Raw genomic sequence first — 72,089 nt, 5'->3', positions numbered from 1 at the left:
AGGCTAGGTCTTAAAAGACAATGTAGCTTCTGCCTGGTCCTCTTGGGACACTTGCTCTTAAAAGCCACGGTGTTACTTGGAGAGCTCCAGTTGAGGTAGCTGAGGTCTCAGTAGACAGCCAGACATGAGTGAACAAGCTTTCAGATGATTCTAGTCATAAATATCAAGTCAGCCCAGCCTTCTTATCTTCCCAGCTGAGGTCTCACACATCGTGAAGAAGAGATAAGCCATTTGTTTAGGAAAAAGTCAGTTTTCCTCCTTCTGTGTAGGGTAAAACCAAGTTCTTTCCTATGCTATGTTTCTTCCCTGTATCTCTCCTTTAACACATAGAACACTTCACTTATGGTCACCAAGTATGTGGAGGTTTTTCCTTACACCAAACAATTCTCTGTGACACCAGCTGGGTGTCTTATAATTTAATTCAATTCTGACTCTATCTACTTGGAGAGAGTGGTGGCTTCCACAGGTTAAAGGCTCAGTCCCACAAACTGCCCCCCAACCCTTCTGATACCAGCTCTAATCCTAGGTTATCACCTGTCCTTCCAACCAACAAGCCATAGATCAGAGGTTCCAACAACCCCCTTCTTGGGGTCATTTAATTTGCTAGAGCAGCTCACAGAATGCAGGAAAACACTTATATTTACCAGTTTATTAAAGGATATGATAAAGGATACAGATGAACAGCCAGATGAAGAGATGTACAGGGACAGCTCTGAGAGGGTCCTGAGCACGGGGGCTTCTGTCTCCATGGAGTTGGGGCTGCATCACCCTCCTAGTGTGGATGTGTTCACCAACCTGGAAGCTCCCTGAATCCCTTCCTATTGGGATTTTATCAGGTTTATCAGGTTTCCTCATGTAGGCGTGATCAATTATAAATTGCAAATCCAGTCCCTTTCTCTTTTCTGGAGGAGGGGGGACAGGGCTGAAAATTCGAAGGTTTTAATGATGGCTTGACCTTTCTGGTGACCAGCCCCCATTCAGGTGTCTACCTAGAGCTTCCTCATTAGAACAAAAGATGTTCCCTGTGTTCTTATCACTTAGGAATTTACAGGATTTTGGTGAAAGATAGCTATGAGAACAAGAAATGTTCTGAGGGCTGTTATCACTGAAGGAATTATAAGGGTTTTAGGAGTTCCATGCCAGGAACTGAGAGTAGAGGCATATTTTTTTTTTTCTATTATCCCACATCATCTTTCGGTATCTGTTTCAAATCTCTGACCCACAGAATCTGTGGGCATAATAAAGTAGTTTTCTATACCACTAAATTTGGGATGGTTTGTTATGCTGCTATCAATAACTGGAAAGATAAGAAAATGGATGTGCAATTTGTGATCTTTTTACTCGATGGACTATTATGCTGCTACAGTAAGGAGTCTTTCCTATTGAAATACAAGTAGAATGTATATTATTATTCATTTATTCATTCAAGAGACATTTGTGAGCTTATTATGTGCTAAGGGCTGTTCTGAGAATACAACACTAAACAAAACAAAGTCCCTATTCAAAGTCCTCTGTCTGGCCTGCGTATTTTGGTGTCCCCATTGTTCAGTTCCTAATTCTCTTGGCTTTAACCTCTGATGATGTCCAGAATTCTGTCTTCGGCTCTGATTTCTATCTTGAGCTCCATATTTATGTATTTGAATACTTACCTGTTCTTTTCAATTGGATATCCCACAGGCTACCCAAACTGCTAGTTAATGGTGCTAATACCTACACATCCAATCCAGAACCAACAACCTAGAAATCAATAGAGATTTCTCTCTCACTCCTCACCTCCCACCAAGGGACAGCCCTTGCCTCCATAGCCAGAGAGGCCACTGAGCCCACCTCCTGTAACCTGAGTTCATCCTTTGTTTCTGTCTTACCACCATTGCCTGGTTCCTGTCAGCATTTCTTCCTTGGGTTCCTTGATCTTCCTGTCACACTATTACCTCAAGTTTACACTATACAATGTTGTGTTCTTTCACAATATAAAAATATGATTATGTTACCCTCTTGTTGAAATTCCTTCACTTATTCTCTTCAGAAAAAGGCCCAAGATTCTTATCATTGCCATGTAATGGTGGGAAGTCACAAAACAACATGCATGATATGATCCCACTTATATGTTTACACACATATAACCATATGTTTCTATACATATAGAAAGATACTAGATGTTCAATAAAATGTTAATAGTTGTACTCTCTTAGTGGAGAGAGTACAGGTGGTTTTTACTTTTTTCTTTGTACTTTTATGTATTGTTATACATATAATATCAGATTTTTTTTTCAAAAAATAAACACATTTCACTTTCACAGAAATAATAGAACATTAAAGATATTAAATACAGAGACTTCATTATTTTGTCTTGAGTTATTCAGCTTTCTCACTTCTCTTCTCTCTTCTTCTAGTCCTTACCTGAGCTCCTGCTTCATACTATATTGCTTACTTCTATTCACTCGGCAAACCATGTTTTTTTAAGTGTTCACACATCCAGTTTCTTCTGCCCAGAAGGCACTTTCCTCGCTCTGTCTTTGCCAGTCTGATCTCTACTCGTTTATCAGGTTCAGACTCTTCCGGGAGGATTTTCCTAACCAATCTCTTCTCTGAGTTCCCATGCTGACTTCTACTAACACTCCCCACACTGCCTCATAACTATCTTTGGCCTCCATCTTTGTGGTGAATCCAACTCCAGGTATTCACAGATCCTGTACATGGCTGACACACTGAAATTATTCCATACAATTCTTCCCAAGGAAATCCGCGAAGCACTCTTTGGGAAGATAAGAGCTCAAGGGCAAAGTTTTAGTATTTCACTCCCTGGGCTCAAATTTCCAGTTTTGTCACTTGCCAGCTGTGGAGATCTAGACAAGTTACTTAACATTTCTGTGCCTTAGTCGCCAATATCCATGAAGTAAAAATAATACTAACCATATCATCAGATTGTTGTGAAGATTAAGAAATATCAAGTGTAAATAAGTTTCACATAGACTGGACATTTAATAAATGGTTATTATAGTTATTATTATTTACTGTCCCTCATTGACCTGTAATCCCCTTGAAAACAGGGTTGTGTCCTTCATAACCATATCCCCTTGGATAGAATAGGTGTTTAATGGTTTGACGAACAGCTATATGAACTCATATATTCTTTAAAATCCTGAAGAATGTTTCCCCTTTATTTAAAAATTACTTCGCAAAAGAAAAGATTAAAAAAATAAAAATAAAAATTGCTTCACATTATTTTCTGCCTGGAATCAGTCCTCCACTAAGAGCAGCAGGAGAGAGCCTACAGAAATGGGAAACCCTCATCTCTTTCCCAAAGGATTCCGAAAGCCCAGAAAACCACACCCAGCTTTAAGGACTGATTGTTCCCCTTTCTTTCCTTCAGAATGTCCTGTGCTCTCACCCCTTCTGATGTGTATTATATTATCCTGGATTTGGACATTCTCTCTTCATTCTTCTGTCTTTCCTCCTCTGCCCATACTCCTCATCTTTGATGAGAGGTGTTGAAAAATAGCAAAAAGAGTTACATAGGAAGGTGCAGAGACATCTGAGCCAACCTTGGGTTTCTGGAATAAGATTTGCCTCAGACCATTCAAAGGAAATAGTGATTCACATACAGTCCTAATGAAAGGATTCCATTCAGTGGCTCACCAGGACCTTCAGAAAGGAGTTAAATATGCTTCTCCAATTCTCTCCCTGGTCCCTTAAAACCCATTTGAAAAACAATTTTTGTGAATTTGTAGAAAAGATGAAATCAGATGACAAATGTGAAAGGGCCCTTAGAAGTTTAATGTATTAATTCTTTTTTTTTTAAGATTTTTATTTATTTATTTATTGGACAGACAGAGATCACAAGCAGGCAGAGAGGCAGGCAGAGAGAGAGGAGGAAACAGGCTCCCCGCTGAACAGAGAGTGCGATGTGATGTGGGGCTCGATCCCAGGACCCTGGGATCATGACCTGAGCCGAAGGCGGAGGCTTTAACCGACTGAGCTGCCCAGGCGCCCCTTAGTGTATTAATTCTTATATTAAATTCTGAGGATAAGTTATCCTGTTTGTGTCTTCAGGTAATCAAAATTGGTGATTTTTACCAATCTTGGTCTTGAATGCCGAATTTTCCTAAATTAAACATAAGAAAATCTGAGAATAAGTTTCTTTGTGTCATATTTCTAGAAGTGTCAGGGCCTATTAATTTTGGCAGAATCAGAGACTTGGAAATATTTTGATGGTAACAAGCAACCTCTGGTGAACAGTGAGTCTTGAGTCCTTTCCCATAACAGGAATAACCATAACGGTGAAAGCACTGGAATCTTCCCATTCTCCATTAAGGGGCAAGCCCGTAAGCGTTCTCTGCCTGAAATGCCCCAATGTCACACAAGTGTCTTACAATATCAATAAGTTAATTACTGAGGGATGCATATAGTGTACTTTATACTCCACAATAATTTTTCTGAGTTAAATGTCTGCCAAGGAAGTGGTGTTTTAGCTAATCCTTAAGGATGGTGACAGAGAGGATTGGGGTGCATGTTAACCTAGGAAGGAAGAAAGGGAGGATAGAAGGAAAGAGAGGGGGAGAGAAAGGGAGAAGGAAGGAATGGAGAAGAGGTAGGGTATGTCTGAAGACAGTGACTAAATCAATTTGAAACAGTAAAGAATTTATATTCAAAATAGTAGGCTGTTAGGTTTGTAAAAGGGAGTCTGAGAAAGACTGCTCAGAGATTTTAGCCATGTGCACAAGAGTTTGAGTCCATCAAGTCAATAGTCTGAGGAAGGAACAAACATGGAGTTTGTTTTGTTATCGAGGAGACTCGAACAAACCTCATTCTTCACACAGAAAAGTCCTATTTGAGAAAGACTGGTGATAAGAGACCTAGATAAAATAACCAGCACAGGAACGGGCCTCTGCCTTCTTCATCAGACAGTATATCATACTGCTTGGGCTGTATGTCAGGGGCTTATCTAGTCCCATGAAGTAGGCTCTGTTATTATTTATCCTCATTTGGCAGAGGATAAATAAAATAAATAAAGACAGTTAACCGGCTTGCCCAAGATCACCTAGCTTGTGGGGGTCAGAGCCAGAGCATGAACCTCACAGTGTGAATCCGGGTCCCCCACTCCTCTCACCGCACCGCCTCCTCCATCAGGCCCTGTAAGTAGGGCAGTAACAGGAGAAGGTGGAGCTTTTGAAATGTCATTCTGGTGCTAAGTTAGGGGGAAAGAGCAAGTGTCCAATAATTGTTTCTCTTCTAGTAATTATTTTAGCTTGCAAATTTCTTATACTTAACTATGAATACACATTTTGAAAATAGCTGATATGTAAGATGAATTGTTCTGGTCTAGAAAATCAAAACTCACAACCAGTACCATATTGGGCTCTTTGGACTTTTTAAAATACATTAAAACAGCATGAGGGGCGCCTGGGTGGCTCAGTGGGTTAAGCCTCTGCCTTCAGCTCAGGTCATGATTTCAGGGTCCTGGGATCGAGCCCCGCATCGAGCTCTCTGCTCAGCGGGGAGCCTGCTTCCCGCCCCGCCTCTGTCTTCCTCCCTGCGTACTTGTGATCTCTCTCTCTGTCTTGCAAATAAATAAATAAAATCTTAAAAACAAACAAACAACAACAACAACAATAAAAAACCGTCATGAACAGGCAGATAGTCTTGCCTTTGCTATCCTGCCTGCTGCTCCCTTGCAGTGTGTTCAATAAACATCTCTATCTCCTTTACTCTGCCCTGGGTGAGTTCTTTCACCACTGTGTGCTGGCCTCCACCCAAGCAGGTTGCCCCACACTGGGCGGCCTTCACAGGGAATTTCTGCTGGCCTGGGGCTTACCCCAGATGCTCCAGGAATTTCTTGGGACTTTCCCTCAATGGATAGACTCCTGCACTCCTTGGGGAATGGATAACCTCTGGTTGAGGTTACTCCTTGGTGAGGACCTGGACCCACAGAGGAAATCAGCTGGGCCACCCTTTCCTTAAAGAGTGAGGGATTTCCCCTCTTGCCCTTCAGAGAGATCCTTCCCTCCCTCTCCTTTTTCTTTTTGGCCCTTCAACCGTCTAACCCTAGTACTCCTCAAACAATGGAGGTTTCTAGCCACGACGACTCCCACAATGCGTCTCAAGGTCTGAGGGCTAACAGGCTGGACTGCCTGCACCTGTGAGGGTGAAGGGCCCTTTTTGTCTCCTCCCCCTCTCCATCTGCAGTTTGTCCAAGGCAAACCTGCACACCTTAGGGACCGGCTTGGGATCTTTTTCTAATGCTGGCTGACACTCAGCCATCTTGCTTCTCTCAGGCCTCTCCTTTTTGTTCTGTCCGTGAATCCAGCCGCCATCTTGATCTGCAAACAAACATGTTCCTATGCATCTGGGTGAATCCAACTCCATACAGGAATGATGATTCAACAAGGATTCCAGCCCATACCATGGGAGGGAGTGTTCTCTCACCCTACATCCCATGGACCTAGCCACCAGGGGATTTCACTCAAATCGCCTATCAGCACGTTAATATAATACCGTGCTCTGCTCTAAAACTGGACAGAACCCCTGATGGACTGACAAGTTTAGGTGGGGATAGCATGCCCTACCCCCTCCCCAATGTCCCCACCCTCCACCAAGAAGCAGCTACTGAAGATGAGACCCCAAATGCCAAGTATCTGTCATTGTTGATTGGGGCTGGGGGTTAATATAGAGGCCAATTTTAGGCAATGGGTTTGAGCAATGGAAACCTGAGTAAGGGAAAAGGGTCCACAGTGACCATCAGGCTGAATGCAAACAGATTCACTAGGCAACCCACCTCAAAATAACCATTAGACTCTAGCTGACCTTACTTATAACTAAGCACAGGTAGCAAAAGGAAATTCAATAGGTTCCCATGCCTCCCTACTCTCCCCCTTAACTACAACCCCACCACTGCCTCCTGATAGTCTCTCCTTTGTTATCCTGCCCACTGCTCCCTTGCTGTGTATTCAATAAACTTCTATCTCCTTTAAATAATAATAATTTAAAAAGTGGAAGAAGAAAAAGGCATGAACATAGCCCTACTGGTATATCAATAAGACATGCTTATGTGATCTCTGTTTTATTTTTCCTGTAGTGGTAACAGTTATTCCTGCCATATCCATGGAGCAGTCCTAAACTTATTCTCAGCGTGCAAATGAAGGAGACCCCAGTCCCACAAATAGGGAAGTTGTTGGACATCAAGGTGAGTGTACTGGAATAGAGCTGGTGTGTGTGTGTATGTGTGTGTTGCAGGGACATTGTTTATACACATTGTTTATACAAACAGAGTGAGTTGGAGTATTGTCTTTTTTACGCTATGCTAGAATCACATGAAACATTTTCCCTTATTATAATTTCCATTTTTAGTGATCTGTTCAAATTATAGTTTTACTAAATGTTTCTCAATAAAATTTCTGGCTCAAGAAATATCTGTTGTGTAAAATTAAGTGGAGTGGAAAGTAACAGAATTTAATGGAATTAAAGATAATTGAATCAAATTGTAAACTATGTACACTACTGAGGTTCTTAAATGCATCTCTCTTATGTCACCAGAGGGAGCTCAGCACTTAATTTGTATTCTGAAAGAGTCTTCCCCTCTCCCCAACCTCCCATACCCCCCACCCTCACTGGCAATCACACCGCCTGGGCAGACTGCCGTTCTGTTGGGTTGTGTGTGAAGGGGCGTCTAAATAAACCAATGCCATTCTGTTTCTTAGAAAATGAAAGTGATTGAAAGCATTAACTCTCATGGTTTTCATGGTATCCGGGGCAAGTAGAAATGCCTGGGTCTCTGTGGCGCCACTGTGAGAACAACACATCCACTTCTTGGAATGCCCCTCTGAAACGCCTCATGCTCTTTGCCACAGTCCAAAATGGAATGGCTGAGTAAAGAGTGGTACATCATGCATGAAAAGTGCCTCATCCTCCTGTCTCCAGAGGATGGTCTCTGCGGGGAGGTCAGTGCAATGCCCACAGGAACAAGGTCTCGCCCTCAGATGATGTTCCACCTTTAAATCTTATTGTATATAATCTTATTATATATATTATCATAATGTGTGAACTGCTCATCAATACACCTCTTATGAGAGATGCATTTTTTAGAAAGGGACGCCTGGGTGGCTCAGTTGGTTGAGCCGCTGCCTTTGACTCAGGTTATGAACCCAGGGTCCTGGAATAGGGTCCCGCATCGGGCTCCTTGCTCGGAAGGGAGCCTGCTTCTCTCTCTGCCTCTGCCTGCTTGTGCGCTCTCTCTCTCTGACAAATAAATAAATAAAATCTTAAAAATAATAATAATAATAAAAATTTAAAAAGAGGGATACCTCAATTTCATCACCATTATTTATGGCCAAAAGCCACTAAACATTGTACTCAAAAGATTAAAAAAAAAAAGATTAGACGAGACTCTTAGAAGACAGTAAGCATTCACCAACTCCTGCAGCTGAGGGATTTTGAACAAAAATAAAAGACAGTTCCAGGCCTCACAGAAATAGCTGGATGAGGTTTGTAAATAAGAATGAAAAGAATATTAACATCAAATGTATGTTTTCACAAGCTGAATTTGTAGTGAAGAAATAAAACATAATGGGAGTAGGAGTTCTAGGTATTCTTTTCTACGTTGCTGGCAAGAGCCCCCAAGTCTCTCAGGACATGGTTACTTGCACATCCTAGGAGAAAGGCTGAAGTTAATAAAATCCCAGACTCTTCAATTTGGAAGGAACCCAGGAGCCTCTATCTACCCCTCACACACACAGACGTCCTTCTGCTGCCTCTAGGTCTTTTGGGGCTCAGGTGCAGGGAGGAGATCCTCCCGGCCCACAAAGGCCGACTTAATCTCTTACTGGATGGCCCTAAGTCTGCAAAATAAACTCTTCTATCTTCAGAACTTCATTTTTCTGCTGTATAACATTATACTTTTATTCTGCTTCTGCCCTTTGGCTGAAGGTAAAAAGCCTTTTTTCTTGCTCTCAGGAAAGGCATTGAATCTGAACGTGGACGTTATGTCCTTTTTTCTTTCCCATGGCCACACTCTCCCACCACTACTTCTTATATCCAGCCAAAATAGTACAAGCTTGTTTGCAACATTTGTTATTAAAATACATTTTTATCATTCTTCCCTTAGGATAAAACTCTGTAGAAGAGTTAGAAAATTCAGACATGCCAAACAAAGAAAAATAACCTTACTGCTCAGAATCTGTTTTTCTATGTCAATATATACCTCTTTATTAAATATGTTCACAAAGATAGACTATCAACCATTTTGTTCCACAATCTTTTTTTTTCATGTAACCAACGAATAAATCATCCACAACAACATTTTTAAAGTTGAATAGTACTTCGTTGTGTGCTTGTAGCATCTTTATTTAAATAATTCACCACTGTTGGATCTTTAGCAGCCTTGCATTTTGGCTATTAGAATAGTCACTAAAAAATTCTCACCGACACGTTTTTTGCAGAACACTTGTGTAATTTTCTTATGTTTTAGTTTCTTATTTTTTAGAAATTAAGATCTTTCTCTTTTTGAAAATGATTGTTTCAAAAGTAAAATATGTTTACTTCTTCAATAACTTCTTACGAAGCATTGTCCAAATCTGTCATCATCTTTACCAATCTTAAAATTGAGGAATTTATTTCTGTCTGAATGCTTTTTCTGAAAAGCTGTATACCCCTCCAACCAATGCCAATCTTTTCAGTTTCCTGAGTTCTTAGTCTAGGTTAGGTCTCTGTCATAATGTCTCATGATACTTTTTACTAGTCCTTCATGGCAATTTTCATGATTGTAATTACAAGGTTCACTGTGTGAGGATTGATTTAACTCTGTTGGTCTGTTAAAATCACAAGGACAGAAATTGTGTTTGCTAATTCAGCACAGTGTCTAACACAGTGCCGAGCAAAAAACATGTACTCAAAACCCTTCTTGAATAAATGGAAAGATTCATAGATTTTAAGTGGTGGTGGACTAAGAGTTCACCTCTCAGGTAGACAAGAAATATGATTTAAGATTCTATATTCTGAGTCCTTACTCTACAGGGATGTCAGAAAATTCACTGCAGCACATTGAAGGGTTTCTATATCTTGCCTACCTCCCCCGTCTCCTGAACCATGGTTACTGGATCCCACACAGGGCAAAGGCATTGAGAGAGGAAATGACTGGTCATCAGTCCTCTGTTCCTTTCTTCATAGCCTCATCAGGTGTCAAGCTCGTTCCAGATCTGGGACATGTGAACCTTCTCATAAGGCCGCCCGCACAACTGTCTGCATTCCCAAAATCAATTTCTCAAACTCCTTGTGCATAAGAATCGAGGGCCATTATGAAAATGCAGCTCCCAGGACTCCACTCTCGGACATTCTAATACAGTGCAAGGAGGTACACTGAGGTACACTGAGGTACAGTGCAAGGAGCTGTCCTTTTCACAAGTACCATGTGCCCAAGGTGACCATAAATTAGGTAGATCACAAGTTGAGAAACATCAATAAGGGATGTTTTAAAAAATATTTGCAGACATATCATTTCATCCCCTCAGTTACATTTTAAAGTAAGGAGGACCGAGAGTGTCTTCATTTTATAGACGAAGAACCTGGGTCTCCAGAAGACGCAGGAGCAGCCCAGATCTCTCCTCCAGGATGGCCCTGTAATGACCAGAGAGACTGAGTTTATCTTAGACCTAAAATATATATGTGTTTACTCACCAAACTGTGTATTCCTTGAGGATGGCGAGTCTTACTCATTTTCATATTTCCAGTACTTAGCAAAGCACAGTAAATATTTAATGAAAGAGCTGATTTCTGAATAATAATTCAAACAAAGCATCCTTTGAAGCATTTTCAGTTTTTCTCAATCAACAAAAGTACTATAAAACAAAAACAAAAACCTTCAAGCTACAGTTTTCAGAAAATATAAACCTTTCTTTGTTCCTTCATAGTTGAGCTGAAAGTCACTTTCTCACAGTTGGGGAAGGATCATGAGGTCACCCAATTCCACCCTGGAATGGAATGCCCACTTGTTGCTTGTTCACGGAACTGATGATGCCAACAATCCTTTGTCTTTGGTATAATCAGACTCTGAGGTCCGTCCAGGCCTCTAGGTCCAGGCTGCCAATGCCAGCAGCCTCTCTTCCAGATAACCGACCTCAGTTCTGCTGACTCAGAGAGTTAACTCCCAGAGTCACACAAGGCTCCTATTCAGATGGGACCAGTTTCTTAACCTTTTTTTGCGGGGGAAGGGAAGACACGAAACCTCTTGAAATAAAAGGGGATTCCTATGAGTCCTGCCGTTTATGTCAATGGACACCTCAAATGAGATTGTAAAACTATTTCGCAAAACCGAATATTCTAGGATTACCCTCATCAAATATTTTCTACTGGAAATAATCTGTCATGGCGAAGGGTACAGCTTTAAGCGGCTTATCTAGTAAACAGAGAGACAACAGAGTGATTGTTGATGTGCATTATGACCCCAAATAGAGTTTGTCCAGCAGCAGCTCGTTCAAGGCTATGGTTCAAGGCCGTGGAACATTTGCAGAGAGCTTGTATTCCCATCAAAGGTAAACATAGCTTAAAATGGAAGGAAATTTGGTCAGGGAGGTTGTATAATGATAGTACTTATTGCGAAGAAAACTGCTTGATATAATTCTATTTTCAGTGGTGGAGCCCGGCAATATTTCACAAATTTAATACCTGAAGTTTAATGTGTAAAATGTTAGTTATCAAGGGGTACAATCTCTTCTCACACATTTAAAGGTAACAATACATACTGAACCATGGACTGAGAGCAGCTGGAGCTCTCTTAGAGTCAAGACCATGCCCGGCCCAGTGTTTCTGACTTTACAGTATCTGCCACTACAAATAGCACAGAGCGTTCTCAAGCACCTTCTTGGCAAAACCAGTTTGGAAACTTTTGTCTTACTGGTAAGGCATGTTTCTCTTTTGTAATTCAGAACCCTGTGATGATTCACAAAGGCCAGGAAGAATTGTACCGTATATGGAATTTCTAGGTCAGAGGTGGAATAACAAAGGACTATCAACTGATAAGACTACAAAGATGTTTTATGGAGCTGTTGTTGAGTCAAATTGTAGTGATCCAACCAAAAGCCTGCTGCATCCTTTGATAAATCTCACCATTTTATCTAGTTTATACCCAGGGAAACCAAGCTTTGGAGAATTCAAATAACCTCCCCAATATCTCCCAGCCAGCCGTGAAGAAACGGATTCTGCCACATGATCCCAGATCCTAATACCACACTAACTCCAACACACTTTCTTTAACTGAACGTAGGTGAAAAATACTATTGTTTAGCTTATTCAGATACTATGGCCAGCACCATTAGTGTGAATAATAAAGAGAATAACAGACAATTTTTTTTAAACTTTGGAATGCGTTTCTATACCTGTGTTTGGATATGGGTGTCGCTAATATTCTGAAAATGGGTAAAACTGTCTTGTTCCCCAAAGCCAGGAGAAGTAATTTATTTACTATCTTGATTTTTTTTTTTTTTTATTTGACAGACAGATCACAAGTAGGCAGAGAGAGAGAGAGGAGGAGGAGGCAGGCTCTCTGCCGAGCAGAGAGCCCGATGCGGGACTCGATCCCAGGACCCTGAGATCGTGACCTGAGCCGAAGGCAGAGGCTTTAACCACTGAGCCACCCAGGCGCCCTACTATCTTGATTTTGAAGCAAACCTCATACCTTCTTCCCTTTCAATAACTTTTGGATTGGCAGCGCACAAAATGAGGGATAAAAGAACAGACTCAAAATCAGGATTATCTGAAATACCTGATTGTTTTTTGATACCATATAACTTAGAATCACGAACAGGAAAGGTGACCATGTTAACAGGGGAACTGTTTAAACTGAGCAGATGCAAGTGTCATAGGAAAGTCAAAGGCAGATTTATGTGGTAGAAGTCTGCAATGTTCATGCAGTCACAGGACCAGGCAGGTGATAAGTCAGCAACAACGTGCCTTGCTATTTCGAGATCACCGAGGAGACAGAAAAATGCTTGGAACGAAAAAGGCAGCTGAACTAATTAATTTGCAGTGGTGCTTTCAGACTGAAATGTTATAGTCTAAGTTTCTGAAAGGATGAGACTTTGTGGTCAGCTGAAGATTTTGGAAGGAAATAGACATATTAAACATTCTGACAAATACTTTCCTATTTACGGGGTTTTTAAATCACTAAAATGCCCGCAGCGTGTGATTAACGAGGAAAATCTAAACAGTGCAAATTGTTTTATACAATACGGGTTTGTGATTTTCATTAAATAATAATAGAATGGGGCGCCTGGGTGGCTCAATCTGTGAAGTGGCTCAGGTCATGATCCTAGGATCCTGGGATCGAGTCCCTCATCGGGGCTCCCTGCTCAGCGGGGAGCCTGCTTCTCCCTCTCTCTCTGCCTGCTGCTCCCCCTCTTGTGCGCTCGCTCTCTCTCTCTCGCTCTCTCTCTGTAAACAAATAAATAAATAAATAAAATCTTTGAAGAAATAAATAATAAAACATTATATAATATTAAATCAACAATAAAAGTAGTTTATACTTCTAGAAAATTCAAAAAGAAATTTTAAAAAGAAAATTTAAAAATTCAATATACTGAGAAGCACAGACAAATCCCAAACCATCTAAAAATAGAAATAATGATAACATTTGTAAATTTTTTTATTTGAGGGGTGCGTGGCTGGTTCACTTTGTTAAACCTAAAAGGCTTAAGATAAGGGTTAGTTTAACAAGGTTTGTTTGTATAGATTATTGGCTCCCAATCCCCCATCTCTGATAATGTTTTCTTTCTTTCTGTTATAAGGAGGGTACTTATCACATGGGAATTTTATCTCCTGCTTTCAGGGAGAAAAAGGAGGGTTGGGGTGTCTTTTATGTACCTGCTATTCCTTAAGTGTCTATAACTTTAAAATATTCAATATGCCAAAATGGCATATTCTGGGGTGAGAGATTCTAGTTTCCTTTACCAGGGAAGTGTAGGACCATAAATACAAATGGCCAGTGAACATAGTTTAAAACACTTAACCTTATTAATGAATGGGGTCATGAAAATGTAAGATATTACTTTTATTTATCAGGCAAAAATTCAAAACATTACAGTGGAGAAAAGGATACTCTTATATACTATTTTTAGGAGTGTAAAATAATAGTACCTCTCAAAAAAAAAAAGTAAAAATACACATATCCATTGCCTCCGTAAATCCATTTCTTAGTATCTCTCAAGCAGAAATATTCATATAAAATGGGCAAGGATAGTTGCTCAAGACTATTCTTAGTAGCATTTTTTAAATTGTTAAGAATTAGAACAAATTTAAAGTAAATCAGCTGAGGACTGGTTTTAAAAGTTGTGGCACATTCTTTCACTAGAATAAAATTTAGGCTTAAAATAATGAAGTAGATGTATAAGCAGTAGAAAGATACACGTGATATGTCACTGAATAAAAAAGCAAGTTTCAGAATAATATGTTAGTCATGATACAATTTGGTTAAAAAAAGATATGTATATCTGAATTTGCATAAAGAAAGGTGTAATAGGATAAAAACTGAAATTGTTAAAAATGGTTACATCTAAGGAGAGAAAGTTGTAGGGAAAAGTAGCTATGGAAGAAACATTAAATTCTGTCAGATTTGATCATATTTAATCATTTCCAACTTTTTAAATGAAAATATGTCATAAGTCAAAGGGATAAACATTTTAAGAACTGAGAGCAGCACATTCTTCAAGAAGTTTTCCATGGGCAGAAACTGAGGAGAAAATCTCAATGAGCAGGTCAAACTCGAGCAGAGTTGGAAACCACTCAGTCCAATTGTTCCTCAGTTGAATATTTTTCTTCCCACCCTAAAAACCTAAAAGGTGCAACATTCTGTTTGCTTGATTTTTTTCATTTGAATTATTAAGGTACAATTTATATACCATAAAATTGAGCCAGTTTTAAGGACACAATAAATTTTGACAAGTAGAGGAAGCACCATACATTTTGTTTTAAGGCTCCTTGTTTCAGGGGTGTCTGGGTGGCTCAGTCGGTTAACGGTCTGCTTCCGCTCCAGTCATGATTCCAGGGTCCTGTGATTGAGTCTCACATGGGTGCCTTGCTTAGTAAGAAGCCTGCTTCTCCCTCTGCTGCCATTCCCCCTGCTTGTGCTCATTCTCGCTTTCTTTCTGACAAATAAATAAATACAATTTTTTAAAAAAGTTCCTCATTTCACTCTAGCTAAGGACTGATGATTCATCCTTCCAGGCACATTTACACTTTAACAGAAAACTATTCAAGATGCTTTAATCTAAATTTAATCTAAAATTCTTAATTATTAGAATTCTGCTTCTGTCAAAATTCATTAAACTATCAACAGAAATCATCAAAAGACATAATAAATCCTGTTATTTTAAGCCAATAAAAAAAATTCATTAAACCAGGACAAATTACCCTTGGCTGTGCCCCAAGCCATTAATGAAAGCAAGATATAAATAAACATTTGTGAGGTATCTAGAGTTTAGAAAGTACTCAGATTCTAGAAGATAGACCACTCACTGGAATTCCAATTCATATCTTCCCTATTTGTACCCAAATCGATTGTGTCTATTCCTTCTCTATGCCCCAGATGATTGATTCAGTAGCCTCGGTTTGATAATGCACTTTTGGCTCTTTGATTTTGGTTAATCTCTAACTCTTCACCCATTTGTTGTTTTTATCTTGGCACAGATCTACAGTACTTAGCTAAACTCAATTCATGAACATTTGCATCTTCTACTCCAACCTAGCCTTTTGGAATAAACTGTCTCACTCCCCACCATGGAAACTTGGAATTCAGCAGAAATTTAAAAGAAGAAAAATATTTACTGTGAAGAACTCTTTTCTTTTGCCCATGGTTAGCTTTGGTCCTCTGTTCTTCCTCTCATCTCAGATTTCATAGTAGGTTTGCCTCTTAATTTTGAGTATGCCTTTTCCCCAGTTTCCAGTCAAGCATTTAAACTTGAACTCACGTACAAGGGTGGGAAATAACATTGTAAACATTAACATTATAAACATCTAATTCATTTGACCATTTTTTCCCTCAACCAACCTATATTACTTTTTGTAACTTCTTAAATTTAAAAATAATTTTAATTCAAAAAGAGTGAGGTAAGACGATGTGGCTATTTTAAAGGAATTATTCACCAAATCTTTATCTTCATTCTTTCCCAAGAGATCTTGATAATGGCTCATCTCCTTTTTTTACAAAAGTCTATCATGCTTCAGGTATGAACAATTCTAAGGAGGCAAAGCAAAGGGGAAAGTGGAAGTATTAAAGTTAGTGCTGAGAAAGTGAATTATTCTAATGACTGGGTAATGCTAATTTTTGAGATGTTTTCTAATTATTTGCTTTCATCAGAAGTGAAAGAAAGCCTAATCTAACTTGTCAGCTAACAGAACTTAAAATAACTTCTAATAATAGGTCTATTTTAATAATAGATTATTGTGGAGTTTTTATGTGTATATGATGTGAAAGACTTCAAAATGACATTGCTACTACAAACTTTTCACATTTCTATCTATTCACTAATGTAAATAGTTTCTCAGCACTAAATATATAAATATTAAAAAGGAGGGATATTTCAAAATACTCGATATTCCTAAAAATGGGAATAGAACTGATGAGACTGGAACCTTATCTCATTCTAGTAATTAATAATATCCTTCTCATAGAGATACACTAATTTAAAAAAAATTAAAATGCAGATCCATCTCTCCTGAAAAGGTGTAAGTCCAAAAAACTGTAGCTTTTATTTATCAAAACAGAATAAATCTTATGTAATATATTTATTTTATGTACAAATTATGATTGTATTAAAAGCTCAATTGGGGAGACATTTGTAGTAGTGAGAGCTTTAGGATCATAGAAAATAACTTTACGAACTTCATTTTCTATGACTATTGTTGCAGAGAAGTATGAGAGTGTGATCAAGATTTTCAAGCTTAAAAATTACATTAAGATAAAAGTATGTAGGAACTGTGGAATCGCAATGCAAATTCAGAGAAAAGAGAATTACACAGTATCTAGAAGTGCTGGGACTAAGCCTGGGACTTAGTCTGTTAAGTGTCTGCCTTAGGCTCAGGTCATGATCCTGGGGTCCTGAGATCAAATTATACATCAGGCTCCTTGCTCAGTGGGGAGCCTGCTTCTCCCTCTGCCTGCTGCTCCCACTGCTTGTGCTCTCTCTCTTTCTCTGACAAGTAAATAAAATTTAAAAAAAATAAGAGTGCTAAAGGAGAACTTGTTCTTCTGTACTAAAACAACAAGAGCAAAACTTTTCATTATGTAAATGTTCAAACATATCCCCAAATAGAATGATTTACTGAACCTTCATTATCCAGCTTGAACAATTACTAATATTTTGCCAATCTTATTTCATTTAGACACCCACTTCTTTTTTTTTTGTTTGTTAACATTTTTATGCCAAATCTCAGGTATATTATTTTGTAATAAATTGTGTATTTATAAGGTGGGTAACAGTAGATATTAGTCTAGTATTTTACTTGGAGTTCATTAGACATTGTTAAAAAGCAGTATCACAGCACTATTTCAAATATCAATATTTACAGCTCTATTTCAAATGTCAATATTTATAAAATACAAGATATCCTTGCATTTCTTTATTCTAAGATATTTTGACATATCTGAAGTTGGATGAAAAAATAAATTTGACATTTTATTTCTTTCCTCTTGGAATGAATTTGCACTAAAAAAAGCCCCAGTAACTTTAAAAATATGTGTTTTATATTGGACAGAACATCGCTTATAACTAGAGAAAAATATAATATTTTGCCTTGTGGCATCCTTATAGGTCTATTGTCCCCTTAATTACAAAACACAAAAATTCTGAAGACTAAATGCTTTTCTCTAATTTTGGTATAAACTCATCAGACAGCAAAACCCACCTGAAATGATGTGAGGTTATTCATAGTCTTTATTTATGTCACATAGTGTGAATATTTATGTATTTTGTTGTAAACATATTAATGAGTGTGATTATAGGGTGCTTTCTCAGACCTCTGATAAGGTTATAATGTGCATGATAAAAGGCATATGTTTAATTTTTTAAAGTTTTTTTATTCATTTGACAGAGAGTGAGAAAGAGAGGTGGGCAGAGGGAGGGAGAAAAAGACTCCCTGTTGAGCAGGAACCCTGATCTGAGACTCAATCCCAGGGCTCCGGGATCATGACCTGAGCTAAAGGCAGTTGCTTAACCAGCTGAGCCACTCAGGCACCCAAAAGGCATATATTTAAAAAAGAGTTTGAAACACATATGAACCCAAGAGTTTCATATAAAAGATGGTGAACCTGTATTATATACTTTATTTGATTTAGCTGCAGACCACTTACCTTCTGTCTTTTTAATCCATTTATTACATTATTGACTTTGCATCTGGTGGTCTTCTCTCTGCACAACATATTCCTATGGCTGAGGACCACAGAAGCAGAGAGAATGATGTTTATAATTAAAAATACCAGGATCTTTAAATAGAACTCAGCTAACACATGACGAGTTTTTTCCTTTAGAATTAAACTTGTTTTTTTCCAAAATAGAATCAAATGCTAAAAGCTTGCATATATTATTAGAGCCATTTATGTTACCTCCCAAACTCGCCCTGATTTCATATCCCTCACACTCCCAGAGGCCCACAGTCCCTGCCCCAAATAGTATAATTGGGATGATTATGGATAAGTAAACAATGAAGTATATTTGTCTTTTAGAAAAAAGAAACCCGACCAATTCTACAGGAATTCTACAAAATAGAAACAGTATGTCTTCCTCACATTTGACTGATGCAAATGTTTTATTTTTACAGTCTGAAAAAAGACTCAATTGTCCAATGTAATCTCAGTGCACAGGAACCAAAACCATAGTGAACATCAAAAATAATCACAGCAGGGGCACCTGGGTGGCTCAGTGGGTTAAGCTGCTGCCTTCGGCTCAGGTCATGATCTCAAAGTCCTGGGATCGAGCCCCGAATCGGGCTCTCTGCTCAGCAGGGGGCCTGCTTCCTCCTCTCTCTCTGCCTGCATGTGATCTCTCTCTGTCAAATAAATAAATAAAATCTTAAAAAATAATAATAATAATCACAGCAGTAAGCATGTGAATCATAGAAAAATCAAATCATTTAAAATTTGTTTAATAAGGGGCGCCCGGGTGGCTCAGTGGGTTAAAGCCTCTGCCTTCGGCTCAGATCTTGATCCCAGGATCCTGGGATCGAGCCCCACATCAGGCTCTCTGCTCGACGGGGAGCCTGCTTCCCTTCCTTTCTCTCTGTCTGCCTCTCTGCCTACCTGTGATCTCTGTCAAATAAATAATTAAAATCTTTAAAGAAAATTTGTTTGATAAAGTATAACACTAAAAATAACAAAAATTAAAGAATAACTGTCTATGTCAGAATATTTGGTTTATGCTTTTTCCCAATTTTCAAAAAGCAACTTAAGAATTGTGTATGTTATAGTTTTATTTATGAAACTACCTAGAAAATAGATAATCTCATTATCCGACTGTTAATCAAAAGTTTTAAATTCTAAGAACAATGAAAAGTGCAAATCTAAGGTTCTATCTTTTCCTTTGGCTGGCAGGAGGTCTGGGCATTATTTTAAGATAATTTACTTCCTCTCTCAGAACTGTTACAGTAACTGACAAGGCATGTGACCAGGAAGAGGGTAGGATTAGCTCCCCCTCTTTTTCCATCTAGGCTAATATTCTGGTTTAAACATGTATTCTTTAATTTTTATCTTCTGTGTTATACCAATTGTTAAACAATTTTTAAGTGACTTTTCTGTGATTCACATGCTTTCTGCTGTGATTTTGCTTTTGACTAAGTGAGTAAACCACAGCCAAGAGCGGAAGTTATCTCTATGCTGCTTCTAGATTATTCCTTCCCAGCGTACTTCCCTCCCCCACCATCCGCACAACTGAACCATCTCTCCCCTCATTTCTAACTTTTTATCACGTGTGGCACAGCAGAGCGGAGCAAAGGCAGAGTCCATGGCAGTCCGAGGGGTCAGGACAGATGCAGTAGCAGCCACCTATGAGATGCTGGGGCGCCTGGGTGACCCAGTGGGTTGTGTGGCCAACTCTTGATTTGGCTCAGGTCATGATCTCCAGGTGGTGAGATCCAGCTCCGCCCAGGGCTTCCGCTCAGTGCCCAGCTGGCTTGAGATTCTGTCTCCCTCTCCCTCTCTCTGTCTATGCCAAGGGCCTCTCCTCCACCCCCCCCCATTCCCCCCGCTTGTGCACTGTTGCGCTCTCTCCCTCTGTCTCCTTCCCCACTCTCATAAATAAATAAATAAATAAATAAATAAATAAATAAATAAAATCTTTAAAAAATAAATAAAAAGAACCAGGAGATGAAGAGTACAGCCTAGGGAATATGGTCAGTAATATTGTAATAACGTTGTACGTTGACAGACGGTAGCTGCAGGTAAGGTGGTGAGCGTTTTGTACTGTATATGCTTGTCAAAGCATGTTGTACACCTTAAACTCATATTGTATGTCAACTATACTTCAATTAAAACAAGAATTAAAAATAAATGAATTAAAATCAAAAGAATCGGGAGAAGGAGAGCGTAGAACAGTACTAAGCCGACCAGCAAAGGCATAACCGCACTCCGGGGGTCGTTGACCCCACCGAGGTTCACCTCACTTGGTGCTGTACCTTCAGTAGATCAGAGCTGTGAGGGATCTCCAGCCCAGGGCTCAGCTGCCCCGAGGCATCAGGATGCAGACACTGAAGCCGGCTGCAGAGTCCGCTCCGAGGTTCCACCACCAGTGAAAGGCAGTCCCAATATAATGTTAGCTTTAAAGGGACATCGCACAACTGCTAGAGCTTTACGCTTAAAACGATGATAAACAACATCCCTTAGTGTCATTTACACAGTCACACATGTTACATCAGTTTTCTCTCTCAAACAACTTACTAAGGTGGGTAAATCAAGGAAAAGAAAACAGAGAAATTGAGAAATGCAGTGGCGTGTTCACATCTGGGTGAGCAGAGAACTGATGTTCTCAGAGAACAGTGATTAAAGGAGTGGGTTGGAAAGCCAGACTTGGAAGGTTGGAATCATGACTTCAACACGTCTGAGTTGTGTGGTCTTGGACAAAATAGTTAACCTCTCTGTGCTGTGTGTGGGGATTTTCATAGGCCTGTGCTGTGGATTCCATGTGTTGATCTATGTAAAGCATTCTGGAAGGCTCTGTTGGTGTTTGCTTTTATTCACCTCCCATGCAATAGCATTCTCTAATCTCTTGATTTGTTTGTAAGTAAAAGTCAACATTTTTGCTTCTAGTTGATAGCACTTAGGTAAACTTTCAGCCAGTAGCCAGTGACATTCTAGAGGAGGGAAATAACCTGGGAGAAGCAGCTGTGTTAGAAAGGCACTACATGTAGAGGGTAAAAAAGTAATCACTCACTTGTCACAAGCCAAAACCCATCCAAGCTCAGAACGTCAGTGAGCAGCCTAGTAACTTAGAGCTATTCAGGCCTCCTTCCCCTCTAAGCAGTTACCTACCCGCCCTTCTTAAACTACTTTTACACACTTCCCAATTCAAGATGCAACTGGACGCAACTCAAGAATTAGGTCTTCCTCTGCTTCACTTGTGTCAACTGACTGATAAGCAAAAATGACTTAGTATAATGTAATCAAAAATGAAATCTATTTTGTAAAGAAAAAATTTCCTGCGTATTGTTATGTGGTTTAAATGCATTAGTACGTATAATGCTCTTAGAAGTGCCTGACAAGCATTCTGTGTTAATTATCCTGTGCTCCCCTTCCCTATTCTCACCCGCTGACCCCTTAGAATCATGCCAGTCATACATTCTGCATCCTGGCTTATAACTGTTTTCACCAAATTAACATAATATCTAAGGGGTGGCATGGATAAAGAAGATGTAGTATAGATCTACAATGGCATATTACTCAGCCATCAAAAAGAATGAAATCTTTTTGCAATGATGTGGTTGGAACTAGAGTGTATTATGCTAAGTGAAATAAGTCAAAAGGCAATTATATCATATGATTTTCACTCATATGTGGAATTTAAGAAACAAAATAGAGGATCATAGGGGAAAGGAAGGAAAAATAAAATAAGATAGTATCAGAGAAGGAGACAAACCATGACAGACTCTTAACTATAGGGAACAAAGTGAGGCTTGCTGGAGGGGAGGGGGGTGAGGGGATGGAGTCACTGGGTGATGGGCATTAAGGACGGTACCTGAAGTCATAAGCACAGGGTATTATATGCAACGATGAATCACTAAACTAATAATGTACTACAAGTTAACTAACTTGAATCTAAATAAAATATAATAAAAAACAAGTCCAAAAAATATCTAAGGGGTAGCAGCATCCTAAGATGTGGCTCATTTTCACATTAAAGGCTCATCTGAGGAAGAAGTCTGAGAAAGAATCACAGCTCTGCACTCTATGGGCCTGGGTGAGGGACATTTGAATTATTTGGAAGTGGCTGTAGGTTCATGGTGTGAACCCAGTCTTTATCCTAACGGTAGAGGCCTCGTCCAGTTTCTCTGAGGAATGAAGAAGGCAGCTGTGGTCTGTGAGCAAGGAGAGGCATGAGCTTTCCTTCAGTCCTGGTTCCCAGCCCACCCAGCCCTCTGTGTTCCTGTTACCAACTGCATTGCTAACTTTTCTTCTTCCTTCGTCCTTCCCTCCCTGTCTTTCTTTCTTCCTTTCTTTTAGGATTTTATTTATTTATTTGACAGAGAGAGACACAGTGAGAGAGGGAACACAAGCAAGGGGATCATGAGAGGGAGAAGCAAGCTTTCTACCCAGCAGGGAGCCCGATAAGGGGCTCTATCCTAGCACCCTGGGATCATGACCCAAGCCAAAGGCAGCCACTTAATGACTGAGCCACCCAGGTGCACTGAAGGTGCCCCACATTTCTAATTTTTCATTAAGATTGTTATATTGTGGGGCGCCTGGGTGGCTCAGTGGGTTAAAGCCTCTGCCTTCTGCTCCGGTCCCATATCCAGCTCTCTGCTTGTGGGGAGCCTGTTTCCTCCTCCCTCTCTGCCTGCCTCTCTGCCTGCTTGTGATCTTTGTCCATCAAATAAATAAATAAAATCTTAAAAAAAAAAGATTGTTATATTGCTGGCCTAGTTTAGCTAGACATTATGTTCTGTCTTATTTACAGTTATAAGGTTGGTTTTTCCTGAAACATAAGGTACATATGACCCTTAAGTTTTTTACTTTACAATTGTATCCAGCTGATGTTTCCGAGTCTGCATTTTCAGATCAAATCCATTTTTCTTAAAATATCTTCTGTAGAAAGTACAACGTTGCACCTTTAGCTTCTTTCATTCATTTCAAGATTGTTTGAGTCCAGATAAAAACCTCTGGTAAATAATTACCTTTACCAGAACTTATCTTACTTACCTTAAAAGAATGTCCTTCTTAAAACAGTGAACAGCCTGATGCCTAACACAGTCTGGGAGTGTGTGGCATCCTTTAGAACACAGCATGCTTTGCTTTCTCTTCTTGCTTTGGAAGAATTCCCTGTCCTACTCTGGCCATATATGGCAAGGAGGAAGAGGACCGTGATAGATCGGGCCACAGTGACCTAGCTGTCTGCTAACAATTAGATTTGATACAAAAAGACCTCAAGGCTCTCAGCCAACCCAAACTTACATTGCACTGGGGAATAAAAAAACACACAAAAGAACTCAGAATGGAACTTTCCTGGTTTAGATAATTAAGTCAGTCCCATGCGTTATGACCAATTATTCCGTGAGAGGGAATACTGTTAAACATGTTAGATATAAAATATAGAGTGTACCATTCGGAAACTATTACAGTACGATTTTCAAAAAAAATATCTAATGAAAGCAAGATCCCCATTTTAAAAGTGTATATATGTACGTATATATTATGTATTTATATGGGTATATGTATTTATATGTCTGTATATTGTATGTATATTGCAGAAGGGAATGTCCAAAAATATTAAGTGTTTACATATAGTGGTATGATTCTTATAATTCTCATTTTCTTCTTTTTATAGAAATGTTTATTCTTTTCTTAACTTTATGTAATGACCAGTTATTACGTCTAAAGTATAAATTTAAATATATATATTTTTAAAGGAAGAAGTTTATTAGCTTAAACATATTTGAAAAATTTTTTAAATATAAATGCTTTTAAAACATTCCAGATAATTTGATAAGCCCCCAAACATCTATTCCCAAAATGTTAATTAATTTATTTATTTAATTTTTGAAAAAGATCTTATTTATGTGTTTGGCTGAGAGAGAGACAGCAAGAGGGGTAACACAAGCAGGGGAAGTGGGGAGGAGAAGCAGGCTTCCCTCTGAGCAAGGAGCTCCATGTGGAGTTGATCCCAGGTTTCTGGGATCATGACCTGAGCCAAAGGCAGCTCCTTAATGACAGAGCCACCCAGGCACCCCACAATGTTAACTTTAAAAAATTAGTAAACTTCATGTATCTGAAATATTCTATTTCCCCCCCTTAATATTTGCCCATGTCTTTGGGCATAATATAAATTTATACTTTAACAAATTCATTCATTTTATAACTTATATCAGTCATTTAGCTTATGCATTTATTTGTTGCTTGTTGACTGATTTACTCAGATATAGCTCCTATCAGCCTCAGAACTTTATGAAAAATATCAGTGACCCTGGAAATTGTTGCTCCCAAGTATTCCAAAATGTGAGCTCTGTGTCACCAAATTTTATCCATGCCTTATCTTTAACAAGGATCAACTTCAGCTCAATGTTCCTAAAAGTGACTAAAGTTGAATCCTACTTGCTATTCACTAATAGTGTTTCGAAGGAGGTGGTAGAAATTCAATGAACAGCTTTCACAATTAGAGTACTTAAAATACCTCACTACCTCTTATTTTATACCGTGTCCCTGCTTCCTCTGATACTGACTGTAGCACTTTGCCAAAGGACCAGAAAAAGCATACAATGATTGACAATAACGTAGATACAGAGGCTTAGACTTAGAAAGAACATTAAAGACCAGATGGTCGAAGTTCTGTCCAACAGATTCCTTTCTACAACATGCTAAGGGCTGGTTGTCCAGCCTCTGCCAGAATATTACCTCAGGAGGCAGGAAGCACCCTTCTTCCTGAGGCAGCACACTGAATGCTGACCGATGCTACTGTCTACACCTATTTTTAATTTCTATCATTACTTCTTCTGCAGTGGGTCTTATTACTAATACTGTTGCAGTGGTACAGACCTTTCACATATCACCTTTACAAAAGTCCTTCGAAGAGAGATACCAACAATTATTATCCCTGTTTTATACATTAAGAAACAGAATGTGAGAGTTTAGGTGACTTGTCTAGGATCACATAGTTAGCAAATGCCAGCCCACAACCGAACTAAAATCCCCCAGCTCCTTCCTTCTACATGAATTATTTTGCTCTTAGAAAGTTTCCCTGTTCTGAACCAAAATTTTCTTCCTTATAATTCTTCCCCTACATTAATGTAAATCACTTTCCCCACCACCAAGAACTCCACTAATGTTTCAAGTCGAACTCCTTTGATTTTGATATCAACTATTAGAAGGAAATTAATTAACCAAATCCTTTAGGAGGTTAAGAAGAAACAGGCCAGATACTATGATGTAGTCCATTTGGATTGCTATCTAGTTCAGCTACTAGACAGAGAAATCCAAAGTAACTGTGGCTTAACTTATTCTCTCTCGTGAGATGTGGAGATAAGCCATCTAGGCTTGATAGCATGACTTCCCAAGCAATTGCCCATCTTTATTGTCCCAGGGAAGACTGACAGGAATTAGTTGAGTGGAACGTCATATAGAGAACCTCCATGGAAAGAACTTGTATTCAGAATCTAAGTGAGCATATGAAAAGATGCTCAACAGTATTAATCATTCATGAAAAGCAAATTACAACCCAAATGAGGTCCTACTTTATATACTACCAGAATATCTAAAACTAAAAAGACTGACAACACCAAGTATTGTCGAGGGTATTGAGCAACTGAAACTGTCATGCACTGCTGGCAAATAGGTCTGAATTTGTTTCTAAAGGTAAGGATACACTACCCTACGACTCAGCAATCCCACTCCTAGGTCTTTCCCAAATGAAATGAAAACACACATCGACATGCTTGCAAGTGTTTACAACAGTTTTATTTTTAAATTTTTGACCCATCATAACTGCAAACTGGAAATAACTACAATGTCCCTCAACTGGCAAATAGTTATAGTCGTTTCCATAATCGAATACCATATAATGGAATACTACTCAGTAATTTCTTTAAAGAAAAGGTCATTCCAGTGAAAAAAGAAAGCTGGTACAAAGACTCAAGGCAAGAAATATCTTGGTGTATTGCTATAACTATTAGGATTTGGAGATCACCAGAAAGTTAAGAGTAAGATGTTAAACGGCAGTTAAAATAGACCATGTACCTTAAATGCTCTACAAAGGCTTAATTTAAGATTTAATTTTTGGTGAGGGGTTGACTTTTACAATATGATTTGGACAAGAGAAGGAAAGCAAGTATTGAGAGAAAATGAATAGAAAATATTTGTTCAACAGAGCATTAATTGACTTATTGTCAAGGAATCCTAACCTGTGCAGGTAGGCTAGGGAATCAAAGACAGGAAAGAGAACAATGGCACCCATTGGAGTTTTCCAGAGTGTGTGATTGAAATACGTAGGAGAGGTGAGATCCACAAGTGTGTTTCTAGGTCATTCCTGTGTGTTTGCTTTAGATGTACAGTTCCTCTTTCAATGCTCTGGTTAATATATTATGAAACTCAGAGAAGCAGTAACTGTATTGCCACAATCGCAAATATGATATATTTTTCTTTATTTGAAAGAGAGAGAGGGGGCGCCTGGGTGGCTCAGTGGGTTAAAACCTCTGCCTTCGGCTCAGGTCATGATCCCAGGGTCCTGGGGTCAAGCCCTGCATTGGGCTCTCTGCTCCCCGGGGAGCCTGCTTCCCCTCCTTCTCTCTCTGCCTGCCTCTCTGCCTAACTGTGATCTCTGTCTGTCAAAATAAATAAATAAAAATCTTAAAAAAAAAAAAAAAAGAAAATAAGAGAGAGAGAGAGAAAGAGCACGAGTGGGGGAAGGAGCAGCAGGAGAGAGTATCCAAGCAGACTTCTGCCGAGTGGGGAGACCAACTCTGGGCTCAATCCCAGGAGCTATGAGAACAGGACCTGAGCCAAATTCAAGTAGCTGACACTTAGCTGACTGAGCCACTCAGGTGCCCCAGAAATATGATACTTTTTTAAGTAATCAAAAGACAATAGATGGAAAAAGAAGATAATATTGCCTTCTGTCAATAGAGTAAATAAAGCTTTAACTGTTTTATTTCAGGTCTTGGCTCTAAATGATACCTTCACAAGATGAAGCTGAGAAGAGTAACACATCCATGAATGAACTCCATGGGGTTTGGGCCATTCCACAATGTAAGGAAGTAAAGAGCTTTGTTGAACAAAACCCATCAGGATGGGTTGACAGACAGATACATAAATCTGGAAGAAAAGCTGGATTATGGTCAGTAGGGAGAAGCTGGAACAGAAGAAGTGGGAGAGGTAAAGAAGGCAGTTCCCAGAGTGGTAAGGAAGTCAAGCTATATTAATGAAGGCTCATTGCCAACTGCTGCCGTTGCAACAGGTTTGTTCTTGCCAGTCCCGAGTGCTCTGCCGGGGCCTGGAGAGTCTTCAGAGGATAACAGATGATCAGGATGGAAGGAAGGAACGAACGACAAATAGGGGAATGGAGAGGCAGTGGAACACAATGAACGCGCTCCAGTACCCTCTTCCTGAGAGCTTATGATCCACGGGCCTCACTTCATTTGTGTCTGTGCCATGGATGTCTAAGCTCAGCTCACGTGTGGACTCTGCCTGACGTGTGCGGCTCCTCCACCTCGGGACCCAGTTCTGGTCACTAGATTCCTATTGCCGGCCAAAACCCTCCTGCCCATTTTGACTTCATTCAGATTGAGAAACAGGTCTGCTTTGTTTGCACGTGTGGGTGTCATTTTCTGTTCGTTTTCCCGTACTTCAGTCTATTCAGGACTTCCTTGGCTTTTGCTCGTCCCTCTGCCGTAGAATGGAATCCTGACTCTGAGTAATGAGCAATTAGGTGTGAATTCTACTGCCAAAGTAGTTCTACTTGCTGTAATTAGATGTCAAATAACAATAAAGTATTATTCAGCATTGTACATATCGGTAAATTCAAGTTAAATTCAAGTTCAAAGTACTAGTTCGATTCTTTTGAAAGAAATAAAAGAACTATATTACTTTATCTTAGGAATGATGAACATTCAGAAACCATATAATATTTGACAAAATTCAGCCAATTTTTTCAAGGGAGATGAAGGGTAAAATTATTTACCATCTTTGTATCCAGGATTCCCGTAAACGTGATTATGATAATAGGGAAATAGCTAACAGACTCAGCTGGATCCCACAAGGGGCAGGGAGACTTGTATATATTAAAGAAATTAATAAATTTTCAGAATACGTTGATGTTGGAAGAACCCCTGGCCCCTAACAGAGACACACGAATCAACTCTAACAATGGAAGCTTGGGATGCACTATCAGGTTAGAAATGGACAGGAAAATCTCCACACTGTAGAAGTAAAGAAATGGAAAATGTGAGACAATGAGTACCTCAGAGTGACTATGGGTTTACCACACACGAACTAGTTTGCTAAGGACTGGTTTGCTTTGTACCTGCTGCTTCAATAATTCAAATAATGTCCCCTTCTTATTTTCAAAGTGCCCCGATTTGGATGCTGTTATAAGGTCCTCCCAGCTAATGGATATGTTGAAACTAGACATTATGCTTGAGACCAGGGTACTGGGATTCTGAGAAACATGAATGAAGCATGTCATAGCCAAAAGACCTACCTGTAAACTTCCTGCATATAACCGGGAGTCATAAGGAGCAGGCCTTTCCACGAAACGGAAAAACTACAGCTACTGATCCTGCTTCGGAGACTGCAAGGAAGCTGGGTGGAAAAGAAGTCACCCAAGGAATCTAGCACCTCAGCCTGTGGGGAGCGGTCAAGTCAAACTTCATTCTGTTTAGCTCAAATGATCCCCAACCAAGATATTTGCACTAAAACTCGTCTAGGTATGGTAGACCTCCATCCAGTCTTCTAAGCAGAAGCAAATGTGAAACTGGGCTGTGGTATCTACAACCCGAGTGTGCAGCATAAGCCCCCACCAAACTGACCCCCGCTGGACATGTGTTTAAAACTTGACATTGTATCTTCTTGAGGAAATCGATCACCGGAAAGAGTATCAGTGGACACAACAAATAATTTGCACAACAAGGACTAGAAAAAAGGATACAATCAAGTCTGCACGATAGATACTCTGACATATTTATAAAGAAGGAGAAAATATAAATCACAACGAAAGGAGACAGTGCTTTAAAGGAGAGCAGACAAATTTGTAAATAAGCCAAACAATCCTTCTGCCATAAAATATACATTCTTCAGAAAGAAAAGAGTGGAGAGATTTCAAAGGTCTTTTTTTAATTGGTTTATGTAATGTTTCCGTGTCTTTTGTGAGTTCACTCTGGAGATTAAATCTTGCATGTGTAGTGATTTTAAACAGGGAAGGAAATTGATCCTCCTGCCCTCCCTGGAATCGCTCATAGCAGCTAGATGTGTTTTACATACTTTTACAGAAATTGATTCCAAACTCTAGTTCTGAGCTCTGGATGCCACACTAAATTTCTAGCATACTTAGCATGAGTTTTTATGGCCTTCTATTATGGTTCTTAACGACAAAACGCAAATAAGCACATTCCTTGGCCACCTTCCAAAAGAACAACCCTATCAAAGATTCTAGTCATAGAAATGTAATAGGCAGTAGACAGCCGATAAAATGATTAATTTAACTATGTTATGACTGCTACATATTCTACAATAAAATTTAGAAATAACTATGTGTTCACATTTATGGTTAAAGCTATTATTTCTGGGATTTATAGTAATCTGTTTTAAGATTGAGAACAAGGACAAATATATAGTTATTTGAGTAATACTGCATATCTGATGATATCACTATTATATAAATAGAGGTTGTCTTATTTTAAAATAAGTTTATAATTATTAAATGCCTTAGGATGCCAGGTTTGCAATTCCTCTTATCGTTAAAACATTTCAAGAAGAAATTATATAATGGTGGAAATTCAACTGTTCTTTCCAAGTGATCTAATCTGTGATGTATTTGACATTATAGTTCTTTCTTTCAAATCTATAGGAAATAAATGCAAAATAGCACTGGATGTTCAATAGGAGTGAGACTCTTCAAATAAGTCACTGTTAAGTGTTAAGCAACTCGAAAGATTCTGAGATCCATACAGACAAGAGAACTGCTGTATCTTGAAACACTTTTATTAACCCAGGAAGCCAGAGAGTCTCAAAAAATAGAAAAGAATAAAGTTAGGAGCAAAATAACAAAAATTTATTTTAAAGTATAAAATAATGTCAATGTCCTTATGAAATTATCCTATGTGGTGGCATACACTGAAATTCTAAAGCCTCTGGAGGGAAATGTCAGAAATGGGTCCCTTTCCAGAAATAACTTTGCCAGGCATTTTAGAATTTTCTCTGATTTAATGAGCAAAGAGTTATTGAAGAGGATGATTAGGTAGGAACAAATTATATTTGTAGATTAGATTAGAAACAATTTATATTTGTTCTAAGCCTTTTTTATGTATAAAACTGATTAAGGGGGACGCCTGGGTGGCTCAGTGGGTTAAAGCCTCTGCCTTCAGCTCAGGTCATGATCCCAGGGTCCTGGGATCGAGCCCAGCATCGGGCTCTCTGCTTAGCAGGGAGTCTGCTTCCCCCTCCCTCTCTCTTTGCCTACCTCTCTGCCTACTTGTGACCTCTTGTCTGTCAAATAAATAAATAAAATCTTAAAAAAAAACTGATTAAGGGAAGGTAATGTACTTTGTAAGATGCTGATTGGATCAGTTTGTATCAACAAAATATCAATATTTAAATCAAATAAATAAGTGATCTATTAAAAAACTAAAACAATCCCTTTTTCTCCAGTCAATATTCTTCATAACCTTGCTAATAAAGCTTAGCTACTGTCATCATCCAAATAGAATCTCCCAATTGAACTAAGTTGACTCTCCCCCTACCCAAAGATTTATTTATTTGAGAGAGAGAGAAAGAAAAAGAGAGAGAGCAAGCATGAGAGGTAGGGTGGGGGTGGGATAAGGGGAGAGGGAGAATTTCAAGGCGACTGTACACTGAGTGTAGAGACTGACTCTGGGCTTGATCTCATGACCCTGAGATCATGACCTGAGCTGAAATCAAGAGTCAGATGCTTAACCAACTGAGCCAACAGATGCCTTCTAAATTGACTCTTACTTGAAATAACATCTAAAACTAGTATATCAGAGTAAATTAATGAAGTGAGTTAATTAAATTGTCCCCAGATTTAATATCATTCTGAGATATTAAAAAGCCACATTCAGTGCAGGAAATTAAATTCTGACTGTTTTCTTATGAATCTGAGAGGCTGAATATGCAAACAGATGATGATCAGACCATATATAAAAATAAAACTTTGACCCACAACCTGCAGCAACCTGCTCAGGAATCCAACCTCTTTATCTACAATCAACAGCCCAGGAAGCCAGCTTGCTCAGTCAGTCTTACAGAAAGCTGGACTGCTACCTCTAGTGACAAGCCAAAAAGCTAAACTACAACTTCTGTAATAATTGGCTCCAACTGTCCAAGATTTGCTAAATAACTGATAGGTCCCCAATTTTTTCTCCCTTTTCCTGACTTAGTACCCAACAGATATGCACCCCAAACCAGTCACATGGGATGCCTGCTTCTAGTTAGCCTGCCTACCACTACCCCTTGCCAGTAGCCTCCAATCAGGGTCTTCCTGAGAACTTCCCCTCCCACTAAAAGCTTTCCCACTCATCTGCTTGCCTTTGAGTGTCTGCCAAAATGCCAGTGATGGTGGCTGACTCCATTCTACAGCAAGCTCAGAACATAAATAGCCTTTGCTTTTCTCATCTAATGAGTCTTCATTTATTTCCACAAATAGAAAGTATTGCTAAGATGACTATTTCATAAAAAGTTAGTAACTAACAATTACTGAGCTCTTATCATGAACCATGCACTGTATTAAATGTTTTACACGGATTATCTAATTTTGTGGTAAATATAACAATGACTTCTGAAGTTGGTACTGTTAATGATATTCATTTTACAGAAGGAGGAGCTGAGGCTGAAAGATGTTTAATAACTTGTTTAACACATAGGTAATGAGCAACTAAGCAAGGATTAAAATAAGGACAGTCTGATTCCATGGAGGACAACATTTAACCACTATACTAAATTCAACTTTCGAAATGTGGAGGTTGGTGCATATTTTAACCGCTTTCATAATAAAATAGAAAGCAACACAAACTTAATGTTGTGTTTTGATCTCACCTCTAGTAATAAAACATTGTATGACAGAAGAGGAAGAGAACTTGGAATTCATTTATAACAAATGCCTTTTACAGATTATATACGTGAGTCTCAGAGAGGTGAAGCTTACTTGCTCAATATTATATACCTACTTAACAGACAAGACTAAAGCCCAGGTTTTCTGACTCCCAGCTTAGATTTCCAGCATGCTTCACTGGAAGACAGAATTTATGCTTGGGTAGATTCACAACTCCATAAAGACATTATGTAACATGTTCCAAACACATATTATTGTAACATGACTAAACACACATCTTTTTATGGAGATAATGAGCTAACTGATATTTAAGAGGCCACTGAAGTTCAGCAAATATTTGAGTTTTAACTCTGCATTAGGCACTGTTCCAGACACTTAAATTTCATTTGTGAACAAAATGGAAAAAACCCTATTTTATTGGTTTCCATTCTAATGGGAGCAAATAAACATTGCACAGTGGATATGCTAAGCAGCCAAATTACATAATATGTTAGAAGGTAATAAGTGCTATGATAAAAAAAAAAAAAAAGTAGAGTAAGGTGAGACTGGGATTACCAACCCGGGACAAGGAGGGCAGATTACAATTTTAAACAGGGTGATCAGAGTCAGGCTCATTGAGAAAGTGATACTTGAGTCAGTGACTCTGAGGAAGGGAGGGAGTTAGCCATGGGGATATGGTGGAAGAGTGTTCCAGACAAAGGGAACAGCCAATGCAAAATCCTAAGGAGAGATTGCTTTGCTATGTTTGGAAAGAACAGCATGTGGGGCACTAGGAATAAAAGGTGAGATGAGAACTGTAAACTCGTATGTGTATGTAGGAGGCTTTTGACCAATAAATTAACTTTATTCATGAAATATAAGCTACACGTTTTTTGTTTACACTGTAACTATGTATCATAAAGTCAAAGAAGTGAGTGCAGCTCTTTCTGACTCCTATGAATATCAGAATGAAAAGTGGTTTGAAGCTCTAATGCTTTGCCAGTTTGATCAATTTTGCACACATTGCTTGTGAATTCAGTGTTAATGATCTGAATCAGGTGCCTAAAGCCCTGTCACCAGAGACTTTTCATTTAATCAGTGGTAGAGAAGGGGCTATACCTGGGCATTGTTTCCTAAATGGTTCTCAGTTTTTCTAAGATGCAGTCATGCTTGAAAAGCGCTAATCTGCTGTAGGAGACAAGAAGGTTTTTCTCACTCCTGTTCCCAGCTAGTCGTCCCAGTAAGCTCACCATGCCTGCGGCTCCAGCTCACATCAGTTCACAACTCCAAAACCAGAAGTCACTTCCACAGAAATCCGGGGACCTCGCCCAGCCACCCCATTGGTGGAGAGAGGTAGGACAGGCACCTTCCTCCTTTGCTGCCTCATCCCTTCGCTCCCCACAACACCAACAAACAACACTGGGTATGGGTGTCAGATGACTGAAAATTCTGGCATTTCAAATTTCGGCATTGTCCTGGTAGAAAATATTCTGTGTCCCCAGATCTTCTGTTTCTTTCCTGTGCCTGGCACGTTTTTTGGTACACAACAAATATGTGTCATGTAAATGAATGGATCAGTTCAAGTGGGCTGTGAGCCCCCAACCCATCCTTGCCCAAGCCTCCCAATCTTGCTCCCCAGAGGCAGTCACATTTAGCTCATTGGTATCCTCCTACTTCTATGCCGCTAATTTTGGACATAATCAGTGTTAGGTCTTGCATACTCACTTCCTGCCAATACAAGTAAGGATTTATTAAACCACCTCAAATTTTCTCTCCCTGTAATACCTAATAAACTGTACCACTAGTGTTAGCGTTTCCATTAATCACCTTTGTGATGCTAAATAATAATCTTAAAATGGTATTTCTTTTCAAATTATAAGCGGTATTATAAGTCTCGATCACCTTGTCAAATAAGAATATCGTGTTCCATACCTTCCTCTTTTTCTCTTTCCATTATCATGATTAACATTTAAAATATGTTTTGTTAACCATAGGTAAGAGATTCTTGCTTCATCTACTGGTGAGGTATAAATTTGAAAATCAGTAAACAACTCCTTTTTGTTTACTCCGTTTTTTGTTACTCCAGTAAATAAAACAAAATCAGTAAACAACTCCTGCCCACATGACTTACATTCCGTGACTATGCCATACTTGGTTTTTGTATACTTTCAGTCACATACGCCCAGCCCAGCTTGACTTCTAATTGCCTTTTTCCTTTTATTTAAATGGTCTGCCTTCATGGCATCATCAGAATAGGTTCTTCTGACACTTGCAGGATACGGTCACATACAAGGACTCTTTTCTTTCTATGGGCAGTTCTCTTGCAGCCCAGAGGTCTCCTTTCAATCTGGATTGGGGTGGGGGGGGGTGCTCTCAGGCCTGCTACTCCATTGTCCTCCTGGGACTTGCCTTCATTGCTTTTCTGAGTTGGTCCTATTGTTCCTACAACCAACCTGCCTCAATTTCTTGGATAATTCTCTTGTTTTGCCAGCCCACATTCTCAAGTAACATCCTAAAAAAAGAGTATTTGGCAGAGGAATCTTTCTCAGTTCATGTTTTTCTTTTTCATTCTGCCCCCCCCCATTATATTGATAGTTTGGCTTGGTTTAGAATTCCAAGTTCAAAATCCTTTTTCTTTTTTTTTAAAGATTTTATTTACTTATTTGACAGAGAGAGACACAGTAAGAGAGGGAAAACAAGCAGGGGAACTAGGAGAGGGAAAGTAGGTTTCCCGCTGAGCAGGGAGCCTGATGCGGGGGCTTGATCCCAGGACCCTGGGATCATGACCTGAGCTGAAGGCAGACGCATAACAGCTAAGCCACCCAGATGCCCCCCAAATCCTTTTTCCATAGAATTTTCAGGCTTGCTTATCTCCTGATATCCAGTCCTGTTGATGGGAAGCTAGCCTATTGCCATCCAGATTCTCATTTCTTTATGGAGGGCCTATATTTTCTCTCTGGAAGCTTTTAGAATCTTTTAAATTCTTGTTATCCTTACATTTTAGGATATGCCTCCATGCAGACTTTTTCTTTTTCCTTCATAGGATTCAGTAGGTCTTATCCATTTGCAGACTCATGTCTCCCTTTAGTTCAGAACACTTTTTTTCTTGTAAATTTCCTCCAACCATCTTTTCTGTCCTCACTTTCTGGATATTCTATTTTAATATGGAAATGTTGATTAGTTCTGTATGACTTCTCTTTTTGGTCACACTGCCTACTGCTCTCTATTTTCTACTTTCCTTTTTTCTTATCTTGTAGTGCAAAAAGAGTCCATAAGTTGATCTTACAGGCAGTGAGACAGACAAATGAATTGTAATTCATGTTTGACCCTTCCATTCAGTTAAAGGCTTATCCAACATTAGCCCTGCTGGTTTACTGGATGAGTGCTACCTACGATGCTACGTGCTTATCCCCTCTACAAACCAAGATCTGTTCTCAGAGCTGTAGTATATAACTATGACAAGAAAAACTAAGTTTCAAGGTGCCTGGGTGGCTCAGTTGGTTAAGCGATTGCCTTCAGCTCAGGTCATGATCCTGGAGTCCCAGGATTGAGTCCCTCATCCGGCTTCTCTGCTAAGCAGCGAGTCTGCTTCTCCTGCTGACCTCTCTCCTCTCATGCTTTTTCTCTAATAAATAAATAAATAAAATCTTTAAAAAAAAAAAAAAAGAAAAACTTAAGTTCCTTTGTATATAGAGGGAGACAGACAATAAATAAAGTATTGCAATGTCAGGTACAGTTCTGAAATCAGTAGCTGTAGCCAAAGCAGCCAGTTTGGCAGGCATCTTGACCACAGATAGGCAGCAGCTCCCTTGGTGGTTTGCCCTTTCATTGTGACTATGAGTATTTTTTTTCTCAGGTTCTACCTCTATGGTCTTCAGTCTACCTATAATTCTGCAACATGTTAATACCCTTTAAGAAATTCCTTTTATTCTTAATTTAGCTAGAGTGAATTCATGAATTCCATTCTTTGCAACAGAACCTGACTGGTACAAAATTCACAAAAATAAATTGTATTTTTAGCAAGCAGCCTCTTTGGTATTTTTCTCTCTGTCCTACGTTCAAACTGCAGGAACAAACTTACTCTTAAGTCTCTAGCACCTGCTTCTGTCCCCAATTTCCTATGTAGTCAAGAAAGCATTCATATTATGCCATCAAAATAGGTAATTGAATTGATAAGAATTCCAAACTGAAAGCGCAACAGAGGTATCCACCGTACCGAAAAGTATTGATAGATTTGAGGATAAGAAATCTGAAAGATATCTGAGCTTCCCAGAGCTTCCATAAAGGAGAAACTGATTTTTTTAGAATGTTTTCTAGAACACTCTAAAACTGAGTATTATACTACCAAACTATTGCATGGGATGATCTATTGGTAGATAACCTAGTTTACGAAATGCAGTGGTTTATTTTGAATAGTTTATATTAAAATTTTTTGTTTGTGTCTAGGAAATGCAAAGACATACTGTCTTAGTAAGGTTGGGCTGCCAGAGTAAGATGCCATAAACCGAGCAGCTTAAACATCAGACATTTTTCACAATTCTGGAGAGTGGGAAAATCTGAAATCGAGGTGGATGCCAATGTGGTTCCTGGTAGGAGCTCTTCCTGGCTTTTCACCCTCTCCTGGCAGAAAAAATAAGCTCCTCTTCTTATAAGGTACAAGCCCTTCTGGATTAGAGTCCCATACTTGAAACTTCATATAACCTTAATTACTTATTTGCAGACCCTATTTCAACATATAGTCACACTGGGGGTTAGGGCTTCAACATATGAATTTGGCAAAGGGCACAGTTCAACCCATATTTTCTAGATTTCTGCTTTAGAAAATGTAAATTATTTTACAATATTATTATTGATAATAATGAAAACTTACATTTCTTCAGGGATTAACATGAGCCAGACACTATGATGAGTGCTTTGGAAGCATTTTCTTATTTAATCCTTACAACCAATGAAGTAAGTTCTTAATAGATGATGAATCCAAGCCCAGCGATGCAAAGTAACTTGTCCAAGATCAACATAGCTGGCACAGTAGAGTCCAACAGACAGTCCTTTTAGCCACTTTGTTACAATTAAATGTATGACATACCGGACATATGAACACATTACATACCAGTAAGAAGAGTTGCTTAGTAAGGATTCTATAATCAGGTAACGCTGGGAGCCCAGAAGGTATTGTGGAGTTGCAAGGCTGCTGGTGTGAGATTAGTGGCACCCTGGATGTGCTAGGGTGAGCACTGAAACGTCAACTGAGGTTCTACTATGCAGGTGAGGGAGTATTGGATTACATACTAATTTACATTCTCACCACCTGTATCTGAGTCTGCTGCCCCACAAGCTCACCTACAATTTATATTTATTTTTTATTATAAAACCTGGACTTTTATATTCAAATAAGATCTCACCTACAATTCAAAATAAAAGTACAAAAATTGGTTGACTCCTGGGTGGCTCAGTTGGTTAAACATCAGCCTTTGGCTCAGGTCATGATCCCAGAGTCCTGGGATAGAGTCCTGAGTCAGGCTCCCTGCTCAGCACAGAGCCTGTTTCTTCCTCTACCCCTCCTGCACTCGTGCTCTCTCTCTGACAAATAAATAAATATATAAATAAAACCTTAGAAAAACAAAAACAAAACCAAAAACTCTGACGTGCTCCATTACCTGTAAGAAAAATCCTCTATGTAGTTACTGTGGTCAGATTTAATCATAAACCATTATATAGTGTAAATCATGATAGTAAGGTCACAAGGCTTAAATACAAACCAGATTAAGCCTAAAATTTGATATGCCCACTTTACTATTTGATCTGAAATACTTCAAGAAAACTCAAAGTAAAAACAAAGCCATAAAGGAAAATTACAGAAAGCACTTATAAACATTCTTACAGTTTAAATATTTCAATTCTCTGGATTGGCATACATTTTAGGAATTTAGGTCCTTTAAAAGGATGTTATAACTATTAACAGAAAAGAAACTCCATGCTTCACTGTTTGAGACATTAAATGGGACGAACGTGTCAGATTGTCAATAAGATGGAAAAAACAGATTTTCTTTTAATAATCTTGGAGGGAAGCTGAGTCCTTCAATTTTCTGTTTTTCTGTTAAGCTCTACAGAATCTAAAATCCCTGCTACGTGAAAGTTCGTTCAATAGCAATATTCAGGAAAACTTGAGAACTTAAAAACTATTTAAAAACAACTATGTAGCTTACATTTTAACCGCAAAAATAACTGGGCTTTTCTGAAAGTAGGGATAGGAAGACATCTATGTCTAACTGTACATGCAGTTAATCACTTCTAGGAGTTTTTCCTGCCTCCATTTTTGAGAACATCGCAGAGGGACACTCATTACGCGGTTCCCTTCTAAACTTCTTGAATCACATTCACCTGGAGGGGCTTACAATGCAAGTTCCCGCCCTTTCCCCCGCCCGGAAACGGACTCCGTAAGTCTTGGGCGGGGCTAAGCACCTGTATTTTTAGCCAGCAACGCAGGTGATCCTCACGCTAGTGAAAGCCACTTACTTTGGGGAGGGAGGTTCCCCCTATTCTGGAAGCGGGACTTCCACAGTCAAAACAGTTGGGGGTGGAGACCGGGCACCTGTGGTTTGGCGTGTCGTCCCCCCCACCCCCGCCCCACCACGCCCCAGGCGATTGTGAAGCCGGGTCGAGAGCGAGAAGCGCGCAGCAGCTCCCAGCGTCTGCGTCCAGGCCAGCGCGAGAAAAGGCGCTAAGGTGGGTTTCCTGGGTGGGACTCTCGGCCTTTCTCCCGCCTCCTCGGTGGGAGTCCCGCGCGGACGGACTCGGGTTACGCCGCGTCGCTCCCCGATCGCGGAGGCCGCGCTGTACGCAGGGTTTCCCCCGAGCCGTTCCGCTACCCCGGTTAGCAGCTTTCTCTTCCTCTCATCATCCGGCCCTCTCGACGCGCATCCGCCCCGCCCTGCTAACCCTCAGGCCGCGAGTGGGGTGCACGCGGAAGGGGCGCGGGGCGCAGGCAGAGGCCCGGGCCCCCGGTCGCCGCCACAGCGGTCCGCTTGGCGCGGACTTCGGCCCCCGGCCCGCGCAGCCGCGGCTCCGTCAGGTCCGGCCCCTCACCCCGGCCGCGTCTCCACCAATCGCCGGCCTCGCCCGCGGCCGCCGCACCTGCGAGGAGGAGCCCGCGCGCCTCCGCCGCAGCCGTCGCAGCGTCCCCGCCCCGTTCCGCCCCCATCGCGGCGCCCCCAGATCATCCACCGCCCGGGTTGGGCTCCCAGCAGGCGAGGAGCGGAAGCCGCTATCCTGAGGCGGAGCTCGGGGCGCCAGAGACCCGCCGGCTGCTTACCCGCAGTTTCCGGGCAGCCGAGGCAACGTTGACGCGCGGGGCCCTGGCGCCCCGCGGACCCCGCGACCCCGGGCGAGTGGGCGGGCGCCCCGAACGGGCAGCCCCGCCGGGGCAGGCAGTGGCGGCGGCCGTAGCGGTCGCGCTCTGGCGCCCCGTGCGCCGCGCTCCATGCCGGTGTGGTGCTGCCGCTGCTCCCTGGCCGGTCATTTCAGGTGACTTCTCTGCCGGGGAGCGGAGGGGATGGGAGCAGGAGGAGGGTGGAGCGCTTTCCGGCTCCGCGGCCGTGCCGGGGCCGAGATGGGCAGAAGCCGGGCGGGGTTGGGGTCGGGACCGGTCCGGGGTGGGGGGCGAGCGCCTGGACTGAGCTGCCTCCCGCCTCGGCAGCCGCTTCCTCCTGGCTCCTGCCTGATCAGGGTTCCCGCCTCGGCAGCCTCTGCTTGGGGGCACCTCGCTCCGGGGTTGGTTGGGGGGGGGGTGGTGGACAACATTCTCCTCTGCTGTCCCCCTTTTCCTCTCCTGGACCGGGCCAGTCACGGGGACTTCGAAACCGGCTAGACCCGGAGCGAGTCGGTTACTGCGACCTGAGACTTCGAAGTAGTGCAAAGTTTGAGTGAAGGGTTGCGAAGGTTCCTCCCTACCCCACCTTTAGATCTTTATATATTTTTTAAAATAAACGTAATAATCTAAGTTACTGCGTTTGAAAGGAGATAGGAAACTGTTTTAAATGATGGTTTGGTTACAAGTAGGTGCTAACTTTGTTCTAAGATGCTTGTCATTATAAGTGTATATTATAGAAATTTGAAATAGGTGGCGATTCAGGATTCACATTATGGGAAAGTTCTTAAGGGTGATGAGGTTAGTGCATTTTAAAATAAAAGTGAGAATATGTTCCCTTGTACAGTTGGCAGACACTTAAGTCCGTTATGGGGAGAAAGGCTAAAGGCACTTGGAAGTGGTTTTAACCCTGTGGTGGAGAAATGTTAACTTTAGCGAAGACTTTAACAAATTACCTTACTTCATTTGTATGAATGTGCTAGAATAATGATGTGTAAAATTTTTCTGAAAATATGAAACTCAGAGTTCATAGAATTTAAGTGGCCATGAACTTTCATGTAAAGAAAGGTACAACTGATATTTTTGATAAGCTTTTAATGAAAATCGAGTATGTCCTTCAATTATGAATGTAAGCATCAAATCAAATAGTATTTGTGACCTTGTCAACAGTAAAATTCACAAATACTTTCATATCACAGTTGCACATATCTAGAAATACTGTATGTTTATTTCTTCAAAATTACAGTAATTACACATCACCAAACTTGCTGTTTAATACAGTAGAGAAATGTAAATAAACATGTCATAAGTTTACTTTTTATAACTCTATTTTAATGTAATTGGTTTCCTTGTAAATCCCATGTTATCTTTTATGTGTGTAATAATACTATTCAAGGAAGAGGTTCAGAGGTTTCACCAAATTACTAAGGAGTTTAAGACACAGAGAAGGTTCAAAACTCCTGCTTTAATAGAGAGCAAAAGTCCAGACTTACCCAACTTCTCAGTGAGTTTTGTAGGGTATTTTAAATTCTGGATATTAAAAATGTTTTCTGTAATAAACTGCTGGATTTTAAGTTTTAGGCAACTTTGTTGACTACTTGACAGATACTGGTTTGAGAGTATCAGATCCACTTTGAAGAGTTTTAGAAAACAGATTCCTCCAATGAAAACTTGTTAAACTCAAGCCCTTTGAGAAATTAACATACCTTTCAGAAACTGCTGTCTAAATGCCTTTTGACTGCTTTTGGTATAGTTGAACTCTTAAGGACACAGGTTGGGATTCATATCCATTCAGCTAACCCTAGGTTACGGATACCATATGCTTACCACTTTGTACAGAAATTTAGAGGAGATAAATACAAAGTAGTTGGTATGTTTTGATCTTGAGGGATAAGGATAGCCTTGCTAGCCAAAAGATAAAAATTTTGATTAATAAACTTTATTTCTGTTGTAAAAATAGCTATGCTGTAGCTCAGATTTTAAAAAAAATAAAATATTTAAGACCTCTTCTTAGGAAGGTGTTTATAATTTACTTGTGCTATTTTTTTTTTTTGAGCAATTTTAATTAGGAACAAACCTGTATATTTTGACTCTTGTACAATACCTGAAAGGAATAGGTATTGTGATATCTGTCCACTGACTTTCCAATTGTCCACTAACTGTTCTATACCTACTGTTTTGGAAGATGAACAGTGTGACTGACTTCATTTGTGATGTTAGAACCTCCTTTTCATAGAGTAGTATAAATTTGGTGACAATTTAGGAGCATGCTTCCAAAGACTATAAAAATTCAGATACTATAGGGCGCCTGGGTGGCTCAGTGGGTTAAGCCGCTGCCTTCGGCTCAGGTCATGATCTCAGGGTCCTGGGATCGAGTCCCGCGTCGGGCTCTCTGCTCAGCAGGGAGCCTGCTTCCCTCTCTCTCTCTCTCTCTCTCTCTCTCTCTGCCTGCCTCTCCATCTACTTGTGATCTCTCTCTGTCAAATAAATAAATAAAATCTTTAAAAAAAAATAAAAAAAAATTCAGATACTATAAACCATTTCATTTGAGTTTGAGTCATCATTAAAAGAAGTCTTGCTAGATGGGAGAAAGTCTTTTTGCTACCCAAAGTTTATGCCTGTACCATTCTCTTAAATTGGTTTCAAGACTGGGTTCTAATATTTCAAGAACAAAAGGTGGAAGTTCTTTAAAATCTTTTTAAATATCAAATAGTCTTTATGCCTAATAGGGCAACTATTTTTGCATGTGTATAAAGTGCTGTTTACTATTTCCTGAAATGTAATAAAATGTTTTCTAACTTAGTATCCCAAATAAAGGAAGAGTAGATTTTTTATTACTCAAAATACTTGTTTTAAATATAACATTGGATCCAGTTGGATATCTCAAGTAGAAGTTGAAACTATTCATAGACCTGTGATATAGTATGAATGTGTTATAAAACATGTGCAGTAATACGTGAATTATAACTTAGGCTCTGAATTATTTAGAAAGAATACTTACCAAGAGGCCTTTGTTTCATTGTTGCTTTATGCAAAACTAGTGAACCATACGTTTGTTTTTTGTTTCTCGATTCTGTTTTTCATCAATGTTGATCTGTATGAAACTTATACCAAATACCGTGCAAGTTTATTATAAATAGTTTATACCAATATTTAGGTCATATGTCATTATATACATACCAGTTTTATTATAGATTATATACATATTGTATATGTACAGATTATACTAATGACCAGTAGAAAATCAGATCTAATTACTTGTATAGAGAATTTAAATAAGCTAAAACTTTGGCTCTACTGAATGTACTAGAGTCTTGAGACTAGAGGTAAATTGCTGGAGGCCCGCACACAAAACCTGCTAGACTAAATGAATTAAGCAACACTGGAGAATACAAGATCAACATAAAATATCGATCCTATTTCTACACAGTAACAATGAACAGTCTGACAGTGAAGTTAACAAAATTCCATTTACACTAGCCTCATGAAAAATGAAATACTTATTCCTAAGTCCTAAGACTTCTACACAGAAAACTATAAAACATCATTGAGAAGAACTAAAGGCCTAAATAAAAGGAATCCCATGTTCATGGATTGAAAAACAGTGTCTTAATTAAGATGGCAATATTTTTCAAATTGATCTATAAATTTAGTGCAGTCTTACCAAAATCCTAGCAGCCTTTGTTTTGCAGAAATGACAAGATCCTAAAATTCATATGGAATTGCAAGAGACCCAGAATAGCCAAGACAATTTGAAAAGAACAAATTTGGAGAATTCCCACTCCTAATTTCAGAGTTTACTACAAAGAAACCATAAGCAAGACAGTGGGGCGCTTGCATGAAGATTAACATAGATTGGTGGAATAGAACTGAGAGTTAGAAATAAATCCTTACGTTTATGGTCAGTTGGTTTTCCATGGGATCACGAGACAAAGGGGAAATAACAGTCTCTACAACAGATGATTCCAGGACAGATGGATATCCACAAACAAAAGAGTGGAGTTGGACTCTTACCTCAGACATCACATGTGTAAAAATTAACTCAAAATGGATGAAAGTCTTAAATCTAAAAACTAGAACAATAAAACTTACAGAAAATAGTAAATTTTGGTGATCATGGATTAGGGAATGGTTTCTTTTCTTTCTTTCTTTTTTTTTTTTTTTAAAGATTTTATTTATTTGTCAGAGAGCACAAGCAGGCAGAGTGTCAGGCAGAGGCAGAGGCAGACGGAGAAGCAGGCTCTCCACTGAGCTCGGAGCCCAGTGTAGGACTTGATCCAAGGACCCTGGGATCATGACCTGAGCTGAAGGGAGGAGCTTAACTGACTGAGCCATCCAGGTGTCCCAGGGAGTGGTTTCTTAGACACCAAAAGAACAGCAGCAAAAATAGAAAAATTGAAATTTCTGTGATTCAAAAGACAAAGGGACAGACCACCCACAGAATGGGAGAAAATATTTGCAAATCATTTATCTGAAAAGGAACTTGCGTTCTACATATATAAGGAATTTTTAAAGCTTAATAAAAAGCCCAATTTGAAAGTGGGTGAAGACTATTTCTACAAAGAAGAAAATACGAATAGCTAAACATCATATGAAAAGATGCTTACCATTCTTAGTCATTAGGGAAATGCAGGTCAAAACTGCAGTGAGATGTCATGTCATACCAGTGAGGGTAGCTAAAAAAGAAGTTGAGTGTTGGTGAGGATGTGGAAAAGTTGGAACCCTCTTATATTGCTGTTGGGAATGGAAAATGAACCAGCTACTTTATATTTTTATTTTTTAAAAAGATTTTATTTATTTATTTGAGAGAGGGAATACAAGCAGGGGGAGCAGAAGAGTGGGAGAAGCAGGCTTCCAGCCGAGCAAGGAGCCTGATGCAGTGCTCGATCCCAGGACCCTGGGATCATGACCTGAGCCAAAGGTAGACGCCTAATGACTGAGCCACCCATGAGCCCTGATCCAGCCACTTTAGAAGACAGTTTGGCAGTTCCTTAAGATGTTAAACAGAATTTATGACCCAGCCATTGCATGTACTCGTAAGAGATGTAAAAACTTTGATCCCCACAAAATTTATGCATGAATGTTCATAGCATTATTTGTATAGCCAAAAAGTGGGAACAACTCAAATGTTCATCGGTTTGTGAATGAACAAAATGTTTTCTATCTCTATGGTGGAAAATTACTTAGGCATGAAAAGAAATGAAGTACCAATATATTCTACACTGTGGATGAAGCTGAAAAACATGCTAAATGGACGAAGCCAGGCACACAAGGCCACATAATGTGTGAGAGTTTCCATTTATATGCAATTTCCAGAACAGGCAAATCCAACAAGACCAAAAGTAGATCAGTGGTCACCAGTAGCTGGAGGGAAGGGAGAATGGGGAATGAGTTTTCATGAGGACCATAGTTAACTACTAACTAGTTTATTACTGTTAACTTACCATTTTTAGGGTGATCATATTTTTCTGGAATTAGTAGTGGTTGCAAAACCTTGTGATTATACTAACAACCCTGAATTGTACAATTGAAAAGGAGGAAGTGTTTGTTAAGGTTTGAAGGAAACATCTCTTTGATGAACAAAAAGTTAAAGTGATGATTTTTAAATTTTTTTTTAATTTCCTGGGTTATATATATGGGAACAGCAATCTTTGAGGTGGGGATATCTAGAAAAGACTGAAGATGAGGTGTGTATCTTCTGAAAAAGAATTGTGGCCTTTACAGCCACCACAATATTAATCAGGTCTGGGTATCCAAAAGGACTTTGATCAGAAGCATCCAGAGGAAACCAGGGGACCTGTCCTCGCCACACATTCAGGAGAAATGTAAGAAATAGGCCCGAGTATAATACACTTGTTTGAGTTCGGTTGCCAAGAAGCAAAGCAGGCTGGGTAACTAGAATACTGGATCTGCCCAGAGAAGTAGTTGGAATGATCTGAAAGGAATGTGTTGAGCGTAAGATGTTTCTTTGAGGAGCAGGCTTCAGTGTGAGGAGGGGCTTTCCCTAGTAGACCTATCCAAAGGGTATCTGATCTGACCCCAAAAGGCCATGTATTGTTAGAGGAGTCCAAATATTTGGGGTAGAGTTACTCTTCAGGAAAATTCTGGCCCCAAAAGGCCACATATTGTTAGAGGAGTCTAGATATTTGGGATGGAGTTTATACCTTCTTCAGGAAAGCTGTCAGCATATCCTGGAGAACTCGACCCTATCCTAGGGTAGACTGGAACCTTGGGGGGTTATAGAGAAGCAGAAATTTTGGTCTCTGCCCAGTTCTTTCCATTTATCATTCTCCTCCAGGATCTGTGAGTCCTATGAAATAACTGATCCGTTTCATGTTTATCATTTTGTGAGTAGCAGTAAGCATACTCACCCATAGTTGGTACACAGTTTAATATTTCCAGATATTGGCCTGCTGCTGACTATATAAAGATGAAAAATAATTTGGGGATTCTGTTCTGAAGTAATCACTAGTGTAATGCCGAACATTAACTGTGCTCAGATGCTACTCCATTTGTTTCATGAGCATGTCAGAATGCTAAAACTAGTTTCTAGGGAGGCAACTAGGAAAGAAGGTAGATTGGAAATCAATATAAAGATATTTCCAAGTTTCAATATTTGAGAACTAACAAGATGTATAAACCTCATTTCTTTTTACCAAAATACACAGTTTGTAATACGTAAGTACTATTAACCATTTCTTAAAGTATTATGACTATTTTGTTCCAAATATACCACCTCTAGTGCATTTACTTTTTTTATTAATGAGGAAAAAAAAAGAAACTAGCCATTCCTAGGAAATCTCAGAGAATTATAAAAATCCCCAATACAGTGCTGTCTCTTTGGTCTTTAAAGATAGCTTCTTATTTAGAACTTGTGTAGACTTGTCTACGTGGTACTACAGAGACATCAGCTAGCTCTTTAGAATTTCTGACATTAAAAGTGGTACAGGTTGACAGGTAAACTAAGCTACTAATTTGAAAGCATTAATCAGAAGAATTTCTTTTTCTCATTTTATGGAACTATTCCATATTTTATGGCCTAAATAAAATCTGAATAAAGACAAGTTTTTATAAAGGTTGTAGAGACTATATCTCTTCTTTTTGTTTCATGTTTCATTTTTTCTTCTTTTTTTTTTAAAGAAACTATAGGGACACTGAAACTGAAGGAGAGATTTTTAATTCCTTAGTGCAATATTTTGGTGATAACTTGGGGCAGAAAGTTAAAGCTATGCCATTAGTTGAAGAAACTTCTTTACTAGAAGATTCATCAGTGACTTTGCCTGTGGTAATTATAGGTAAGTACTGCATTTTAACTCTTAAAATTATAATTCCCATGTTTACTACTACTATATATGCATAGTTACATGGCACAAGTTCTTAGGATTGTATTGAGAAGTAGTCGTGGGTTTTTTGGTATGCTTAAGTAACCAATAACCAGATCTTTGGAGAGAGTAATTGGTTTATCTGATAGTAGATTCTGTGTTTGAATGTAACATTTTTTTCATTGAAGAATTGATACAGCCCTGTTGTGTTAAAATAATGTCAGTTGTGTTAATTATTATGATAGTGTCATGGCAGTGATTATAACCAGGATTAGTAGAGCCCAAACAGAGCATTCTGTGTACATTATGGGATTATGCCTTTCAACCCTAGAGCCCTCTGTTGTAGAGTGAATACAATCAGGGCAACTCAGAAGTTGAGTAACTTGTGCAAGCTAGTAACTGGTTCTCAGTTTAATGAATGGTACTGTGCTCTGCTGTGGTGTGTACAGTGACCTTAACCATAATACCATCATTATATATCCTTTGTACCACCTCAACATATAGGCATAGAAGATACTAAAAATTAAGCTATTAATGCAACCTAATTACTTCAGAATTATAGATGTTTTTATGATTTTGTTTTATTGCATGTTTTTAACTTCGTTACTTACATCTTGCATCTCATATTCAAACTTACTAAGTCATACAATTACTATGGTGTGAAGCAAGCTGCAGGAAAGAATTATGGGGCATAATATGCATATAGCATCTTTATTTTCTTTGAAAGCCTCTTTTTTTTTTTTTTAAAGATTTATTTATTTGAGAGATTACTGTGCATGTGTGAGGTGGGAAGGGGTGGAAGGAGAGAGAATCTCCAGCCACTTGTTCTTTTAGTCTGGGACAATGACCCGCTGAGCATGGAGATCAGAGTGGGGTTTGAGCTCAGGACCTGAGCCAAAATCAAGAGTTGAACGTTTAACTGACTGAGCCAACCAGGCGCTCCTAATGCCCCCTTTCAAAGTTAACAGGAAGGAGAGAAAAGTCCTGTCTTTTGACATACGAGGGATCCAGTAGAGGGAGGGAGGGAGGGAGGAAAGGAGGCAAGCATGGTTTCTAGATTTGTTTTTAGGGGTGATGATAGAGCTGATGGTATGTGTAGTAGTTCACATTCAGGGTAACTTGGGACTAGACCTCATGTTCCATTTTCTCATTTTTGCTCGACACTGGTTTTTCATCCTGAATGTGTTGGCATGAGTCAGGGAACCCTCTTCTGTCCTAGCTGGCTATGGGTGGGTCAGAAAAGGAAAAAGTACCATCATCTGGACCTGCCCACGTCACTCCCCCCAAAACAATCTGTGTTTTGCTTCAACTAGCCAATGAGTAGCTTAACTCAGTGCAGTAGGGCTGTGACTGCTGGCAAGAGCACTCCATCAGAGCAGAGAACTAATTTTCTTGATATATGTGTTTTCTGTTGCTGTCATAACAAATTTCCACAAACATAGTGGCTTTAAACAATGGACACTTATTATCTCACTGTTCTATAGGTCAGAAGTTCAACCCTAGTGTCAGTGGGCTAAAGTCAGGATGTCAGCAAGACTGCATTCCTTTCCAGGGTCTCCAGGGTAGAATGTTTGTTTGCTTGCCTTTTCCAGTTTCTAGAGGTTACTCTCACTTCTTGACTGCTGGGCCCTTTCTCCATTTTCAGAATCCACAGTGTTGGTTCTCTCTTAACTTTCTTTCATTTTTCCTTTTCCCCCTCATCAAAGCTGAGAAAGAGTCTCTCTTTTTTTTTTTTTTTAAATTTCTAATATGGTGGGTCTCTTTTTTTAAGGACTTGTATAATTAGATGGTGTCCACCTTTATAATCCAGGTAATTTCCTATCTCACAGTCCTTAATTTACTCACGTCTATAGAGTTATCTTTTGTTATATAAGGTAACACTTTCAGCTGCTTGGGGTTAGGATGGGGACAGTCTTTGGGAGTGAGGGAGCATTCCATCTGTCTGTTGATTTGCCTGTGAACTGCCCATTTGTATTTTTTGCCTGTGTCTGTTGAGTGTTGTTTCTTTTTGATTTAAGGAACTTCTCTTTGTTTTGGATTCTAAGTCCCACTATTTTATATTTATTTAATATTTAGTTTAATTAATAGATTTTATTTTTTAGAGCAGTCTTCTCCATGAAAATTGAGTAGAAAGTACAGAGTTCTCATATACTCTCCTTCTCCTGCCACCTCCAGTGTCCCACATTGGTGTGGTGCATTTGTTGTAATTGATGAACCTCTGATTATACATTTTATTAGTTAAAATCTGTAGTTTACATTAGGGTTCACTTTTTGTGTTGTACAGTTCTGTGCATTTTGCTGAAGGTTATGTATCCACAACTAATAGTATCCTATAGAACAATAGTTTCACTGCCCCCTAAAAATCTTCTGTGGTCCATGTATTTATCCTGTCCCTCAACCCCCAACCCCTGGCAACCACTGATATTATACTGTGTAGTTTTGATTTATTTATAATATCACATTTGTGGAATTACACAGTATGGAACTTTTTCATACTGGCTTCTTTCACTTAGCAGTATGCCTTAAAAGATTCGTCTAGGTCTTTTCGTGGCTTGGTGGCTCAACTCTTTTTTTTAAATCAGTGAATACTATTTCATTTTAAGGATGTTTGAGTTTGTCTCTGCACTTGTTGAAGGACATCTTGGTTGCTGACAGTGTTTGACAATTATAAGTAAAGCTGCTATGAACATGCATGTGTAGGATTTTGCATAGCCATTGAGTTTTCAGCTTATTTGGGTAAATTCCTAGGAGTGTGATTGTTGGGTCATATCATAAGATTATGTTTAGCTTTTTAAGAAACTGTCAAACTGTCTTCCAAAGTGGCTGTATCATTTCACATTCCCAGTAACTATGACTGAGAGTTCCTGTTTCTCTAAATCTATGTCAGTATTTGGTATTGCCTCTGTTTTGGGTTTTAGCCATTTTGAAGGGTGTGTTTTCATACCTGATTGTCTTATTTGCAGTGCTATAATCATACATGATGAGCATCCTTTTGAATGTTTGTTATCTTGTATCTTTGAAATGTCTGATCAGATCCTGTGTGCACTTTTTAATTAGGTTATTTTCTTATGGCTGAGATTCAAGAGTTCTTTGTATATGTTATGTTTTGCAAATATTTTCTCCCAGTGTGACTTTTTGCTCTCTTAAGTAGTGTCTTTACAGAGCAGAAATTTTAAATTTTAATGAAGTCCTGCTTATCTATTTGTTTCTTCCACAGATGATCCTGCTTTTAGTGTTATATTTAAAAACTTAGTATCAGATGCAGGTCACCTAGATTTCCCCCTATTTTATCTTCTAGAAATTTAGAATTTCGTGTTTTGTATTTAGGTCTGTGATGTGTTTTGAATTATTTTTTTTGTAAAAGATAAAAGGTTAGTACCAAACTATATTGGCATGTGGATGTCCAGTTGTTCCAGTACCATTTGTTGAAAAGACTGTCCTTTCTCCATTGGATTGCCTTTGCTCCTCTGTCAAAAATAAGTTGACTGTATTTGTGAGAATCTATCCCTGTGCTCCCTTCTGTTCCATTAATTTGTCTACTCTTTAATAATTTCCATACTGTCTCGTTGACTGTAGTTTTATGGTAGGACTTGAGTTTGGGTGATGTTGGTTGTGACTTGCTGCTTCAATATTGTGTTTGCTATTATGGGTCTTTCGCCTTTGCATTCAAACTTCAGAATTACTTTGTGTCCACAGAGTAACTTGCTAGAATTTTTACTGGATTGCATTGAATCTGTAGATCAAATTGAGAAGAGCTGACATCGTAACAGTATCAAATCTTCTTATTCGAGAGCATCTATTTAGATCATTGAGTTCTTTGATCAGAGTTTTCTGGTTTTCCTTGTATATATCTTATATGTGTATTTATCATCTTAAGTATATACAGTTGGATTCATATCTAGCTGTGTGTGGTTGTGTGTGTGTGGGCACATGCACAGATTAAGCAGTATTGTATTTTTAATTTCAGATGCTGCCTGGTCATTGCTGGTATATAGAAAAGATACTGGCTTTTGTATATTAACCTTGTATCATGCAGTCTTGTTGCTCTAGGAGCTTTTGGTCCATTCTTTGGGATTTTGTACATAGAAATCATGGCTTTTATGGACAAAGTTGTTCTTTCCAAAGTCATTGTTTCCTTTTATTGCATTAACTATGGCTTCTGTCATGGCGTGTGTTGAGTAGAAATGATGGGAAGAGACATCCTTGTCTTGTTCTTGACAAAGCATCTAGGTTTTTACCATTTAAGAATGATTGCTAGTTGTAGGTTTACTGTAGATACTCTTTACCAAGTTGAGGAAGTATTCCTCTATTTGAGTTTGCTGAGGTTTTTTATTTTTTTAAATCACGAATAGGTGTTGGGTTTTGTTAAATGCTTTTTCTTTATCTTTTATCTGTATTGATACTATCATATAGTATTTTTATTCTTTAATTTTTGTCTCTATTTTGATTCAGGGAAATTAACTCTTTGCCTCAGATCTTAACTTGCAATATTTCTCATTTGTTTTTAATTTTTATGAAGAAATGGTTTACTTTCGTTTCTGTCTTTTTAAAGGCTTCCCACTTCAGTATTGTAAGTAGAAGTAGTAATCCATTTTCTGATATTCTTGGATTTATGTTTTATATTTACATCTTCGAGCTGCTTTTATTTGGGGCACAAAATATTAGAGAATGGAACAGAATTTTCTTCTTGAGGCTAACAGTTACCCCAGTTGGATTAGATTTTTGGTAGATGGAGATAATAGAGAAGTGAAAACCTAGACTAAAGGAACCACAGAAATGGAGCTAGTTCACTGGGGTTCAAGAAAAAAATCCAGTTTGGCTTTAGTTTAAGCATATAAAAATATAGGAAGACGCTATTAGGAGATGGGTCTGGAAAGATGATTGAGAACAGAACACGGTGAGCACCGGGTAGTCAGAAGCAAGCAGTTAAAGTTTTCCAAGTGGAGGGAGTAGTATGATGAGGACCTTGTTTTATCAAAATTCATCTGAATGTAAATGTGAAATGATTTTGGAATAGGTGTATCTTAGGACAAACAAGGGACTTTTCGTCTTTTGAGAGTAGAGGAGTGACACTAACAAAGACAACTGAATGGATATAGTGACTAAATAGATTTAGAATCAGAATCTGATTAATTTAGGATTTTGTTAGCACCACACTTTGAGAAGGGATGGGATTTAAAGGAGAGGGCACCTAAATGAAGGAACTCTTGAATATGTGTTGAACACATTGTGATTAAATTAGTAGTAGTTCAACTAGGTGGAGTAAAGAAGTGGCTTATGGAAATGTGGAATGTATTTTTGGGCAAGAGGTCAGCGTACAGGTATAATTCAGGGTCAGTAGCATAAAGACTTAAAGCTTCAAGTAGAGGAGACTCCCAAAAGAAAACGGAGAAGACAAAAGTCAGTATCTTATGAATACTTGGTTTTAAGAGTTTAGAGAAAGAAGACAAATAGGTAAGGGAGAAAATGCATCTTTGAGAAAAGCCAAGGAGTAAGAATATTAAGACACATGATGCACCTTTTTTTTTTTTCCCCAATAGGAAATGGACCCTCAGGAATCTGCCTTTCTTATATGTTATCAGGCTACAGACCATATTTATCATCAGAAGCAATACATCCAAATACAATCTTACATAGTAAATTAGAAGAAGCAAGACATCTTTCCATTGTTGATCAGGTATTTCTTACATGTCAATCTTTTGTGTTTTTTTGTTTTTTTTTTTTAATACTCAAACAAGGTTAGTTTTCTACTTATATAAGCATTGTCTATCTCGATTGGATATCCTTTCTTCTAAATAACATTCTCTGTCATTTTTATTTTCAATTTGCAAATATGTTCTGTCAAATTACTTCTGTTTATTTTACTGAATTGATGAGAGCAGAATTTCCCACATTATTTCCTGGTGGGAGTTTTAATAGGTGCTCTATGTTCAGATAAGTTTTGGAAGAGCCGCTTTTTGTTACTGGAACGTTACAGTAGACATATTAAGGCATATTAATGTATTAAATGCATCTTCAGGAGTTGCAGTAAAAGCGATCTGATTAGTTTTGTTGAAATCCAGTCTTTTCCTATATTCATTTGACCAACAATCTATTAAGCTCTCAAAGAACATCAGTGTTTTATAGAACATTATCTGGGAAATGCTGGATTAGAGTAATGGCTTTCACTTTTGTAACAGCTGAGGTTTTTTGTTTTTATTTTTTTGCTTTTTTTCCTTCAAACTCTGTCTTCTTTCCTTTTTTGAAAAATTCATTCAGGACTTAGAATACTTGTCTGAGGGCCTTGAGGGCCGATCCTCCAATCCAGTTGCAGTCCTTTTTGACACACTTCTTCATCCAGATGCTGATTTTGGTTATGATTATCCATCCGTTTTGCACTGGAAATTAGAACAACATCATTACATCCCTCACTTAGTTCTTGGTAAAGGTCCACCTGGTGGTGCTTGGCATGTGAGTATGTTTTTCTTCACATTTTATAGTGCATGTGAGTTATACGTCATCTTGATAAGACCATTTGAATGTTGAAACATTATGATATATAACGCTATCATACATTATATATGTTTACCACACTTTTATCTGAGAATTTTAATGCCATTCAATGAAATATATTTTATATTATCAGACGTTATAGAAGTTTACCAAATTTTTATCTGAGAATTTTAATGGTGTATAATAAAATATGGGTTACTAGAAGTTAAACCGAATTTGATTACTAGTATAGTCTTAGAATAAGCTTCTCTATACTATTTTACAAGAACTATATAAAAAATATTTCAACAATGTTTTGCATAGTAAAAGTTTTAAATTCATATCAGACTTTATAAAATCTCACACAGTATTTCATACCAGTACCCATTATTTATATCTTAAGTGAAAATAGATTGTAAAAGAAAGTATTAATATGCTTTGGCTGCTATAATGAAATAACCTAGACTGAGTGCCTTAACAACAGGTATTTATTGCATGGTGTGGAGGCTGAGAAGTTCAAGATCAATGTGCCAGCCAGTTCAGCTTGTGTGAGGGCTCTTTTCCTGGTTTGCAGATAGCACTTTCTTGGTGCATGCTCCTTCCTCCCTTCTGCCCCTCTTCTAATAAAGCCACTAATCCTATCATGAGGGCACCACCCTCATGATCTCATGTAGACCTAATTACCTCTGAGAGGCCTCATCTCCAGATACCATGACACTGGGGGTTAGGGCTTTGGCGTATGCATTTTGGGGGTGACACAAATTCAGTTCATGGCAAGGGTTAAACCAGAGAATTGATTAACATAAAAATTCAGTGCATTTTGTTAGGGGTCAGGAACTTAATAATTTTTCTTTTCTCCTGTCCTTAGCCCTTAGTATGGCATCTGGTGTGTAGTGAGTGCTCATTTGTTATACAAATAAATGTTAAATACTTTTTGCTGTATTATGAATAAGGATTTCATCTGAATTTTAACATTAAACATTAGCTCTGTGGTATAGACTTCAGTTGAATATTCCTATATTAGTTCAATGCTGTATGTCTAAATAGTTATTTACATTTAATAAGTGACTGTTTCAGTGTATTTAGGGGACTTTCCAACTCCTTTCTTACTCTTAATTTCCTTAATGGTAAGGGATAGCAACTAACAGTATCTGTGCCTTTTGGTGTTTATATTTGTGTTATTAGTGAGTAGCATTGTTAAATGGTATTTCTTGAAAAAGCCATAATGTATAATACTTCTCTTAATTCCTGACGATTTCTTGTACTTAAATTTTCTTGCTTAGAAAAACGTACAGACAATAATCTGTGTTATTTCATTTTTTCCACTTATGTATAGGAAAGTTGAAAGAAAGATAAGCCGTGATTACTAAAAACACATTTGAATCAATGGTAAAGCTGAAATATACTTGAAACTCGCTGAATTTTTTTCATGCATCATATAGGAGATCCATTAGATATTAGGGATATAAATAAATTTAAAATAAATAATTAGGGATATAAATAAATGATATTTTAATTATTATCCATTTTCAGGCATCACTTCTATGCAGTTACCTGACTTTTCCAGGCATAATTATTTATTCCCTTTCACCTCTGCATTCCATGCCTTAATCTTGAAGCTTGACTGTGGTTCTATGTTTAGACAGCCCTCTCCCCTGCCATGCTTCACATACATGCTAGTTAACCTCAGTTATTCCTCAGGATATAAGTTCCCTAAGTCATTTGTCCTCTTCATAGTCCTTTCTGTATAGTTTTCTACTCTTGTGGTCAAATTTCTCACCACTCTCCTTACTTCCAGACTTTCTAACAGTGTACCCCTAAAACTCCATTTGCTAATAAAGCTTTTGTTTACTCTTAACCATTTCAATTATTATATGCTGCTTTTACTCCCTTCCTTGAAATCTTGCTTCCTGAAGATTTTCTCGCTGCAGCCCCCCGAAGCGTAGTCTCTTCACTTCCCCATGGCCCCATGTCCTGTCAGGTTGAGTAGTGAGGTTGGGGTTCTCTTTATTCCCCATCGCTCTTCTGTCAGGTTGAGTAGTGAGGTTGGGGTTCTCTTTATTCCCCATCGCTCTTCTGTCAGAGTCCCTGTTCCTTTGAACAGGTTATGTCATCTTCTTGCTCCTCGACCGTTCCAGATTGTCCCTGTTTTTGAACCCGTAGCACCTAAGTCATGGTTTTCCATTGTATCCAAGTTTTCTTGTCAACTTGAGTACCTTTACATGTATGACACAGAAGCAACACCTTAACTTTTCATCTCTTAATGTGTTCATTCTCAATAATCTCCTCTTCCATTCCTCCTTAGATACTAACTCCAGTGGCTCCACTGTGACTGCTCAGTGAAACCGAAATTTTTAAATACCTTACTTGATGATCACAACTTTTTATTCTTCCATTTGCTTCATCCGGTTACACTGTACCTAGTCTTCAAGCACAGAGAGCTTGAGGCTCTGATCTTAACCTCCTTACCTACCCAGCTTAGGTTTTGTAGTCTCTTGACCCATTGTCCTGCTATCACATGGGCTTGGCCAAAAACAATTTCTATAACTGTCTACTTTATCTTTTCCCATAGTTAAGCTATTAAACATTGTCAGAAAAAAACAAAAAAGGTTGTACATCTGTGAAAAGTATTCTTCAGCCTCATTTAGGTCCTGAACTCTACTTGGTAATCCTATTTCCTTGTTAAATGTTCTTCTCAAATCTCTATCCCCCTTTTTATTTTCCTACTTAAATACTCTTTTTTTTTTTTTTTAAGATTTTTTTATTTATTTATTTGACAGAGATCACACGTAGGCAGAGAGGCAGGCAGAGAGAGAGGGAAAGAGGAGGAAGCAGGCTTCCCACCAAGCAGAGAGCCCGATGCTGGGCTCAATCCCAGGACCCCAGGATCATGACCTGAGCTGAAGGCAGAGGTTTTAACCCACTGAGCCACCCAGGCGCCCCCTACTTAAATACTCTTGATTCTTAGAAAATAGTATCCATCAGGATTGAACTTCCATAATTTTATGCTAAAACCTGCAAATGTATCTGCATTCGTGCTACCTCTTTGTTTCTTATCCCCTGTTGCTGTAGAAGTGGTATCACTTCTGTCTAAGACTAACCTTCCAGCTATGTTCTGGACCTGTCTTCTCTAAGGATATAGCTTATTTGATTTTCCCCTTCTTGTATCTTAAGTTTCTCTGGCAGCTCCTGTTTACCAGTATATAAATATACTAAAATTATTTTCTGTTACTAAAAAGTTTTTATGTGTTAGCTTATCTGTATTCTTTGCTTTAGAGCCACCTTCTTGAAATAGTTACCTATCCATTACTATTTTTTTTAAGATTATTTATTTATTTATTTGAGAGAGAGAAATAGTGAGAACAAGCAGGCAGAGCAGCAGGCAGAGGGAGAGGGAGAAGCAGGCTCTCCCGTGAGCAGAGAGCCCGATGTGGGACTCAATCCCAGGACCCTGGGATCATGACCCGAGCTGAAGGCAGCCGCTTAACCGACTGAGCCACCCAGGCGCCCACTATTTTTTTTTTTTTAAAGAATTTATTTATTTATTTATTTATTTATTTATTTATTTATTTGAGAGAGAGAGAGAGACAGAGATAGCGATAGCACAAGCCGGGGAGGAGAGGGAGAAGCAGGCTCCCCACCCAACAGGGAGCCCGATGTGGGGCTCAATCCCTGAACCCTCGGATCATGACCTGAGCTGAAGGCAAACGTTTAACCGACTGAGCTACCCAGGCACCCCACCTGTCCGTTATTTTTATGCCTTTGCCTGCTGTTCCTTAGCTGACTTCACTCTAGCTTCTGTCACTGCCTGCCTTTTCAGCTTTTTATAGGTTGGTAACTTTCTTTTTTGCTCAGTTTGATGGTCTTAAACTTTATCTTTCCTGACCTCTTGCAACATTTGACAGTGATACTACCTCTCTTAGATTCTCTGAACCTTTCATCTCCTGCTTTTCTTACTGTTATTCACTCCTTTTCGTTACCTGTGGACTCTTCTGTAAACTCTCTGCCAAGCCATGGTCTTGGCTTTTTATACTCTTCATTCTCCCTGGCTTGTCTCATATACTTCAGTGACTTGCATATGAATATTGAGTGACTCCCAAATCAAGATCCCTGGCCCACATTGCTTTCTCTTATATAGTCACCTAAATACCTTCCCTTTATTATCCCATAGGTGTTCTCAACCTCAGCATGCCTACCTAACCAGTCATCTTTATCGTCAGATTTCTTCCTTTCCTTACCATGGAGTAATGGCACTGGAATGTAGTTACTTAAGTCAGAAACCTTCCTTGATTGTTCTTGCCTCAACTCCTATTTCAAACCAATTATTTTATCTTCTCCATTCTTTCTCATAAACATACTGTGAGTCCTTTGACCCTGCTTTGCCCATCATAATTGTAATTGGCCATCATCATCTTTGACCCAATTACTGCCAGGGTTTCCTACTCCAGTCTTGTCTTCTTGAGTACAATCTCTATACCAAAGCCAGAGTTACCTTTCTATAATAACACCTTTGAATGTTACAGCCATGCATAAAACCCTGTACTTGCTTCCAGTTCATCTAATGAATAGTATGCGCACTCATTATTAATGTATTTTACCATAGCCTGGGTCATTTAGCCCCTACTTGACTTTCTTGCTTTACTGCTTTTTCACATTCCATGCTCCAGAATATTCTTTCTGGGGTTCTGGGTTCATGCGCAGGCTGTGCGCAGGACTCCTTTTGTACTTATAGTTATAGTTCATACAGTGAAAGAATACAGATTAGAATCATTAAAGGGAAAAAGTTTAGGGAATGCAGTCCAGGAAAAACAAGCTTCAGTTTCTAAGTGGTCATTTTTAGTGGAGTTGCAGGAGGCTACACTAATTCTCCCAGCAGTGATTTGCGTATGCAAAGAGTTGCATTCAGGATGCTTACCGACACTTTAGTGTCCAGGATCTTCTGGGTGGCAGTCATGTAGAAAAGCAGCACCCATGTGTGTGACTCCTCTGCCTCCCAGAGCAAACACTGGTATTTACCATAAATCTCATTGTTAAGATAAATTTACAGTCACTGTACAGTTGCAGGTACAGCAGGGCCCAAGGCTTCTGGCATACAAAAAGTCATCAGGTAGAATATTTCGAGCTCAGGGGTTGTTTCCTAGGAAGCAGCCAAAAGCCAGTCCTAAAGACAGACTTTTCTTAGTAATATGCACAGTTTAAGCAACCCAAGCCTGTTAATACTTTTCTGCATAAGGCTGAACTTTTTAATTTCTTGAAGGACACTGCTGTTCTTTCTCTTTGTAAAACTCACATAACATCTTTATTCTGCCTGGAATATTTTCCCTAATGGTACACTCCGCACAGTCCACTTGTGTCCTTTAAGAAATATTCTTCTCTTTCTGTATGCCCTTAGTACTTCTGTCAGGTTTGTGTCCCTTAATAGTCTCCCTGACAGCAGGCACTCATGGCATAAGGATGACAAGGAAGACTAGGAGAAAAATGAAGAGATCCAGGGACTAGGGCTCGCAACTAACTGGAAGAGGTGGTGCTGTGGGAATAACGTGTAGATTATTGAAGTGGAATATTAGTGCCTTAAGGTTTTTTTGAGTTTCAGATGAGACAGTTACGGCTCCAGATAAGTTCTGTATATTATATATTCTTAACATTTCCCTTGTGATGTTTTCCATTTTCTTGGTTCACAGCCTAGTATCAGGCCCAGTTTGCCTCAAAGCAAGTAGCAGCTTGCCACCACCTCTCCCGGGTATACAACCGTCACAAATAATAGGCTCCATAAGGCCCAGCACATAGTGAGTGCTTGGAAATGTTAGTCATTAATAATAACTATAATAATAAGTACCATTCCCAGTACTGGGTTGTATTGAAGCAGGCAGGAAGAGTTAAGAAAAAGCCATAGCCTAAGAGAGTTGGTTGGAAGAGATCATTGAGGTCATCGAGACAGGTGCTATTGGCCCTTGGGCTTTCTGTCGCTGTGTAGTGAGCAAAGCAGAAAGAAGTAGGACAGGGGAGCTTGAAGGGGTCACTTTCTTAAGGCAACATTAGCTTGAGCAGTGAGTCTGTTCTTAATCAGGTAACCCCTGCTTCTTTCCCTAGTTTTAGAAGAAGATGTTGCTGTTATCCAAACCAGTTTAGACTTTGTAATTATAATTGATGGAGGGGGGGGGAAGCTGTTTTGCTGTTCATTTCTTTAAAAAAAAAATCTGTTAATATTAAAATAGATATACATCTAAAGGGTTAGAAACTAATGAACTTTTTCCGTTTGTTTATTTATTTATTTTTAATTTATTTATTTGACAGACAGAGATCACAAGTAGGCAGAGAGGCAGGCAGAGAGAGAGGAGGAAGCAGGCTCCCTGCTGAGCAGAGAGCCCGATGCGGGGTTTGATCCCAGGACTCTGGGATCATGACCTGAGCCGAAGGCAGAGGCTTTAACCCACTGAGCCACCCACTGGTGCCACCAGACACCCTCCTTTTGTTTAAAAAGTGAAAATACTAACTTGTTCCTCTAACATATTCTGTGTCTGGATTATATTATTCTAGGCTGAAGCTATTAACATTGTGTAGGCATCTGGAAATATTATGAACTTGTTTTGTAAGTATGTAACTTTATGAAAGGAATATAGATCTTACAGAATAAAAGTATTTGTAATTTACACAACCATTTAGAACTTCTTTCTGCTATCCTTATCCAGACTCTTAATTATAGTGAATAAAGATGGATTTGGTTTTTTAAAAATCCATGTTACTGCTTACATGTGTTTGTGCATTTTTTATTCAAACAGAATATGGAAGGTTCCATGTTGACAATCAGCTTTGGAAATTGGATGGAACTACCTGGACTTAAATTTAAAGACTGGGTATCTAGCAAACGAAGGTAAAGATCAAACTGTTAGAGTTCTTTGATGTACAGTGGGAAAGTCTATCAGTAATTTCAAAATATTTGTGATTTTGTCTTAGAGGAATAATACTGATTTATATGTCTTTCAGATAAAATCTCTTTGTAGCAGTGATCATGAGCTAGTTTCCATTTAGAGATGTTACAAAACAGATTGGGTTCCTTCGCTTTTATTAATTATGGATTTATCCCACTTTCCTATTAAACCACTTTGTTTATTTTCTCATTTACCCACAAATCCTTTCTACACTTATTTACTTATTCTTACCAGTTAATATACAAGTTTGTATATGGATATCTCATGTATACATACCTATAATATTTGCCTTTCAGAGTAGAAGAGTATGTATGATTAATAATTTACAATGATGTACTCAGCCAGAATCTGTGATGTGATTGGTTACCCTACTGGGTACTATAGAGGTAAATACTTATTAAGAAATGCGAAAATAGAAGTAAGTAAGATGAAAGCTCTACTTGGAAGAATACAAGTTTACTTGGGGAAAAATACCTAAAATTTAAAAAAAAGAATAAGAAAAGCCTTATTTTCAAGGATAGTAGTATTAAATTAGATAGTAATTGCTAATACAGAGAATCTGTTTTGCTCAGAAACAATAAAGCAAAGCAGGAAGTTAACCTTAATTAGATTGGGAGTGCTTGACTTCCTGTTAGAAACCATAGGACTTCATAGAAATTATCCTTAATTTGAGAAGATTTAAGGAGAACAAATTCAGGCCAGCATGATCATTGAAATTAAACCTTTCAGATACTCCTTTTTTTTTTTTTTAAGTTTTATTTAAGTAATCCCAACACCCAACATAGGGCTTGAACTCATAACCCTGAGATCAAGAATCACATGCTTTTCTGACTGAGCCAGCAAGGCCACCCTCCTTTTGGATTTCTTAAAAATGAACTTTATATGGGTTTAAAATGAAAAGTAGTAAAGTCAGGCAAGTTGTACAAGTTCTTGATTTTCATAAGCAAGCAAGTGAAAATTGCTCAACATTCTTCCTTTTGTGATATGGGTAAAAAAGGGGAAGCTTTATGGTTTTTTTTTTGTTTGTTTTGGTGCTCAAGTGTTCATCCTTTTACATTGGGCACATTGTATATTGAAGTAATTTGTGAAAAAGAATCTTGTGATTAAATATTGGCTTCACTTCCTGCCTTTGCATAGTGTTGACTTTTAGATCTTAAGAGACTGATTCTTGAATCCTGACTCTAACTTCTAGTGTTGTGAACATGGTCAAGTAACTTAAACTAGCTGTTAATTTCCTCATTTATAAATGGAGATTACAGTAGTAGTAACTACTACATAGGGTTTCTGGGTAAAGTGAGAGTTAACATTTTAAATCTTAAATTTTAAGAAAAACCTTTATGAACTTCTCCCATTTATAATTTGTAATGAATTATGTGAAATTATTTGATATGTCTTTACTGCTACTTATTTATAATTAGGGCCCAGGGTTTAGGGATACTAATGCCTATTGCTTTAAAGTTCAAGTGGAAAATGAAAGAATCTGCTCTTTATGAAAAGAGTACATTCCTGTATTTATAGATTTCTTTATGAACAGGAAAACTGAATGTTTTATGTACTTAGGATCTGGTCAGATTAGCTACCTTTATGAATAAATAAATGAATTAAAATGTAGAAATACAGACTTTTACAGTCTATCTCACAACTGTAAAGAATTCAGTCTACATACTATGCAGTCTACATCCTGTAACAGACTGAATTAGATTATAACAGATTCTGCATGTCTAGTATATATAATTCTTAAAGATAATATACATGATCTTGACATCATTTTTCGTGACTTGCTATTTTCCTAAAGTCTGAAAATTCAGATCAGTCTTCTGAAAACATCCTATGTCTATTTATGCACGGCACTGGGGAAGCAGGTGCATTAAAATACAGTCTCTACCCTCATGGGACGTCTATTGATAAAACTAATTCTTTAACATTTTTAACTAAAGAAAAAAGCTTGCTTTCTTTGTAAAAGGATAATTTATAGCTAAGACTAGATGAATTAAAAAGATCTCTATAATAGCTTACTAGATGGAGCAGGAATAATCATGAAAACTAATACAGTACTCTCCTCATAGGGTATTTTTCCTTTTCCTTTTTTTAGGAACCTAAAAGGAGATCGAGTTATGCCAGAGGAAATAGCTCGCTACTATAAACATTATGTAAAAGTCATGGGTCTTCAGAAGAATTTCAGAGAGAATACTTATATCACCTCTGTATCAAGACTCTACAGAGATCATCAAGATGATGATGATGGACAAGACGGAAATATTTCAACACAGCATTTACAGATAGAGAAATCTAAATTTATCAAGAGAAATTGGGAAATCAGGGGTTATCAGCGAATAGCGGACGGTTCCCATGTTCCCTTCTGTCTCTTTGCGGAGAATGTAGCTCTGGCAACTGGAACACTGGATTCTCCTGCCCATCTGGAAATTGAAGGGGAAGATTTTCCTTTTGTGTTTCATTCAATGCCTGAATTTGGAGCTGCTATAAGCAAAGGAAAGTTGTGTGGCAAAGTGGATCCAGTGTTAATTGTAGGTTCTGGGCTTACTGCAGCTGATGCAGTACTGTGTGCTTACAATAATAATATTCCTGTGATTCATGTATTTCGCAGACGAGTAACTGATCCAGGCTTAATTTTCAAGCAGCTTCCCAAAAAGCTTTATCCAGAATACCATAAAGTCTATCATATGATGTGTACTCAGTCATATTCTGTAGACTCCAGTCTTTTATCTGATTATACCAGCTTTCCTGAGCACCATGTGCTTTCCTTTAAGTCGGACATGAAATGCATTCTTCAAAGCCTCTCTGGATTGAAAAAAATATTTAAGCTCTCTGCGGCAGTAGTTCTGATAGGTTCTCATCCCAATCTGTCTTTTCTGAAGGAGCAAGGGTGTTACCTGGGCCATAACTCAAGCCAGCCAATCACATGTAAGAATAATCCTGTGGAAATAGATGCATATACCTACGAATGTGTTAAAGAAGCCAACCTTTTTGCATTGGGTCCTTTGGTTGGAGACAATTTTGTTCGATTTTTAAAGGGAGGGGCGTTGGGTGTGACACGCTGTTTAGCTACAAGACAGAAAAAAAAGCATTTATTTGTTGAAAGAGGAGGAGGAGATGGCATAGCTTAAAGTGAGTTTATAAGTAATTTATATGGACAGTTAACCATTAAAGATTTTTCATAGTGGATTTGCAGTGTACTACCTTGAATTTTCTGGACTTGAATGAACTGGAAGAGAGCCTCAAGCTATAGTAACTAAAGTTACAAGAACTTGGTGTCCTGATTTATATTGTATCAAAGGTGTCACTGTCAGACAAATAGAAACACTGCCAATTTGGTACGGTTTAAGCTTTCACTTAACTAAAACATTCTTTTCTTCCAAGACTTACTTTTTGTGATCATTTGTGGTTATGTTTGATTCCAAAATCTTATAGCCTTGAATAATCTATAAAACCATACAGTATATTAGGGCCAGAGAGCATCTCTACTATACTTTAAGTCACCTTGCTGCTCAAGGGTGGTCTAAAGACCAGCATTAGCTTCATTTGTAGCTTGTTAGAAATGTGGACCCTCAGGCCCCACAATAGAATTATTAAATCAGAAGCTGCATCTAATGAGATCCTCAAGGAATATGTATGCTTATTAAAAAGTTTGAGGCACACTAGTCCAAAAGAAATTGTGATGTGCAAAAGTTATGTATGCTGGGAGTGGACAGGGTAGGAGGCATTTATAACTCAGGTTTAATTTATATTGTATTATCAATTTCTATAAATCTAATTTATTACCAAATATGGTATTTTAAGAAAATATTTTTATTGTTGAAACCTTGATAAGTACTTCATATTCTTAGCTTCTAATAATTTAAACAGTCCAATAATGTTGCCATACACTTAAACATTCAGGAACCTACCAAGATACTTTTGGAGATTTATTCTCTAACTAGCCTAACAATCTAATTTGCAATTCAATAAATTGTGAATGAAACTGCTTATCCCTGTGTGAATATTGAGTTACTTTCTGTCATTAAAACTAACATTTGGGCGTAAATACTTCTAATATTATAATACTGTTTGGTTATTGCTAGAGTTATTTAAGGTTAAATCTTTTTTCTATTCCCATGCTGATTACTTTGAAATCTGTTCATTGGAAATGACATAGTAGCTTATCCTATGGTTATTTATTGAATTACATGCCTTGTCTTCATTTATTTAGATGTGTTTAATGTCTGTATTTTCACAGAGGTCTCAAGAATTTGTAGTGTTAGGCAAAAAACTGGTTTCTGAAGTTCTTCATGGCAAATTGAATTTCTCAGCCTTTTTTTTTTTCTGGTAAAATTTATTTAATCTGGAATGTGTTTACTGAATGTTTTTTTCCTTAATATAAAAAAAAACTATAATGTCCATATTTTGCTGTCCAGTTGCAGTGTTACATGCTTACAGGACCATAATTCACCTTAAAATATCAAGGTTTATAACACTTCAACAAGTTAGGTGTGTTTCAGATAAGTTGCTGAATTCTTACACTCTTGGTAAGTGTCATGTCTGATTTAGTTTGGACTAGAAATGATGTAATCCAGTTTTAGTTAACTATAATGTAACTTTCAAATTTCACACCTATTGAAATGGTTGTAACATCCTTTGACTACATACGATTGAGCATACTCTTGCTTGTCCTTTTGAGCTCTGAATGAGTTGGGTTGGATCTTTTTCTTACTGTTACTTCTGAAGTGAAAAAACTGACATTTTTGTAAGATTGAGAACTGTTACAATCCCCTTGTGTCTCAAAAGTTTGCTTTTACCCAAATGATAGCATTTCTGTAATGAAAGCATTCATTAAAAAAAAAAAAAATAGGGAGAGTTAAACTTCAGTAGGGACCTAAATAAACCTAGTGAATAATTTCACCTCTAGTAACCCCCACTTCTCCCTCCAACCTAGCTCTTCTGGGCTACAGATAACATAGCCTTTTCTCTGATGTACTCTTGTACTCTTAGCCAATTTCTGTCCCATAATTCTAAATCTTTTATTTAGTATCAACTAGCTATTCAGGGGGTGGGGGAAGCATGAAATAATTGAGGAGTTATTCATACCAAGGAGGTATCCTTCATCCCTTTAAAAGTCTAGCTCTCAAAAAAATGTTAGCAGAATCTCTTTGGGGTTTGAAAAAAAGATTTAGGCACAGCTCTTAGTTTTTTAGGCAGTCTGAGTATGTGAACTTAGTTCATCTTTAGACACTATCCAAACTGAAGCATAGAGAGGTTAAAAGGATTAAAAAACAAACATGTAACATATGGGATAAAAATCAAGTGATCTAACATGTACAACTGGAATTCAGAAGGACAGGAAGAGAGAGAGGAGAGGAAGATTAGGGCAGAAAACTGGAGAAATAAAAATTGAAAATTTTCCTAATTTGATTTAAAAAATAAGCAATGCACAGATCCAAGAAACTCAAATTGCAAACAATAAATACAAAGGAAATCACACCTATGCCCATTATTATCAAACTGCTGGAAAACAAAATGAGAAATTTTAAAAGGAAAAAAGACACAAGGATAAATGGTAAGGACAAACAAACGACCAGAGGATATGGACAAATGGACAAATGTTTTCATAGTGCTTCATACTGTCAAACTAAAACTCTAAAATGCTGATATTTACATAAAATTTTATATCCTCTCATGAAAGCTGAGAAAACTTGATTTCAGAAGACCTGCATTACACAAAATAAGGAAATTCTTCACATTGAAGGTACATAACTGATGAAACCTGTATCTTCACGAAGGAAGAACGTGCCAGAAATGATAAAAATTATTTTTCTAGTGCCTAACTTAAAATCCAATTAACTTTAAAAAAAAAAATTAACGTATAATGTGTTATTAGCCCCAGGGGTACAGGTCTGTGAATCGTCAGGTTTACACTTCACAGCACTCACCATAGCACATACCTTCCCCAATGTCCATAACCCCACTACCCTCTCCCAACCCCCCGACCCCCCGCAACCCTCTGTTCGTTTTGTGAGATTAAGAGTGTCTTAAGGTTTGTCTCCCTCCTGATCCCACCTTGTTTTATTTAAAATCCAATTAACTTTACATTCAATTAACATTATTTGTTTCAGGGGTAAAGTTCTGTGATTAATCAATTTTTTTTAAAGATTTTATTTATTTGACAGATCACAAGTAGGCAGAGAGGCAGGCAGAGAGAAAAAGGGAAGAAGGCTCCCTGCTGAGCAGAGAGCCTGATGCAGGGCTCTATCCCAGGACCCTCAGATCATGACCTGAGCTGAAGGCAGAGGCTTAACCCACTGAGCCACCCAGGCACCCCATCAATCTTATGATACCTAGTGTTCATTATAACACATATCCTCCCCAATGGCCCTCACCCAGTTACTCCATTCCCTCCACTCTCCTCCCCTCCAGTATTCCTGTTTGTTTCCTATGATTAAGACTCTCTCAGGGTTTTTCTCCCTCTCCGGTTTCATTTTGTTTCATTTTTTTCCTCTCTTCCCATATGATTCTCTGCCCGTTTCTTAAATTCCACGTATCAGTGAAATTGTAAGATAATTGTCTTTCTCTGATTGAGTTATTTCATTTAGCACAGTGCCCTCTAGTTCCATCCAAGTCGTTGAAAATGGCAACAATGGCTGCATAATATTTTTTGAAGGCTGTGTAATATTCCATTATATACATACTATTCACACACACACACACACACACACACACACCTCCTATCTTTATCCATTCATCTGTCGGCAGACATCTGGGCTCTTTCCATAGTTTGGCTACTGTGGACATTGCTGCTATAAACATTGGGGTGCAGGTGCCCCTTTGGATTACTACATTTGTATCTTTGGGGTAAATACCTGGTAGTGCCATTGCTGGGTCATAGGGTAGCTCTATTTCCAATTAACTTTTGAAGGAAAAATAGTACTGTATTTGAAATAATTTAAATCAAAATTTTAAAAACTAAGATTTAGGACATGTAGAAGTAAAATATTACACCATAAATAAAGGGGTAAGTGGAATACACATTTATGACATACACATTACGTAGGTATAAGTATGTTGTTTAAGGCAGGCTGTATTAAGTAAAGAATGTATATCCTTCCAGCAAGTATTAAGAAAATGTAAATGGTGTAGTTATAAAGACAATAGAAGCAATAAAATGGAGTATTAAAAAATACTTAATCCAAAGGAGAAAAAAAGAAACAAACTGGACAAAGAGGAAAAACATGGTAACAGAACTTAACCACAAATGATTTAAGTAGATTAAGCATAACCAATTTATTTATTTATTTATTTATTTATTAAAGATTTTATTTATTTATTTGACAGACAGAGATCACAAGTAGGCAGAGAGGCAGGCAGAGAGAGAGAGGAGGAAGCAGGCTCCCTGTAGAGCAGAGAGCCCGACATGGGGCTCGATCCCATGACCCTGGGATCATGACCCGAGCCGAAGGCAGAGGCTCAACCCACTGAGCCACCCAGGCGCCCCAGCATAAACAATTTAAATCCAGGTATCCTCATACTGGATAAAATGGAAGCTTCAACAACATTGGTTTACAGAGACTTAAGAAAATATAAAGACACCCATAGGTTAAAGAAAGATTAAGAAAGACAAAGACATAAGATGCAAACACTAAAGAAAGAGGCGACTTCAAGATAAGTATTAGAGATGGATATTTCATAACAAAAGATATATTAAGTCCAGAAGATGACCAACCTTAAATGTATATGTACCTAATTACTGAGTTTTAAGATGAATGAAGTTCTGGTGAAGACCGTGACACAGGAGGCTCCTGAATTTATCTCCTCCCATGGATACACCTAATCTACAGCTACACATGGAACAATTCCTTCCGAAAGAAATTCAGAACTAGCTCAGAAATTCCAACATGGTCAAACAACACACACACACACACACACACACACACACACACACACACACATCCAAAGGGTTTGGAGAGGCTTAGATACACTCTTGCCATAAACTCCACTCTGGCACAGCAGCAAACAATCAGGAAGGAACTTAAATATACTGCTGGAGGATTGAAGGGTGTGGATGCAACATCTAATATCCCAATTTTTAAAACTTCCATCTGAGGGATGAGCCCTGAAACACCTAGGTTTGAAAGCCAACAAATCTGGTGCTCAAAGACCACAAGACTACAGCAAACAATGATTCTTAACTGGCTAACACTTACTGTGGATAACCCACCAGAGGAAGCAGAGAAAAATGCCCAATTTCCTTCCAGTCTTTCCCTAAAAGAGGCTTATTTGCATATTTTATAAGCCACAGCCTGAAAGTCTGGTTGCTAATTTTAGAAAAAGACTGCTATCTTCTCCAAACCCAGCAGGTGTCATCTCTGCATTGTCTTTTGCTCTGCTCTAAGTCACTCATGTCTTCCTTAAGGGCTGGCACACACATCTAGTGCAGTAACTCCTGTAGCTGTCACCCAGAGGACACATTCCTTGATAGCCTGGCACTGGTGGCAAGCAGGGCTTTTGTTTGTGGGTTGAACAAGACTATGGCTAACAAAGAAACAGCTTTTAACCAGCTATCTGCCCAGGGTTCAATAAAGAATCAGTAAGCAAAAATGCCCAGTCTTTCCGTTACAGAAAGCTATTTGCACATCTTTGAAGTTGTAGTGTAAAGGTCAGGCTTCTAATTTATCTCACATCTAGGAAGAGACTGCCATCCTCCTCAGAGACCAGGGAAGCCAGCTGACACCATGGCTGCATTCTCCCTGCAGCCCAATCCTAATTACATCACTGGAAGGAGCCTGTGTTCATGGGTCACACAGGACTGTAGCTAAACAGAAATAATTCTTAACTAGCTACTCCCCCAGGATTCAGTACAGAAGAAGCAGACAGAAACACACAGCTCACGGCTCCATGCAAGATGGCTACTTACATACTTTGAAAGCTTCTTTCTGCCTGAGGGTCCAGCTTCCAGTCAGCCTGAATCTAGATGCTAAGATCCTTTCCTTTAATACATTTAAAGAACTTGGCACATCTTCAACTATGTTATTTATGACTATGTTATCTAATACACAGACATCAACACAGGGAGTCAAGGAAAATGTTGCACATAGAATAACAAGATAAAAATCTAGAAGTAGACCTTGGAGATTAGTGATTTATCAAAAAGTTAAGAATTATGGTCATAATATTCTAACCAAGGTCAGAATAAAACATGCACAAAATGAATATTTTGACAAAGAGAAAACAAGAACCAAACATACCAGAAGGCCGAAGAATACAAAACTGACTGAAAAATTCAACAGAGGGTTCAAAACAGACTTGATAGATGAAACAGGAAGGAAGAAAGTGCTTAAAGGTAGAGGATGGAATTAATCTAATCAGAGAAGAAAAAAGAAAAAAAGAATGAAAAGAATGGAGATAGCTTATGGGACTCATGGGACCAATATTTGCATTATAGGGATCTTAAATGAAGAAAGAGATAAGGGGGCAGAGAGCATATTCAAAGAAAAAATGTCTGAAAAATATCCCTAATCTGGGGAATGAAACTGACATCCAGATCCAAGAAAACCAAAAAGTTTCAGTTAATCCCAAAACGCCCACACCAACACATTAAATGAACTGTCAAAAATTAAAGACAAAGAGAGCATCTTAAAGGCAGAATAACAAAAGCAATTTGTTACTTACAAGGGAACTGCTACTAGATTATGAGATTTTTTCAGCAGGAATATGGCAGGCCAGAAGATAGTGGAATGATATATTTTAATTGCTAATAGAAAAAAACCTGCCATTCAAGAACAGCCTACCCAGCAAAGCTGTCTTTCAGAATTGATGGAGAGATTGAGTTTTCCAGATAGAAAAACAAGTTTATCATCACTCAACCAAGTTTACAAGAAATGTTAAAGGAATGCCTTCAAGCTGAAAAGAATGGTAACTAGTAACAGGAAAATACATGAAATTATAAATCTCACTGGTAAAGGTAAATATGTAAGTTGAAAACACTCTAATGTAGTAAAGGTGATAGGTAAAATCACTTGTAAAAATGTGGACCTTTAGTATGCATTCAAAGTTAAGTTCTTATCGGTTTAAAATAGATTGTGTAACTGTATTTTATTTAAGCCTCATGGTAAATACAAAGCAAGTATCTACATCAGATATGCAAAAGATAAAAAGAAAGGACTCTAAATATACCACTACAGAAAACTACCAAGTCGCAAAGGAAGAGAGCAAGAAGGAAGGACTAAAGGAATTACAAAACAATTTACAGAAATTAATTAGCCAGATAACTATTAGCCAAATGAGAATAATAAGTTCACACCTATCCATAATTACTTTAAATGTAAATGGTCTAAATCCTCCAATGAAAAGACACAGAGTGGCTCAACAGATTAAAACAAAACAAAACAAAAAAAGAAGACCTAACTATATGCTGCTTATGAGAGTCTCATGTCAGCTTTAGGGACATACATAGACTGAATGTGAAGGGATGGAAAAAATATTCCATGCAGATGCAAACAAAAAGAAAGCAGGAGTAGCTATACTTAAACAAAAAAGACTTCTATCCAAAGAGTACTATAAGAAACAAAGAAGGTCATTATATAATATTAAGGGTCAATCCAACAGTAGGATATAACAAATGTAAATATTTATCTACCCAACACAGAATTACCTAAATATATAGAATAAATACTAATAGATTTGAAGAAGAAATGAACAGCAATATAGTAATAGTTAGGAGACTTAAATCCCTATTTTATGCAATGGATAGATCAGAGAAAATCAGGAACTATGGGGCTGAAGTGATGCATTAGACCAGATGAACTTAACAGACATTTATAGAACCTTCCATCCAACAGCAGCAGAATACACATTCTTCTCAAGCATACACAAATATTCTATAGGACAGATAATATGTTAGACCACAAAACAAGGCACAAAATATTTAAGACTGAAATCCTTCCAAGCATCTTTTCCAATCACAATGTGAAACCAAAATTCAATTACAGAAGAAAACTGGAAAGCTCACAATATGTAGAGATCAAACAGCACACTACTGAACAATCAATGGAACAAAGAATACATTAAAAGAGAAATAAAAGTACCTTGAGACAAATTAAAATATAAAGAAAGTACACCAAAATTTATGGGATGCAGCAAAAGCAGTTCTGAGAAAGAAGTTCATATCAATAAGCTGCCTATACCAAGAAACACGAAAGATATCAAAAACAAAAACAAAACAAAAAAACACCTAAATTTACAACTCAAGGAGCTAAAAAAAAGAACTAAGCCTAAAGTTAGTAGAAGGGAGCAAATCATAAATATCAGAGCAAAAATAAATGAGACTAAAAAGACAACAGAAAAGATCAATGAAACTAAGCCTTTTTTAAAAAACCTTTTTTAAAAGATTAACAAACTTTGGCTAGACATAGAGAGAGAGAGAGAAAGAAGGGACTCTAAAAAGTAACACTAGAAATCAAAGAGACATTACAACTGATACCACAAAATAGAAAGGATCTTAACAGACTATAATAAACAATTACAGGCCAAAAAAAACCTGTAGAACTTTGCAAGAGTGGGCAAATGTGTAAGAACATATAAT

The 72,089-nt window shown here is 38.4% G+C and overlaps 1 protein-coding gene across 3 annotated transcripts; it reads left to right on the top strand.

The window, feature by feature from the left end:
* The first annotated feature begins 39,064 nt into the window (after positions 1 to 39,064).
* OSGIN2 (oxidative stress induced growth inhibitor family member 2) lies at positions 39,065 to 64,506 on the top strand. Of its 3 annotated transcripts, none has more exons than XM_032869080.1 (6): positions 39,065 to 39,158; positions 46,939 to 47,093; positions 52,661 to 52,797; positions 53,379 to 53,570; positions 60,371 to 60,462; positions 62,613 to 64,506. In XM_032869080.1, exons 2-6 carry the CDS (start codon positions 47,027 to 47,029, stop codon positions 63,643 to 63,645), a joined length of 1,521 nt encoding a protein of 506 aa, XP_032724971.1. In that variant the 5' UTR covers positions 39,065 to 39,158; positions 46,939 to 47,026; the 3' UTR covers positions 63,646 to 64,506. The 3 variants fall into 3 exon arrangements, with proteins under 3 accessions (XP_032724971.1, XP_032724969.1, XP_032724970.1); XM_032869078.1 differs by lacking the exon at positions 39,065 to 39,158 and adding an exon at positions 39,692 to 39,956; XM_032869079.1 differs by lacking the exon at positions 39,065 to 39,158 and adding an exon at positions 44,971 to 45,083.
* Positions 64,507 to 72,089: the final 7,583 nt, after the last annotated feature.

Source organism: Lontra canadensis, unplaced genomic scaffold (genome assembly GCF_010015895.1).
Source record: "Lontra canadensis isolate GAN:19392208 unplaced genomic scaffold, GSC_riverotter_1.0 scaffold37, whole genome shotgun sequence".
NCBI lineage: Eukaryota > Metazoa > Chordata > Mammalia > Carnivora > Mustelidae > Lontra > Lontra canadensis.
The sequence above is the reverse complement of the archived record's forward strand: the minus strand, read 5'-3'. Positions and strand labels throughout refer to the sequence as shown.

Excerpts from the sequence above, each read along its gene's own strand:
- OSGIN2 (XM_032869078.1), top strand. The coding sequence starts at position 39,913 with ATGCCGGTGTGGTGCTGCCGCTGCTCCCTGGCCGGTCATTTCAG. Across the intron at positions 39,957-46,938 it reads TCCCTGGCCGGTCATTTCAG|AAACTATAGGGACACTGAAA; the intron begins GTGACTTCTCTG and ends TTTTTTTTAAAG. Across the intron at positions 53,571-60,370 it reads CACCTGGTGGTGCTTGGCAT|AATATGGAAGGTTCCATGTT; the intron begins GTGAGTATGTTT and ends TTATTCAAACAG.